General features: G+C 38.0%; 3 protein-coding genes across 5 annotated transcripts in view; 1 reads left to right on the forward strand and 2 right to left on the reverse strand.

Annotated features, from left to right (window-relative positions):
- Positions 1-539: 539 nt before the first annotated feature.
- Positions 540-17,962, reverse strand: LOC109855106 (putative aminopeptidase W07G4.4). The gene is made up of 8 exons (XM_020428961.1): positions 17,326-17,962; positions 12,960-13,241; positions 9,910-10,018; positions 5,626-5,776; positions 3,798-4,147; positions 3,282-3,560; positions 2,574-2,813; positions 540-2,487 (listed from the first exon to the last, which is right to left on the reverse strand). The coding sequence occupies exons 1-8, from the start codon at positions 17,340-17,342 to the stop codon at positions 2,317-2,319; spliced, it is 1,599 nt and encodes a 532-aa protein (XP_020284550.1). The 5' UTR covers positions 17,343-17,962; the 3' UTR covers positions 540-2,316.
- A 2,354-nt stretch (positions 17,963-20,316) lies between these two features.
- On the reverse strand, positions 20,317-49,141 carry LOC109855115 (sodium-coupled monocarboxylate transporter 1). 3 transcript variants are annotated; one of them, XM_020428973.1, is made up of 6 exons: positions 48,625-49,141; positions 29,505-29,910; positions 28,765-28,939; positions 27,813-27,967; positions 27,136-27,276; positions 20,317-22,946 (listed from the first exon to the last, which is right to left on the reverse strand). In XM_020428973.1, exons 2-6 carry the CDS (start codon positions 29,858-29,860, stop codon positions 21,785-21,787), a joined length of 1,989 nt encoding a protein of 662 aa, XP_020284562.1. In that variant the 5' UTR covers positions 29,861-29,910; positions 48,625-49,141; the 3' UTR covers positions 20,317-21,784. The 3 variants fall into 3 exon arrangements, with proteins under 3 accessions (XP_020284562.1, XP_020284564.1, XP_020284563.1); XM_020428975.1 differs by lacking the exon at positions 48,625-49,141 and adding an exon at positions 38,674-38,897; XM_020428974.1 differs by lacking the exon at positions 48,625-49,141 and adding an exon at positions 38,674-38,897 and having other exon boundaries at positions 29,505-30,415.
- A 22,187-nt stretch (positions 49,142-71,328) lies between these two features.
- Positions 71,329-72,089, forward strand: part of LOC109855108 (alpha-2A adrenergic receptor) — a 91,597-nt gene continuing 90,836 nt past the window's right edge. The window contains exon 1 of the mRNA XM_020428963.1: positions 71,329-72,089. This exon is cut by the window's right edge and continues 1,420 nt beyond it. The gene's annotated coding sequence lies outside the window, so the exon portion shown is untranslated.

Genomic DNA, 72,089 nt, shown 5'->3' on the forward strand with positions numbered 1-72,089 from the left:
ATCGTCAAGCGTGGTTTCGCTCATCGATTTTGCCTCACAATAGTAAAATAAAATTGGCCAATATTTATTGAATTTTGTAAAGTAAAAAATATTAGGAATTTCTGCAAATTATAGTTTGTAGTTAATTGTTTGTAGATAATTTACATTGATATTGACAAATGATTTATTTTTATGTAACTTTAATTTTAAAACAATTGAAAAAACAGGTTTATTTATATGCTTATAATTAATACACTAATTTATCTATGAGAATTTTTTAAGTAGAAATATTTGTCTATATTTACTGATGATAAAATATACAAAATTATTTCCTTCATAACTGCTTCTCGATAACAAGAACCATGTACTAATCCAACAATGTACCAACCGTAGATACATCACTGGCTCTACAAATGTGTCAGGTATCTCATATATCTGCGGACATCATTAGGTGTTTGTTCGATAATCGATAATCTCGCATCTTCGAAACAATCTTATATGCTTTCCAGAGACAAATCAGAATAATATGAATATTTTCCGTAAAAAAAGAAAACAAACAATGTTTACGTAGAATATATTTTATTTGTACAAATGTGTATATAAAAAAAACACAGTTATACAAAATATATCGAACAAAACAGTAGTAAAAAGTACTTTAAATCGATAGCGAGATTTGTTGCGCAGAAAATGGATTCTCATAAATTCTCGCACATCGCACGAATATCTCATGATTTAACGTATTGTCAGGCGCGCGGGTTCAATTCGTTTCTTTGGACATTCGGTTGACGCATGGCGCCCTGGTACATCGCTTCTGAATTAGGTGGACAAGATTGGCACAGCGGTACGGACTGGGCGGGCGGACAGAATTGCGTCTGACGTTGCTCGCAGGATCTTCTGTCCGAACCGGCGGAACACTTGGCAATCGGTGGTGACATTACGCAAGGATCGCAAGTAACTTCACAAGGCGGGCAGGGTAATATACAGACGGGTTTGCAGTCGAGGTCGCAGGCATATCGCATCTCGTAAGGAACGTCGTTTCGCAGCGTGAGGCACTTTCCCTGAATTAGATAGCAGTAGGACATAGCCAGGACGGGACTGCCGCAGTAGGAAAGCTGGGGTAGATGTCCGTACAAATCGATGTGTGTGTACTTCAAGGGGATACAACTACAGAGTCCGTGCTGTAATCGATATGAGACAGATTTAGAAGGAGAAGAGACAAGGAGGAGAGAACAAATGAAGGAAAGAAGTGGCGGGAAGAGGGAGGAGAAAGAGTAAACGAAAGAGCAAGAGGCGGATAAATGAGTCTTTAAACGTCATTGTAACGGAAAGGGTTTTTAATCTGCCATTAACGCTCACTCGCGGTTCCTACGTAAAGTCGATCACCCATAAAGGATTTATCGCACTTAATTGGAGGGAATCGAGCGAATAATGAGCGCAACTCTCGAGTGATAGATGCGATATATAGCTGCTGATGTTTTTATGTATATTTTATGTATAAGATAAGAAGCACCTATCTATATATCTGACACACAATAAATCGAAGTGTGCGACGGTTTAATATCGTAAGCATCTAGAGTAGATAGCAGTGAGTTCTTGTAATAGCGATATCGATTTTCGGAGCATGTGCCATTTTACGCGAATCGCTTTTTTCTCTCTCTCTCTCTTCCTCTCTCTACGTGTGACTAATAAGTGATTCGGATGAAAGTAGAGAACGAATTGAGCGAACAGTTTCGAAAATAACGAAAGAGTTGCGTGCGTGGCGAGAAAGACGGCTGCGTCAATGATATGTATAGTAATATTTTTTTATTTCAGGACTGTTACCAGTATTAAGAAGAAAGATCGGAAGTAAAGAAAAAGAGTTTCTGGTCCCCGCTTTTTTATATTTGGCAAACGGTATAAAGTGAAGCTTTGTATTATTAGTAACATTATAATATAAAAAGTATTACACTTTCTGTGTGTTATTGTCTCACAAGAAAGCCACGCCTGCAAGATTGTTTTATTTACTATGTCCTGCCAATATTTTATATTCAACGTAATCCTAATATCTGTACACGTCCCTGCACCAAATACCTCTGTGTAATTGTTTGCGCTGATGGTAAATCCTAGCGATACAGCTTACGGAAACTCTGAGAGTAAAGGATTTACGGAGAATTAATCATGCACTTTCGGTTAATGTCCGAAGTTCTTCGCGCAAGTTACGTAGATGTACCGATTTACTTAAGCACATATTATGAAAAACATATTGGAATGAAAATATTGTAATATAACCATATAAGGAATAAAAATATGTAATATTATATAACCATATGTAATATTGTATAACCATATTGCATATGGTTAAAGATTAGCATCGAGCTTTTTAATCTCGTTGGTATCTATTTTATCAAAAAGAAACGTTTTGGCCAATGCTACAATTGGCGAGCCGGTTGGTTGTTCGGGAAGATCACCGGCACTTCCGGCTATATCCAGATGAGAATACTTGAGAGGCTGCTTTGATTCAGTGCCGTGCTAAAAGTCACACATCGATAAAGAATTTGTATAGAAAATCATATGAAATGTTCAAGGAAAATCAGTGACAATTAAAGACGGGATACCTTGTCCAATCCGGACGCTTTAATTAAGAAGGCGGCTGGTCCTTGATGACCCCGCGGAGTTTTGACGCTAGGTTGATTTAACGCCTGAACAATATCGTCACCTTCCGCACGTGCCGCATGTGTCGCGAAGTCCTCTCTGCGTATTTGCGAGATTTCGAACGGGTCGCCCATAACTTCGCCGGAAGCTTGAAGTTTTTGCGCGTTGCTGGCTAGTCGCGCCACCGCGTTATCCATCACAATCTAAATGTAAAAAAATAAAAAACAACACGCACATAATTACGTACAAATGTTTCTTTTTATTGAGATGTGTGCATACGAGAAAGCTCTAATAATAAAGTGTTGTACTGCGCGCACAAACGTAAATTCGGACCGATATGACGCTAGACGCGTGGAAACTGCGCAGTAGTGCATCTAGGTCAACAACGACCGTGTCCAATTAAGCCCTTTTCTCGATGAATCAACAAATACGTAATCGTTTGTGTCTATACGCATTGATGCCACTTCGGACCTTCCTCTCTCTAGCTTTGTTATTGCTAACGTGTAATGACGATACAAGCAAGATTACGCGCTTTATTATTGCGAAACACGCGTTATTTTTCTCAACAAACAGAATTTTCAAGTCGTCACACTCGCTGTCATATAATTTGCACTAAACTGCCAGTAAAAAGTATAATAAATATAAAATATTTTAAAATCTCTTATACTCACGGAATATCCTACACCTGCAGTTAACAACGCGTGACCTGTTAGCGTAGCCACCGTGAAGAGATGCGGGTTCACGGAACGCAAAGCCATTTCTTTGATATGATAGAGAGCGTCGGCCATGGCCATCCTACCCTCGGCGTCTGTGTTACCCACGCGCACTCTCGCACCGGATTTCGCCGTGATTACCTCATCGGAGACGTAAGAATTCTCGCCTACGCTGTTTCTCACAACGCACAAAGCGACGACCACTTTTATCGTAGGCGGTTGCAACAAATTTACCACCTGCCACAGATAAGTTCGCGAAATTGTTTGCAAACGTTTCTCAAAGTTGTGGCATTTAATTGTGAAATTTTAAACGTGCTGACTTTGCACACGCGCTTGCAAGGAATAGAATTAACGATTTGTCAAGGATCTGGGGAAACTTATCAAAATGCAATTAGTAATAGAGCCAAAGCGAAACGTGCGTCTCATGACGGCACGTGTAACAACCACACGCAATGACGTTATATATTACGGCACCTGCATGAATCCGGCGCAGGCGGCCGCGCCGCATTTGTCCCTCGACATGCCAGCCATAACGCCTTGGCACTTGATGTCGACGCCACCGGTGTCGTAAGTGACGCCCTTACCCACAAGCATGATCGTCTCCAGGATGCAAGAGGTGGGCGGCTCGTAGGTCAAGAATATTATCCTGCCAGCGTGGCGCGATATAACCGAAGCGGCGCGATTTACGCTCGCGAACAACGGATATTCCCGGAGCAGCGTGTCCTGATCGGATACCACTTGCATCGTGATATTCGATCCGCAAAACAGCTGCGCCAGATATTCCTCCACCCTTGGGGGTGCCATTCTTTCCGGGTCCGCGCCTCCTGATATAACACAGAACAAAAGCGAGGTTAACATGAATACGGAAGTGTGTGAGACTAGAAAACTAGAGATAAACTCTAGCTGCAAAATGTGTTGAAAAAAAAAAAAAAAACAATTCAGCTGTGAGAAAAGTAAAGTTTCTTATCAAGATTTAATTTTTTTTTTTTATAGAAAAAGAATATTGCTAATCATCAGTATCCTGTTATACTTCTGTGTAAATGTGTTGCGTGTGTTCTAGCAACAGTAATTAAGTATTCCTCAATCGTTTTATGTATTATAAATTATTCTGATTAATATGTGTGAAATATTTGCTTTTTGCTTGCACGTGTTTGTTGTGTTGTGCACACTGAATAGTGAAATATTGAGTTCTTTTTTTCTTTCCACAAAGAGCGTTTCATCCAATTATTTTTCAAGCAAAAATGTACGGCATTTTCCATCAGCCGCGCAACTGCAATTATTTTTACCGCTTGACAAGCCTCGCCGCAAGGCTGTTATTTAATAATTCGCTCTTTGTCGTCGTTGTTTGATCGAAAAGTATAATGAATAAGCATCGGTGCAAAAACTACCATCGAATATTGCAATTAATGTTCAGCAAACAGTAATACATCGCGGCAAAATAAAATTAACGAACCTCGTAATACGCAGTATAAAAGATGCGTTATCGTGTTTCGAACAAACAGTCGCGCAATATGTTTATTTGATGTTTGCAGTGAGGCATCGAAAACAAAAAAATAATAATAATTCGCGCTTTGCTTATTATTTATACTTTACTCAGACCTACATGCAAATGATTCAGATACCGAGCTCGCGATGCACCGGCCAGGTCATTCGGAGTTTACTTTACGAAATTGCATTATCCACTTTACTCGTTTTGCCAGCGTGCAAGCAAGCGTATGGTCTATATCGAGGATAACTGTGGCGGGAATGAAAGTTTATATATAGAAAGACATAGGTGTACGCTCGCGCGAGATTCTCGCGGAAGAGAGTGTTATCGATAAAGGATACGTTCTTGAAACCGCAACGTCGTGCGCGCGCGTGCGCGCGCGAGAAGCCTCGTGGGAAGAGCAATTATTAGGTAACTACCGTCGGGAACAAAAGCTTTCGTTGCTTTACTCTCTTTTGAAAGGTGGCGTAACATGGAAAAATGAACACTTAAATTCTCTCTAAATCGCCGGCTACTTAAACTTTAAACTCGATAATTCCCGAAAGCTATTTCAACTGAACTTGAAGCACCGGAACGTAAGAAGAGTGTTGTGCTCGATTTAACCGGGAGCCAAAAGACTTTTCTCGGACAAGTCAGTGGCCGCGGGCGATTTTCCCCTTCGAAGCTTATTTCTTGCCACGAAAAAGCGGAAACTCGCAACGGAAAACCCCCGGCTTTTTCCCTGATCTATCATCTTCCTTCTTGCAAAGAAAACTTTCTTCGCTCACTCGATAAAATAAGACGTGTGTATTCGCTCGGGATGGCACGGGGACTTACCAATGTCCCTTGCGACGTATCTGCCATACTCGAGTGCCGAGGCAAGTCTCACGATACCCTGAAGCTTCTTACTGCAAATCGGACTCCAAACTCCAAGTTGATGCGGGTACTGACTGTAGCGATCCAGACGTGCCTCCCGCACCTCCAGGGGCTGTGTGAAATTACCGTTGGTATTGGAAATTATTATTTGTTAAAGAGAACGCGATACGAATTGTACGAGAAACAAGACGGTGTTTTTCAGGAAAGATAAACTATTTTATATTATAAAAATTTTAAACTTTTCTTGAGAAAAGATGAAATTAAGGTTCAACTGAGTTTTAATTAAAGACTGTACTTGTAAATTTTTATAATACGCTCGACATTAATTTTTATGAAAGCTCTTACTGTTTCGCCATTAAAGCAACCACTATGCTGTTTTGGTTTTAATCTCTAAGGTGTTTTTCGACCGAAGAAAATGGTTATGCTGAAGAGTATGCATACTAAAGGAAAAAAAAAACGTTATCTCGATCGAAATGAAAGATACGCGATACTGCGATGACGACCTAGATAAAGTACGCATAAACTTTTATTTTTATATTATGATTTTAACTTTGAAATATATGGTATTGTAGGTTTTTACGTGTATTATCCCTCCCTGTGCGCGCAAAAGAAGAACGCGAGTTTATTTGCCCAAAGAAAATGTTGGGTATGATAATCTTCTTATCGGATGAGTTCATAGATAAGTCCGAGGCTTATGGCTCTTATGGACTTACGTATAAACCCGCTGAAAGATTTTCTGGCCGATTTATACATCCCGCAAGAACGACGAAAGCGAGAGAATAGCCGTCTTTACTTTAAATCGCTATATTTCACGGCGCATCTCTTTTTTTAACGTTTTAAAATTTAGTTTTAAATTATTTGACTGCGATAGAAATTCGAGAGAAATTTCACCAGAATATTACCATAGTATTTTACACATAGTTCGGCAATATAACCGGAGTTAATTCTTTTTACGCGGTTACCTCTTGAATTTTTTCCCGCAGACGAGCGCTCGCGACCTGTGACACGTGTTCTCATCTGCGATGAGCGCGACGTTTTACGTTGTCACCGGCGCGCGTGTTCGTACGGCCCGCGAGCGGAGCAAAAAAGAATTGAAAAAGTCGGTGGAAACTGCGAGGAAAGAGAGAAAGAGAGAAAGAGAGAGAGAGAGAGAAAGGCATCGACGCGACGTTCACGACGTTCCGATTACGCGGCGCAGAAATTCCGAGGGCGCTTCCTGGTATTTGGAAAACGATGCCCCGTATTTGCGTCGAGCGGAAGGAACGAGACGCAAGAGAGAGACGAAAAGAGGGTCAGAAGAGGAGAGAGGTTAACAAGAAAGAAGCATACGAGCTTTCTCTCTCGGCGCCGACAACGCTCCGGTGCCGCAGGGGCTAAGCGGTCGGCGAGGCGACGGAGACGAAGAGAAGCCGAGTATTTCGCTAATTAGGTCGCCTCGCCGGCCGCCAGGATTCAGGAACGCCAAGCATTCGCTACTCTTGATAGGGGCAGAGCACTCGGTTCGCTTTACCCGCGCGTCTCTGTCCAACTCTGCTATACACACATCCCGCCACCGCCCACAAACAAGCCTCCGTCTTTCGCGACCGAGTATTCCTCCCTCGGTGGTTCGAACTTAGAATTTTGGTTCTTGAACTTAGAAGACAAGAATTCCCGTTATGTGCGCCGTCAACGAGTTACGGGAACGTCCGCTATAGAACGTAAGACTTTCGGCGCGTAGATACATGTATAGATACGTTGAAGATGATAAACAAATGTGTATGTAGTAAAAATAATTTGACTTTGTGATTCAAAAGAGGGTGGGATTAATATTGACGTAATAAAGTTAACGCAACGCAAATAGCACGATTTTTTTACGGCTTCGCAGAAATGAAATTAATTGTACAATTTAAATTAATTTGTTCGGTGAAACTTGAAATTCTATATATGATATTTATTGTTCCGAATGATAAGTAACGAGAGAGAATGTGTGCCGACGGTATTATTAAAATAATTAATATACGCATGTTTGTGATAATAAGATCAAATAGGTCATACCGCGACCTGTATGATCTCATTATCGTGTGCGTATATCTTTTCTTCCGTTACTTCTCAGAATAATAAATATCATATACGTGTAGAATTTCAAATTTTAAATATGAATATGCGGTGTGTGTTCTCCTCACTCCAAAACTTGAATTTCGTTGTAACATCGAATTACCAATAAATCGAAGTAATACATAATTAAAAGTCATGTTTTTACACAATAATACAACAATTTACAAATTTACATTCACTCATTTATCGTGAAAATTAATTATGAACTGTTTTTCTTTTTATATCTAAAAAATACACGTATTGTATATTACAATCTGTAGCAATTTGTATTAAAAAAATTAGGATTTTCAACAAATTGCGGATCTAATAGGTGAAGCCACAGCTGATAAGCTGGTCAGAGATGCTCTACGTAAGATTTATCTGAGATTTAATTATGTAATTTATATATGTTTCGGAGTCTTTCTACGTTTGCAAATAAATCCTTCCGCGAAACGTTGCATCTACGTAAATGACGCGGGAGTCGCTCGGTAAAGCGATTACTACAAGATCCATTCGCACAAATTCATCTACGTGTGTACTCGCGCAAAGTTAACTTCCGGATTTGGGAGTTTGCATAATAACGCGGATACCACCGTCCGGCCATAATTAAGCGGCGCTGAGGTTAATGAACAATGAAGTTTGCAGTCGAGTTGCGCAAGCCGATACTCTCCGGGCCGTAAGACGCGCACTTATCCATCAAGCGCAGCCCGGACGTTTCCGGATGCTGTCGGTGGCAGATGTTGTTTGATGACCGTGTCTGACCGCGCTCTCTCTTCCGTCGCCGATATCTGTCATCGGATTGGTCATTTATTCAAGATTCCGGTGAACGAGCTCATTTTGAAATCGAAACGCGTTCAAGAAAAATGAGCTTTCGAAAGCTGCGCGAATTACCCGAGTTGGAAACTCGCCGTCGCCGTCGCCGAGCGAATAATGTCACTAAAGTGCCACCAGCAAATTCGTTCCGGCTTAATCAACCGGGGATAACGGCTTGATCGTAACGATGCACGGATTAGATGCACGGATGCGTGTATTAATCGCGTAGCTTGCGGAACATGCACGTTTGCAAATTACCCTCTCGTATCCCAACTCGGCTTTCTCGTAATTGTTAAATAATGAATATCCCGTGCGGGCGAAGGTTCGGGACGAGAGTAATTAGGCGGACACGCTCGCGAACAGAGTCTTATTGGGATATGATCGGACATTGATGGAGCGGAATTAATTGCGGCGTTTTCCGTTAAAATATCGAGGTCCGATTTAAGTTCAATCGTGTCGCATTATGCACCGCGATGGATGTCATTAGTTATGGATTAAGATCGCGATGTGATTTAGATACGGCACAAATGGATTTACTACGGTTGGTATGGTAAAGCAACTTGCGGAGGAACCAATCAGACCGCAGCGCACCAAACTCGGCCGAAACACGGAGGTGAATTCCTTCTAGATACAGCTCTACAGGCTTCCTATTCTCTCCCGAACGTGCAGGTGCGCACAAAGCTATGTTTGTATCTGTTTGATTGGTTTAAACGGCTCTCGTGTAACCACAACTGTACCAACTATCTGTGAAATGCCTTAACCGGATATATTGCCGCAATCGAGTATCGTTCGCTCATCGACTCTTTCCAGTTTCAACTCCGGTGATTCTTTTTTTTTTTTTTTCAATTTCTCTTTGTTTTTCTTTTACATCTATCTTATCGATAAAGTCATTAAAAACATGTCGAATCGACTTTTTCACGTCGATGCGACCCTTGGAAATTTACGACTGTTATTGTTAATCGAATCAAATTCAGTTCGGTAATCGAAGTCTTTTGCCCATATACGGCGAAATAATATTTCCGATAACTCCTTTGACAAAACTAACTAAATAACTAAGTTATTCGAAGTCGATTTTGCGCCGTATAAATTTTCACGTTACGTTTCTTACGCTGTGATTTTCACTCGTATATGTATATGTATATGTATATATTTAGGAAATTATTTATAATATTTATAATATAAGTATTTATAATATAAGTATATGTATATATTTAGGGAATTATTTCTAATATTTCAATCTTTCTCTCCCACAAACATATGTACACAGAACGACTTTAAAATACGACATAATATCTACTTGTTATAATATTATTTCAACGCGTTAATATTATGATGAATAATTCACTGTGCGAAACTCACCACGTAGAGTGCTTCCAAGGCGCCAAGAAGCGTGACCAGCTCAACGTTTTCGAAACGTTCATCCGACAGTAACACCAATAAAGGACATTTTACGCCGGCCTTTAATGCCCTGATAGAAAGTGCAGAAAGTCATAAAGTCAGTCGTGTAAATTAATACAATTCGAAGCATATTGCAATAAGTATTTAATAAAATAGCAAAATATATGTAAGCTTGAAAAGTCACATTATATACTTAAAGTTACTAAAAGTCACAAATGTACTTAAAGTTTCTTATGCTAATCTCTTTATATGGTCTTAAACATTAATTTGCTTGCCGAGAAGAAAAAAGAATAGCGATGAGAGAGAATAAAAACAAAAGTTTCTCGTGTTTGACACAACAAGAATTGGACGAAGAAATGCCAATCCAAGAATCTCGCGAAGGATCAGAAGATACCCAAGAGACGAGATTCGGAGATATATAGAAAGGCATTGACGTGGACTCGAGGGGAATCTGATTGTAATTACGGTGCTGACATATTGTCAGTTGGCGTGATCGTCAGGATCTGCTGGCAACATAAGTCACCTCGCAGCGGTACTACATCCCGGGGGACGAACATCTATGCAAAAAAAAGAAGAGAAATGAGACTTCTTCGGGAAATAGATGTGCGATTCTTATTGACTGTTTCGTAACACGAATGGCTGCTTCTGTTTCCTTTTGTGTCCAATTTTCGTCTCGTCAGATGTAATATAACCATGGCTGTGTAAGCGACCCGAGGGTCGCTCGCTCTTCTCGTATTGAATCACGCTTGACTCGTATTTGTCTATTTTTATTGATTGGAATTTATCAAACTCGGAACCAACGAATTATTAATTCTATCCCTCGAAGCACTGCTATTCTTGTTTAAACTTCATCTTCGACGTATTCCCGATATGCGTATGCGACTAGGGAATTTCAAGAAAACTCGTCGTTTCATCGCTATTCTCGATTCCATTCTCGATTCGACCGAGAGTACTTCTGATTTGAGTTTGGTATTAATATCGTGCGGACTCACGCGTGCGCCATTATTATTCCGAAATTTCGAAAGGATTACAAATACCGCATTATCGTGCGAGATATACGCGACGCGCCACGTATTACAGCAATTTTATCCGCAGAAAGCATCGACACTAATTAAAATGCGAACGATAATATTTGTAAACCAACCGCCTTTCTCTGGAGTATAGCAGCACACGACAAAATTTCGCGCGGAAAATTTCCAATTCTAAGCAAATTGTACTTTTAAATTATGCAAAATCGAGTTGGCAGTTTGTTGCGCTCGGCAAAAATTACGCTGCATCGCAAATAATTACGCAAATCTATAAACAAAACAAAAAAAAAGTTGAATTTTTCACAGTGTATTTATTTCTTTAAAAAAAAACTCCGTTCTTGAAAACTTCTTTCTTTCTTTCTTATATTTACTTCATTGTTTTGCAAAAGTTTTAATTAATTATTTATTTTTTGTGTTTTTTTTTTACTTCGTCGTTTGATATTTATTCTAAATATTAGTATTTAGAATAAGAACAGACGACGCAAATATTTTATTATATTTGCGTCGTCTGTTTCTAGTCCAACGTAGCAACACGACCTTATATTTACTTTAATTACTTTAGCTTTATTGTCACCAGCTAATATTGCGCACTGACAATTTACTGATTATGTTCGAGAAAACACTTTCTCCTCATTGCAAAATGCAGCGTTTCAATGACACGTTAGGATATACCTATAATCTCTACTTTTTTTCACTGACGTATTACGTTGTTCGCGTCACTGTCGCGTTGACAGAGTTGTTACATGTGCGAAAAAAACAACAGTTTCGGGCTAAACGGACAGGAATTTCATTTTTCAATCGAATTTCGAGACAGACAGTCGGTATGGCTCACGTGGAATTTCGTTCGCGCATCATTGAGTTTTCCCTATGTACCTATCGAGTACACAAAACGCGCTGACGCTCGTTCGGGATGACTAGTTTCGCTCATTCAAGCCGTCACGCTATCGCGATAGCAAGCGAATACTCGCACATCAGTGCGTCGACATACGGGCACGAAGATGTTCGAAACTGTAAACACGCAATCAAGAGCCTTTGATTAATTACTCCGCCAGTGATTTCGGAGTAAAGCGTTTTCGGTGAAAAACACAATTCTTTTTTTTTTCGACTGTACGCAAATATTGCCGACGCGAGGCATATAGCGTTACTTTCCGCACATACTATCGCCGAGTCCAAATGTATACGTACACAATGAAAAAAGAGAATTTACATACACACTGTAATTAAATCGAAATTGCTTGTGTGACATGTTCCTTAATCGAGAAATATTTTATATTATTATCTGCTATAACACGCGCGCACACACACATGTATTTACGCAAATCTATTGGCAAATAGTCAATAGATGTGTATTAAAAATGAAAGATCTCTTTGAAGATTAACAACAAGCAATTTTGAAGGCAATAGTGGTTTGAGTATAATAGTACCGCGCCATTGTGTGTGTGTGCCGTCCTTTCCTTTATCCTGATACAGTATTCTCATCTCGAAACGCGACAGATAACCAAGACTTATCCGGACAGCGCGCGTCGGCAACCGCAATTTAATTATATGTTGATCGGCATATAAAGCGCTTTATTAACGGATAATTACTGGTTCGTAATGACAATTATTCAGTAATTCCAGAGCCTTAAAACTCGCAAAAACAATTTGCAATGGGATTCTTAGCATAAGTAGAAAATTATTTAAAAAAAAATAGAAACATTTTTCAATTTACTGAATAAATAAAATTTTACCGCAAAATTATTCTCTTCTTCGCGTATATCTAGAAAATGTCATTTGAAACGATCGCTTGTTTTGTACTTATATTCTCATTTAGTGCGTTAAAAAATTGCATCTTAAAAAGCCGTGGGACGTGCCGATAACACATGTGTGTAAAATACATCCCTTATAGCCATGACGACGTTTTTGTTACTGCTTTTGTTATACGTAAAAAAAAAAGAACAAAGAGAAAGAAAAACGTGTGTGGATTATTCGCAAAGAGATTACCGTTTTATTCCCTTCACGGCGGCTTCCGCGTGGCTCCGCACGTCGTGATAATCCATGTTAAGCGGACCCGTTGGACTGTAAATGAGCCTTTTTGCGGGCAAATTAATGGGCAAAACCGCGCCGATCGTATCCAGTGCGGCATCGATTTGCGCCGCGTTGTACAGAACAGTTTTGAAGGGTTCCGGCTCGTCGGATCCAGGAGCACTTCCTGACACCAGGATAACGCCATCGTAATCGATGCTGCAGATATTCTCTTCGATTTTCAGCTGACACGGCAACCACCTGAAATGAATCATTATCCTTGCTATCCGGACACTCGTCGCTAATTGTCGGCGAATCCGATTAGACAAAAGCAAAATAATTACTCGTTAACGAGAACATTACGTCCATCCGAATCAGCATAATTGCAACGAAATTCAAGTCAGTAAAGAGAGAGAGAGAGAAAAAGAGAAAAACAGAGAGAGAGAGAGAGAGAGAGAGAGAGAGAGAGAGAGAGAGAGAGAAGAAAGAGAAAGAAACATCTGTGTCAAAAGAGAAAAATTAATTAAATGTGTGGTTATAGGTTCATACTTTGCGTAATCTTTTTATCTTTGATAAAATTGTAAATAAATTCGTCCAAATAAATTAAAATATGTACAGTACAATAATAAAATGTAAAATTTTCATATTTCTATTTTAATACGTGTGGTTTTTAAATGTATTATCTGCAAGAGAGACACTTTTGCAGTATTCGTGATGTAATGTTGAATCTTACTGCGGAAAAATTTATGTCCGTTTCTCCGTATATTGCAATTTCGTCACATTATTCTCGTCGGAGAATAGAATAAAAGAGAGTGGATTAGAGGAGAATATTCGTATTGAAAAAGAAGTATATAAAATCGCGACGTGGAACGTTTACTTGTACAATCGAAGAGCGAATTTCTAATTAAATATGTTTTGCGCTTCTGTGCTGTATATTTTAAAATAGAATAAAATGAGCACTAAATGCGCACGCAAAATGTTTATTTTTAATAGCCTTAAAACGATATTATTGGCATAAATAAATTCATTCTAACTCTAATCCTGTAAACCTCGGACATTAACGTTCGAGCAATTCTTGAAAATGAGAAAATCGTAGTAACTATTTAGTGAAAGAATTTCTAAACAAATAAAACAATATATCAAAACTAATGTTATTTTCTTAATATAGAATGTTGAATAAAAGTTTGTAAATTTTTACAGAAGTTTTGCAACGTTTTAATTAATAAAAAAATCGCATCAGACATAATTGTTCAGAATTTACAGAATATGTACCTAAAAAAAAAAAAAACGTTTACAAGAGTAGAGTTAAGAAAGACAATAGTTTATAAATTCATTTTAAGAAAAAGCAATATTTTCAACGTGCTTTTATTACTAGAAATGTCTGTATTCTACATGCAAGTAAGAAATTCCACATAAAGAAGTATATATATACAACATTGTGTGCAATAAAAAGACTGTGTTAGTATATATTTTAGCGTAATACCACAAAATTCTTTCTCATGGAGAGAAGAAAGCATAACAGCAGATGTACACATTTCCTCATAGGAAATGTGTTGCATGAGATGCAGGAAGATATTGAGGGTAATTTTAAAAATGGAGCATACTACAAAAACATATATTGCCTTCCTGCGATCGTCTAACGATAAATATTTTTTGAACTACTTCGAGTCACATCGATATTAACACGTCTCTCTCGTGCGCAAGATTATTGTGATTGTCAGAGTTCCACCAATCATAATCAACAATAAAAAAAATTAATTACTCGAGAATTTCAATATCAGAATCTGGAAAATAAATAACTTAATTAAAAAAGTGTTGCTCAACTTTTTGGTATATATTTTTCATCTCGACGGTAACAAAATCTCATAAAAATTATTACGTTTTTTGTCACTGTAGCAGGATTATATATTTTGTTCTGTCGTATTTATTAACAAAATTTTCCTTTCGCGAAATCAATTCGATCAGATCTGACTGATCACAATCCGGGCAATAAAATGTTGAAATTGAATGGAAGATAATAAATCTCAAGAGTCCACGTGATATCGCGTGCGCGCGAGCGCGCATAAATCGAACGCGGATCGATCGCGGACATAATCCAGAGAGACAATAATGCTCGCGGCGTGTATACATACATATATATGTGTATTATATATATATGTGTATTATATATTATATATATATATATATATATATATATATATATATATATCACGCGATGATAATGAAGCCTTTGTAGGGATCTACGGCTATTGCTGCTGCATCAGGTGTTTCGACGGGACTGCTTCGTGCGGTTTATGCTAATAATTTATCGCTATATGTTATCTATCGCGTCTGCCATACGTCGAAACTAACAATGGCTCGAAGAATGAAGAAGTCAGGATAAGACGAGAGCCAGCACGCTTCAGAAATTATAATGACTGATGTTTCGTGCGGCACGTGATATTTCGCGATGAATAATGTAATGCGCGCTTGCATCGTTGACACAATGTTATCGCTGATTTGATTTCGCGCAGTCGCGTTTCGATGTGACTTTTCAGAAACGTCATATAAAACGTGACCGGTCTCGCTAAGTGTCACGGTAACATCCTTGTTAGAATACACGTTACAGAATTCGGATGACATTCTCGTTATCGAGATATCGCGGATACACATGTTTTATCTTCCTGAATTGATCCGTTCAATAATTTATCCTGATAAATTCCTGATCCCGAAATTATTGTAAAATAAAAAATTTTGTAAAAAATTTCCAAACAGGAATTAACTTATTGAAACATTACGTTGAATTTTGTTGATTTTATTTTACTAGCACAACATAGGCGCGCGCTACGCGCACGCTATTGTTATTTTTATTTAGCGTGTTGTCAGTGAACACAACCTGCCACCGCGATGACGATAGTATATACTTCTTATAAACCATATAATACACATATGAGAAATGTCAGAAATAACGCATGAAAATCAAACTCAAAAAATAGTGAGAGAGAGAAATGAAAAACCAACACGTGACAGGGAAAAGGGTAAAAAAGAGAATATTATATATACAATATTATATGTAATATTCTATATCTATATATAATACACACACATACGCACATATGTATATATATATACATATATACCGTAATCACGTGACCAAAGTCAGTAACACCGCCGCGGTCGCGCGGCCGAAGTCAGTTACTCCACCGCAGTCGCGCGACCGAGGTCATTGACTCCGCCGCGGTCGCGCGTCCGAGGTCATTGACCCCGCCGCAGTCACGCGACCGAGGTCAGTGACCTTATGGTAGTATGTATATAATATATATAATATATAATATAAAGTAACATTATAAATATATAATAAATTATATGTATAATATATATTTAATATATTATTATTATTATTATTATTATTATTATTATTATTATTATTATATATTATAACATTATGACAGCTAGTACACGTACGACAGTATGACATGAATCGAGAAACGTCACCGAGACGTCCAATCGACGTCGCGGAAAAGAGGCAACAATCAAGATCGATAGAATTGATTCTGATTATTTGCACACGCTTTTTCTGGTAGGAACTTTAGTTTCTTTACAATAAATTATCCTTGTATATTCTGCGAACTTTGTGTAATCAATCAGCGATATGTTTCGAGCTGTAAGCTAATGACGGCAGAAACTTCGTAGTTTCGCAATAGTTGAGTACCACTGTCTCATTTAACAGTGCAAAACGTACTAGTCGTCGGCCCGAGGAAATTCATATCTCTCACGAGGTTTGCACGAATCCACAAACAAATTTGTTTCCGTCGCATTTTCAACGTGAACTACCTAATTATTCACCCACAATTTACAGCGGAATTTCAAATTACCCGGTAATTACAATGCGCTATTATAGGTGTGCGCACTTCGCAGCACTCTCACGACGACGATAGTAACCGACAAGAAGCATCGGGTGTTTTCGCGTTTTCAAAATGGAGAGGGAAAAAAAAACATAAGATAAATTTGATCGGAAACAAATGGTGAAATCGTTTGAATGTAATCGTCGCGAATGTACGATAATTCGTATCTTCTTCATTAAAACTCGCATCAAGTCATCAGTTAATATTTTACATTTTTTTTCTTTTGAAATATTATCTAACAAAAAATTTATTGCGTGTTATGTAAACTTTTTTTTTTTCTGCTACACAAAAAATCGTTTGTCGACGGTTATGATCGAACTATTCGCGAGATTGTAACTCTCTTGTGCATCAGTGTATCGTAGCACAGGTGAATCTTTTCAAAGGATCGGTTTTGTGGAAAGCGACCGTAGCGGCGCACGCCGGCTCACGGTTATATACGTACGAGTCTTCTGCGCATTTACCTCGATTCCACCGCCATGATGCGCCGCACCCACGTCGTCCCAGAGAAATTCCGTATGCGATAACGAAAAGAGAGACACGTAAAACGTATTATTCAAGCCCGCTCTCGTATAGCAAACGCCAAATCCGCACGCGCTCTAAAAACCGGCAGCAAAAATAGACACGCAGAGCGCAGCTGTTCCGTATGTTCCACGCGATCTTGCCGGCGTTAGTGGCGTTACTGTCAAAATGGAGAAGAGAGCCGCCTTGTGGCTTCTAATCGAACGTCGCGAAAAAGCGAAGAGCGCAGGATCAAAGTCGCATTCGCGGCACGCTTCAAACCTTTGAACCGGTAATGCAACACGGTACAGAAGTTGGGGCGAGAGGCGGCTTCGAGAAACGATGCAAGAGAAAGAGAGAGAGAGAAAGAGAAAAAGAGAAAAAAAAAAAGAAAAAGAGAGGGAAGAGAGAGAGAAAGAGAGGAGAGAAACGTAGAGTAAGAGAAAAAGAACAGAAGCGATAAGAGCGGAAACTTTGTATTGTTATCGCCCGGTGTGCGCCACTCCCGCTGGCGATATTATCATTTCTCGAAGAGATTTGCGAGCGACCGGCTCGGAAACGCGCGCGGTACTAAAAGCCGCCTGTGTTTTCGCGAATAAAACCAACCCGAGAACTCGGCTGCACACTACCACACGGAGCGCATATTCGAGAATATTCTGTGTGCGTGACGTTACCACACTATTTTAAGTCGTTGCAACGTTGCCGGTGTTCATGTTACCTGAACACTGAATCACCTGGAAACTTGAATTTCCAGTCTCGAGGAGAAGCCGTATATCGAGGGTATAGATTTACATACGCGTGAACCACGTATATATTTAAACGAGATCACTTTGCCACGTTTGATTTTATTAGTTTTCACTTGACACGATTATTTTACACTTGAGTTAAAATTGTGCTCGGTTCGATTGACATCGCGCGCGCGCGCGAGTCACAATAGCTAACAACAGAAACCTTGAGCGAAGAGTCACAATCAGCGGTTATCGCGTTTATTACTTGCGTATTCGATTACAGCGGTTTAATCGAGGAAACGGATTTATCTTTATGCGTTTAAGCGCGTTTAGTTTCATCGAATATCGTGTATATATCACACACAAACCAGACGTCATTGGTCAAGAGATATATACTTCAGACATATATAAGTCTGTATATATTTGTGATATTAACGTGTAACACTATATTGAGAAAAACAGAACGCGATGGAAGAAAATAAATGGTATTGTTTCGATATGCGAATATTTAAATGTGAATACAGTTCGAATACAGTTTGAATAATTGATACTTGTTAAAAATTAAAATGACTCAAAAGGCCAATACGAGCAATGTACTAAGTCTTATTGTACTTGTTTTGTTTTGTAAATTGTTGTATAAAAATTCAAACGTTTTGATCCTAGCCGGGATCTTCTTCACCGAATTCTGTACAAAAGATTGAGAACAAAAATGATAATTCGAATATAATAGTTGAATGTTTTAACACGATGTCAAAATATAAAAAGTAAAAAATCTCTTATCAAAAATAAAAACAGTTAGGCTGTACATTTCTAGAATAAATGGTCAGATTTTAAAATAAACTAATGTCAAAACACAACGGACTTGGCATACGCTATGACAATAGTCACCGAACACCTGGCGAAATCCAACTTTTACAATCATACGACTTATATGTATACATATCCCGACACACCACAAGTGTAAATATCGAGACATATGAAAGTTAAAACAAGGAAAACGATTCAAAACAACATATAAATTTGAACTTTTATTTCAACTTGTATATTTCTAGAAATGAGAAGTACAGTTTTAATTTTTTGGTGTCTGACAATTATGTTTATGGGATTTTTTCGTAATTTAATAATTTAAATCATTTTTGAGATTGTTCTTTTTCTGATAAAAATTCTCTTATGTCCAAAATTTTTATCGTCATTCTATTTGAAATCGTGTCCTGTGTTTATTTTATGTTTCAGTGACGACGTATAAAATTGTTGACTTTCCTATTGATTTCAGTTTTGTGTTCTGATATTCTTGTTTCAAGTTTCTTCTTTGACCTACATATGTAGCATTGCAATCGGCGCAATCTATCCTGTATACTACGCTTTTGTTTTTTCATCTAATTTTAACGAGTTTTTCAAAATCTTAATGAATTTATTTAGTTTATGTTTGAGACTACGGTATGCTACAGAAACGTTGCTTGGTTTCGATAAAGTTTATAATATACTGTAAGATAAGTTGTTGATAAAAGAGACGACAATATATTTATAGAATAATTTACAAAATAAAATAAGTACAATAAGATCTAGTATATTGCTCGTAATGCCTTTTTTAAGTCATTTTATATTTGAATATATTTATTTGCAATAAAAATTAATAATATTTTTACTAAGTTTTTTTAGTTTCATGTGGCGTTTCTCTCTCTCGTCCAATAAACGTTATTAAAACGGAAGAATATGCAACACAGCAATAGGATGCAACATTACAATAAGCGGTGTCGCGCACTTTATACGAATATACAAACACAAGTGATATTTCAAAAAGCAATATGCGAAGTTAGTAAACATGTTTATGGAAAACTGTAGAATAAATATCGTATAGGAAGCGAAATCGAAACGAAGATTAAAATATCAACAAAGCGAACGAATCAAACACGAAAAATTTGCGCGTATATATTTAAGAGAAAACAGTTTTATTTTACAAAAGTAGTTATAAAATATATGTATCATGTTTGCTGAGAAAGAAAAGAGAGAATTTTAACAAGAGAAAAAACAGCTTATTTAAAATACTTGACACTTTTAATGAAAAAAAGGTTGTTGTGAGGATTACAAATAACCACAACATAGATTTACAAAATATTGAGTTTTGTATTGTTAAAAGAATAAATATATGTAGTTATAACAACAGTGTAGATAAAAGTAACGAGTACTAGTCAAATTAAAATTATTTTTATTACATACATGGTATATATATATATATATATATATATTTCAGGGAAAAAATATTCTGTTTAAAAAAAAGCCAAAAAAATATCTCATTCTTTCTCTGAAGTATAAAAATAAATTTATAACATCAATGCTTGACGCATCCGAGAACAATACACACGTAAAAGTGCATACACATATCAATATCTTGCTCCTTTCTTAAAAAGAGAACACTTAATTTATTACGTAAGGTTCTTAGAACCCGTTTACAATCTGAATACTGTTGTATTGATTGTTTGCAAAATCTAAATATACATTAAATAAGAAATCCTCACGACCACTGAGTTTCAGTGAACTTCGCTAGATACGAAGAAGTGTATAAATATCATATAACATCAATTAAAATTAAAAAAATTAATTATAGAGTTTAATATCAAATTGTTGAAATGCTTGCACATTTTGTTTTCGCAACTGCGCTATACTAAACTACACTACTCCTTCTTTACTCCTGTAGAACTCTTAAGAAATCGACAGGCGACTTTAATTTTCTTCGATAAAAGTTTTTATACCACATTAATAATTATGTACATGTATAAATATATGTACATAAATATAGAGAATCCTACCTTAACTTAAAAAATACATATGTATATATCTAATACATTAAAATATATCGTTAACATATTTTCTAAACTGTTCAAGGGGATAAAAATAAGGAGACTCCGAACTTCGAATCTTTTATCAAATAATAAAAAGAGGAGTGTGTAGTGAGAGAATAACGCGACATATGATCGCATGTTCCGGATGAAATATCGTATGACACAAGAACGAAAGCGAAGAAGGCGTTCGCTTCCGTCGATTGGGTCATCAGTCTCTCGTTATTTCGTAATTAAATTGTATTCGAGTGATCGGTAGCGCGTACACAAGTTTGCCGTTTAACTTTCGACTAAACGCAAACTCTGCCGGTTTCTAAGCAATTACATCGGATTTTTTCCGCCGTTTCTCTTCTCTGTTCGAGATGTAGAAAACTCGTTTGTTGCGGTGACGCAAGTACTTATTCGACACGTGCGTTTGACAATCTTCGCCTGCAAATCGCGTCTATCAAATTTACAAAATTCGCGCGGCTCCCAGCAGTTAATTCTAATTGGCACACATAAGTCAAAAGTTTGTTTTGCCTAGCTAGTTGCAACCTCCTGAATTGCTTTCATTTGAGCGATATTTTGAGCTGAATATGAGCGTGCGCGACTCGAGCACTGTAATCGAGGAAAACTTTGTTCACGCGTAATTACGTTCTCTACATGCACACTAGAGATCATTCGCACATACCACGTTTAGAATTACAACATTTGACACTAACACACAAAAACAATGTAACAACCGTTCGCTCGTCCAACTTGATCCATTTGTTCACCAATCTCGTAAAGTGTCTCAGGAGATTTTTCGTTCCGATGTTAATACTGCGAGTAATATAAAATATATACGAGGAACACGCACTTATGGGACTAGCGTCGAATCAGAGTCTAGTGTGTTTGCCTATCTCGTTAGTCACGTCGAGAGACGCGGTCTTCAGCGCGTTCAGCTTTTCCATATAACTGTTGTCCAAGTGCAACTTGCCCTTATCGTCCACGAATCCCTGATTCGTCCGGGAAATCGGTTTTTCAACATCGTCGGCGGCACACGTGACCGAAGAGAGAGTCTCGTTCGTGCCGTTCGTGGCGTCGTTTTTATTGCCGAGACGAGTGCTGCTCGAGTAGAGCCTTCGTTTCCCGGGAAAGAATCCCGCCACCTTTCGCGCCATGGGATGCAGCAGATGCTCCTCGTACTTGTCGTTCTCGGGATCGGCCGTAAGTAAGCTCACGATGATGCCGACGAGAATCGTCGTCAGGCTGCCAATGAAAGCGTAATACATGTAACTGACACTGTAAATGGCGTTCAGAGAATTCGACCACTTCTCCTTCGTCTCGTTGAACGACAGCGTGGCGGTCTCTTGTGACCTCGTCCACGTGACATTTTGCGCATAATCCTCGATGCTAATCGGTCTTGTGACCAGCGAGGAGAACGTTTCGTTGCTGCACTTTTCCGTCGACAATGGCAGCGTGTCGACCACGGTGCCGAGGCTGAGATGACCGAACGTGATCCATAACGTGGTTACGTGACTGAAGATCATGCCAGCCGCGGCGCCTTTCCAGTTGGCGCAAGGGATCAGCATAGCGAGAATAAACACGCCGAGAAGTGGTCCGGACGTCGCCGAAGTCATCAGCATGGATGATTCTATCACGCCGGACAGCATTGCCACCAGGAAGCTCAAGCCGATTATCACGAGACCGTAGATAACACCGATGATTCTGATTACGCGGAGCTGCTGCGTGTCTTTCAACTCTTTCAACGACGGGATGTGAATTAGAAAGTCCTCGAAAGTGACCGTTGCGAGGGAATTGAGATTCGAAACCGCCAAAGTCAAAGCGCTGTTGAAGAGAGTCGCCATTACCAGGCCAAGCATACCGGGTACGTGAAGAAATTTGTCTTCCACGTAGAACGGTACGATCTCGTCAATCTTGGAAATGTAACCCAGGCTCAAAGGATCGCAATCGGCGTAATTAGCGAAGATCACCATCCCGACGATCCAAGATAACGAGAACAGGATCGTGATTATGGGCATATTGGCCATCATTGTCCTGAAAAAAAAAGAGAGAATATTCGTTGGTCACAAAAATCAGAAATTTCTGCGAAAATAACTTAAAATGACTCGTAAAAAACCATTGAAGTAATTTATAAATAAGAAAGGAATTTTAAGAAAATTGGACACACAATAATATATATTTTTGCTGCGAAGTAGAGCAGCATAAATGGCAGTAAAGCATGTTAAACAGAGGGTCATTATGCAAATGCGTGATGCAATTTTTATAAAGTTAATGTTATACTTGCATCCAACATTGTATCATTTGCATACATAATTTTGTCGGATTTTTCACAAAAGTTTTTTTATCGCTTTTTTCCCGTAGAAATCCCCATTGGATTATACTATTGCGTCTGCTAAATGTGCGCTTTTGCAAATATACACAGTTCGAGTGAACTTATTTGTCTCGTTGTTAGAGGCACATTCTCTATCTAATCTTACCGCAAAACTTTCAAGTTCAAAACAATTATTGTTTTACTGTTGTACATTAACTCGACATTTTTTTCTGCAAACTGAATAACCATTGCTGGCGGTTTTCATAGTGTCTTGTTTCAAAAAGTAAGTTTTTTCATGTCAATAAATATAGTAAACAATGAAATATGTTCTTTTTTGTCACAAAAGAAGTTCCGAAAAAACGTTTTTGTTTATTTGAAAAATCACCATCAAAACGACGCGTGCGACGTGCAAAAAAACATCGCTGACGGCTTCTACGAGTGTAAATTTATAAGATAACGCGTTAAAAAAGTTTTTTTTGTTTTCATTACTGCTTGGTAGAAGTAAAATATCTTTTTTTGCTCGACAAACGTCAAGACATTAACGATATCTCGACATGTATAAACTGATGTCTTAAATGCAAGGGATAATAATATACGTGCATGTTGTGCGAAAAACATTTATCTTATTCTTACGCCACAAAATTCAACACAATAATGCGCGACAGGTACATCGGAAAACTCTAGTTACATAAGAAAAAAGAAGAAAACTAATGAACAGATGGTGAATGAACTGTCAGTGATGTACGACGTGAACAACGGACACACGTGTGCAAGTGACAAGTGCATTAGAATCATTCTTATCATCTCCCGTGAACTTCTTTGAAACAATAATTGTCTTTTAAATAGATTATGTAAAACCGCGTATAAAATCGTAAAATTTTAACTTGTATCAAAAGTAAATGAAATAAAAAGTAAACAATTAAGAATTCAAAAAAAGAAAAAATACCAAAGAAAGATAAAAAAAATTCAAGTTTTAAATACCGCACAGAACTAGAAAAAAAATTTAATGTATAAATTTAAATACGTTTGCTAATATTAAACTTTATGATCTTAATAGTTGCAGAAACATAAACAGCTCAATTAGCCTCTTCTATAAATTATCTTTCATGAACACCTGCAATTTGCACGATGCAAAAGTAATTTAATCAAACTTATCAATTTTTTATGTATTGCGGTAACTTTTAATCAAATTGATGGATGGAAGCGCGATCAAGAAGATCGAGCATGACAGTTTGCATACATAATATGTTCGCAACATTAATATACATTGGCTCAAGCGAAACTCAACTTCGCAAATGTTATATTTAGCTTTATATATTTTTAGCTTTATATTTTTAGCCAGTCGTTTATTACAATTTTTTAATATTTTCTGAGAATCTCGTATTTGAGATAATAAATGATGTGAATATTTTAAGCGGCTTAATGCTTATTTTATTTTGCTCCAAAAAACGTCACTTTCCTCCCTTTCATTGCGCAATGTTTACTCAGTCATTTTAATAAATGGTAACGCGAGTAAAGAGAGAGTCCTAGAAACGTATGTCGACGTCTCTCGAATTGATATCATGAACCTTATTGAACACAACGAGGATCTCTACACTAAAAGTTTTGGCGAGGCGCCATTCGAGCTCCCTACGGACCTCTTATTGATTATGTGGTAATAGTAACTGTGTGAGCACAATTTCCTAAATCGGCCCGATTCTATACTACTTCAAAACTTCTCTCGCCGCTGTCGCCGACGATGCGCCGACACAAGCGGGAGAAATCGTCGTCGAGTCTATTAATTTGTTATTACACACGAGACTCTACTAATTTACCGCTTTTGACACAATAATCACATTTAATTCAAGGCTAGTCGCAAATAAACGTGTGTACGTCATTAAAGTCATCGTATTCTCTTCTTTAGTAATCACGTAAATTTACCTTTTAAAGGAGCAATTTTGTGTTTTTTTTTTTAACTTTGTGAATAAACGCGTATTAAAAATTTCACGATGTAGGTTTGCAAGTTATAATTGAAAGATTTACGAACGCGATGGAAAGATAAGGAAACGGCGCGTTAAAGAAATTTCGTTGCAATTCCAACGATAAATTTCCACGGCTAAAGACACCTCATGCGCCTGTCTTTGGATCAACTTTATTTTTCTCTCACGAAAGTGTCCACTCCGGTTCCAACAGCCATACATTTTCGTGCAATAAAACTTTATGGGCCAACGTGATGCTCGTTTCACGATAATGTCCCAGCTTGTATACACAGAGATACGCAGCAAATTTGTATCCTATACATGAGGCTTTTATATACCTTTGATTACCACTGAACTAGAAAAACATGCGGTTTTTATATTGAATGGCAAATGCGTCGATGTTTTGTGCGAACTTTCGTAGCATAGTTACGCTCGGCTTTAAATGTACAACACAGAGTTTATTTTTGGTACATACTAAAAACGAAACATGTTGCAAACAGTAAGAGGTAAAGAATAGAAATAAAATTGAGTGACATAAAACTTTTTTTTTTACACACTAAATATCACGCAAAAATTCCTTAATTTAATTTTACGATAAAAAACGCGCGCTTGTAAGTTGAAAAAAGTGATATGATATTTTTGTGAGAAACACGTTTTTGTATATTTTAAAAATAAAAAGACTTGAAATTTCTTCAATTTTTGACATCGACGTCTTTTGATGCACATGATTGAGAAAACTTATCTGTTTATTAAATACGCGTGTAAGCCGCACAAATTATTTCTAGAAAATTGATGAATAATACGATTACTCTCTTTAATGGTTTGTGTGTGTTTTTTTTAGTTTTTTTTGTTGGCGTCGATTCTTCATCTTCAAATCTCCATTACGTTAAGAAGTGTTTGCACGACTTCACTCATGTGAGTCATACTCTTCACATGACTTACGCTGGTGAATCATTAGTCAACCTCAAGTGATTGAGGTAAAAAATGTCTCCGTGTCGCACAAATAGACACACGCGTATGTATCACATGTACTGTGACTGAAATACACGTTTAAACGATCGACATGTTCTCTTGGTGAGATAAACAACTAATATGTTTCTCCTACAAATCTTTACAACCTCTAGCTGATAAAATACTTTAAAATCTCTCTGTTTTTTTTTTTTTTAAGTACAACTTAAATAAAACCTTCAATATAGAATAAATTGTACAAAAAATATGAGACATCTCACGTGCACATCTTACATGTTATGACCGCATATGTTTGCCAAGTAGAAGATTGTTAAACCTTTATATTCTTTTGTTAAATTTTTATAGATGCACAAATGTCGTGTACGATATAAAACAGACATCGCACACTTGCGATCAATGTAATAACATTTCTCTTATCTGCTGTTATTTAATAAGATAAAAACATTTCAAGAGAAGAATATTTAATTATATGGTTTTCTCTTATTAATACGCAGTGATGATTAATGTGTAACTGTTAATCACTAAGAATTTGTTGATAATAACACTTTTGCGATAATATTTGTGGAATTACCAATTTGTGTACTTTACGATACATGTGTTTATAAAAATGTGTTTGTAAAATTTCGAGAAACTTCGTCAGGTTTTTTTACCGACAAACATTTGTATGTTATACGGATTTTTTGTTAATTTTAGTTTCAACCTAACACAAAGATTTTATAATTTAATTGTTTTCAAGATGCGAATGTTTTCAGGCATAAATGTTTTTGACTTTTATTTCTATTCTTTTGACTTTATATTATTACGTATCTATTACGTAGTTTCTATCTACTTGGAGGCTCATTTGATAATTTGCATAAATTACTATGAATTGTGCAACAAATTGTGCATAATATGTCGCGCGTAACTGTCATTTATCAGTTGCGGTAAAAGTGCGTTGAGAAATTTGTTCGGAGCTATAAGATGCTCGGGCAAGAAGTTTACTTACTTGACGACCTTCTTTTGGCTCGACATGCTGCAGTATCTCTGGACAAAATTCTGTTGACATCCGAAAATGGATAGACTCATGAAGAGCTGACCCAGCGTCGCCGATACCGTTGACACTCGAACAGTGGGATCTATATTAAAGCTAAAAAAAAAATAATAATAAAAATAATTATCGAATAAACGTAATAATTTATTATTTTATAGCAATTATTATTATTATTATTTTATTGCTATCTTGAAAAAGTTAGAAAGAGCTTAATTATTTAAATTGCTCTGTAATTTGGCAAAAGAATAGATATATCGTATAATCGTACGAAATTTCAAAGATGCGGAAAATGCGCGTGAAATAATTTTGCGCTGTTGCGGAATTTAATAATGTCGAATTGTGAAATGCGCAGCAAAGAATTTTAATATAAAAACGCATTGTAACGTTATTTCATTTATTGATAATCGGATAAAATTGTGTGTATTTCTATCTGGAAAAAATAATGCTCAAGTTTTGTGTTCCGAAAATGAGAAATGCGAAACTATTTATGCGAAGCTATGTAAACACAGCTTGCAACTTTGTGCACGCTATTCTAACAATAAGAGAATTTGTTTTACTGTAGGTAGAAATTTTTACTAAAATTACATACGCGTTCGCAATACGCATACATAATGAGTTATCAACAAACATACTCGAAGAAGTCCAATCGTCCGCGTTCATAAGTCACGTTAACGACGTTAGCCGGACCGTGAACGCTGATTGTTCCTTGTACGATGATCACCACGGACACACCGATCATTGCAATGCCTTGAATAACATCTGATAAGATAGCGGCTTTTAAGCCTCCCTAAGAGAAAAAAACAAGACATACATATTATGTGTTTTTGTGAATTGAAAAAATCTAAGAATTTAATTATTTTATTGCCGCTGTATGTGATGCTACATTCTTCATAAAAGTTCAGTTTGTTTCCGAAATTACTGTTATAGCGAATGCAGCATCAGCTTCCGTTTCACATTAACGTTTTATTTTTTTCAGCGAATATTAAAGGTCGTACGCGCTCTTTCCATTAGTTTTCAAAATAAAATTGTTTACGTTGCCATTTTGTCTGTTGTCAATGGCTTTCTATTATATGCGCGTTTGACTGTTCGAATTTCCTATGGGACACATATAAGTAATTTGCCGTCCAAATGTAATTTTCGCGAAAAGCTCTCACATGTACTCTGAAATATGTTACAGTGCTATAGCTTTCTCGCGTGACAAACACACGATATTTGTTCAAATCCAAAATATCAGATTTTCCGAAAATATTGTTGGCTGAGAAAACTCGCTGTAAATAATTTATTTATTTTTTTGCAGAGAAATTAATTGGGAATCCGTATAATTTCATTATTACGTATTTTGTGAATAAGAAGAAACATATCTTACGCGTTATCTGTCGCGTTTCTAGTAAATGTCGAATACAAAAAAGATATTTGTCTAACAAAAATTATTTTTGTTTAAGCACAACATTTAAATCGAAGTAAAATGTTTAAAGTCACATTTGTTCTTACATTATATCGTAACAGAGTCTTGTTTGAAAAATAATCGTCGATATTAGTAAACTGTGTGTATGTAAATACATATACAAGGACACATGTTCTTACCATGACCGTGAAAATTACGGAAATACCCGTTATTCCCACGATACTAGCCCAGTACGGCAGCTTTATCACTGTATTCAAGGCGACGCAAGGGGTAAATACTGTGACCGCCAAGTTTAGAAGACTTCGTATGATGTACGAGAAACTAGCCAAACATCTGACCAATTTTGATTTGAATCTGTGGAAAATTCCAGAATAATAATTAAGAGAAACTCTCGAGCAACAGATCCGACATTGCGAGGTATATTTCTATGTTAATCGAATATGATTGCTACATTCTTTTTTTAACGTCAGAAAAAAAATAATCGGAGATCAAAGTGCGCTCTGAAATATTAATCATCGTGTATTACGTCTTCGCGCGTCACACGTGACGAACAAGCACGTGGAAAACAGTCAGTTAAGAATTAATGTGTTATCTGTCCCATTGAAAGATGTTTAATTATTACGTAATTATATGAAATTTATCTATATTCTATTATTGTAATTATTGTCATTAATTGTGTGTGTTATCGTAACCACCACAGTGTGACACTATTATCACTCAATTTGTCACGTGTTAAAAATATTCCATTTACATGTTACACATTTTGCGTCTACATATTATATATATATATATATTTAGACATAACATCTACAGGAAATGAATGTTTTATATTTTTTTTTCACAAATATAAAGAAATGATATCACGTTCAGTAAAGGCCACACGTTTTTGTGCGTCAAGAAGCAAAGATAATGAAATTACCTCATATCCAGATATTGGTAGACCGACGTGATGCCGAGACTGTAGTAAACGGGAACGAAAATAAAGCAGACAATAGGATACGCCAGCAGCATTCCGTATAAGGTTTCCCACATGGCGCTGCCGCGATAATATAACTCCGACGGATAACCTAGGAAAGATCGGACGCCGAGAGTGCCGCGCGCGATCGACAGCATCATCGCGCCCATCGACACGGAACCGGTCGCGAACACATAGGTCGCCTTGGTCTCCTTTTTCTTCTTTTTGAAGCTTTCCCATAGCGGCAGCACGAAGGAGACCACGATGAATCCGATGAACACTAGATAATCCGCCACCATTGATAGGATTTGGGTCGTCATCCCGGACTCGCCGTCGTTTTTAAACGCCTGTCGTGTGCGAGATTCGTTTTCTGGGTGATAAGAATGCGAAGTTTTAAAAGATTTTGAATCGTATGTATCGAAGTGTCACTCGATACACCAGACGCTCGATTTACGAGAAAGAGTGGCTTTCTGAAGAGATGCTCGAGGTTTCAAGTGTTCGCGCGCGAGACACGGTTTTGTTTCTATATATATATCGTACAAGTGTCGCACGGAAGAATCGGTTTTACCTCTACGCACGGTTTATACTCGTCGAGTCTCTGAGTTTTGCACACCGGCTGTGTCGCGGTTGAGACCACGCTACCAAGAAAATGCGGTAAGCGCGCGTTGATAAGTTCCGGTAAGAAGATAATACCGCGAACTCGTCGGTAACCAACGTTTATATTGCGGTCGTGTGTGCGGTTTGCGCGCGTCTCGTTATGTAATTGCGCGAAAGACGCTAATGTGACTCAATGTGATCAATGCGACGCGATCGGAGCGACGACACGTATTGACTACCCAACGTGGTGAAGCGCTTGACGTTATTATGCTAACGACCTGGAAAGAGAGAAAGATAACTTCGGCTCGCAAGAGAAGAAGACAAACGAAAAAGAACGGTCTACGGTGGGTAGGAGCCAGGCCGAAAAGAGGGGAGAGGTCCGGAAGAACACGGGTGGCTTTTCTTATCTTCTGGCGCTATTGTTTATTGATGTAGTGCGCTCATTAAATTTATTATTCTTTCCAGAAAGGAGAAAAGACACTTGACTCTCTGAGTGAGATAATTGTCTATAAACGACCTATTGTCGAATACATTTACGCAACAAACTCGTAATAATCGTCTACGAATTTTAATGATGACAGCGCCTGTTATCAATTCTAGCGCCGTCTTGTATTAGTATTTCTAAAAGTAAAAAAAAAAATAAAAACAAAAGAAATGCTCTTGTGCATTCATGTTTGCATCTTCGCAACTAAGCCATTAAAACATTCTTCGTAGCTTAGTTCACTAAGAACATAATAATAAGCGCCGTGACGTTCTCTCGCGTATGAATAATAATAATAATCCGACGTATGTATGTAGAACAAACGTTCATTTTGTCAATGCATTATAAATTGTTTTCGTAAAGCTGTTGCGCAAATCTTCTTATCAGTACGAATTTATTTAATATTGAAGCGTCAAGATTTATTTCTCTCTTTCCCTTTTTCTTAAGCTTAAATAGTTGTTGTACAACAGAAAGTACGAGAAATATGTTAAAAAAAAAAAAAAAAAAAAAGCAATTCTTTCCCATTTCCTACGTACTATATTATGTATACGCATGAACTTTTAAGAATTTCTATTTAAGTATCTTATCACACTACGTGCTCACATGTCTAATATCTGTTGACTTATGCACTTTTTTTTATCGCGCGACTGTAAGTTCATCATTAAGGCAAAGTAGTCCGTTAAGTGCGATGTACATTGTAAACGAAGAATTTAGAGCGCTTGGTGGAAATAAATTTTTTTTTTTTTTGACAAAACTGTGTTACGTATTTTACAACCCATCCCACTTTACGGACAAATACAAAAGAAACTGGAATCATCAAGACGACATCATTATAATCCTTTTACCGTTTACATAGAAATAATGAACATTGAAGTAATTTATAAGCATCATAAGCATTGAAGTAATTAATATGATTAATATAGTAGCGATTTTCTTTCTCGAGAATGCCGACAGCTGTTCTCTGCGGTGATAAAACGGATACGCGTTGCGGTTACACAAATCTAGGATATTGAAAACCACAATTAAGCCTCATAAAAGCAGACGCAAGAAAGCAGTCTTTGACTCGCGAGCAAACAATGTTCCTTTCTCTCTCTCTCTCTCTCTCTTTTTCTCTGTCTTTCTCCTTTTCTTGTTTGCTTGCCACAAAGATTCGCAAAATTGAGACGGGAAAGCAGCGGAATTGTGCCCGGCACTCCTTCGTAGTAACTCTCCTCGGCGGCGCGCGGACCACTTTCCATTTTCCACCATTCAACTTCGTTCCTTATCCCGCGCAATGCCATGGTCCGCTCAACGCGGAACAATACTGGGCGCACAATGCACATTTACGCGATATGCGTTTGGTGTGCAAAATGACAACGAGGACTCTCGGCCGGATGGTGTACGCGTTAACGCGAGTGGCCAATGAGGTGCCAGCCTCGGTAGAGCTAACACAACCGAGAATCCATTGTATCGCACTTGGAAACAATGGGTTTGCGATCCTACCCTCTCTCTCCCACTTTCATTCACTCCTCATGTACTACTCGTCCCCCTTTCTCGTTCGCGGTTCCATTTTCTGTTTCGCTTTTAGCTCGTTTTCCTCTCCGAGAATGTGACAGTTCCTCCTACATTTGCTCGCGTTGCTTGGCAGCTTCCTCCCTGTAGCTTTTGCTGCGTCGACTTACCGGGACGACGTCTATTTTCGTTCCGCGTCCGATCATCTTTCTCGCACCCTCGTGACTTTCGGGCCTTTTATGGTTTGTCGTATTTTTCTTTCTTTCTTTTTCGTTCCTTCGTATTTCCGCGGATTTCTTGCGGAAATCGGGAATCACTTTTTCACGTTCGTTATCGTCGATGAAAACGACGAAGCCGCACTTTATTGCAGGCCAATAAAAAAACGATGGGAAACACGATCGGTCGTCATCTGAATGAAACATTACGAACACGCACGTGTGCACGAAAGAAGAACTGCAAGCTAGTCAAGTGCGAGAATCGTAGCTAAATGTTCTGTAAACGGCGCGTTCAACGAGATCGCGCGAACAACTTGAGCGAAGAGAGTCCCAGGGAGAGGATACGCCATTATTTCACGATTTTCTCAGGTCACGGGTCGCAGGATGCAAGGATTAATATTCCGAGTAATGGCATTATTCAAGGCGGTGTTTGACCTTTGTCTAATAATAGACGTGCACAACAGACACATTTAATCTTTCACGAATATTATTTTTACATTATTTTTTACTAATATCTATTTTTTTGTTATTATCTATTTGTTAATATCTATTTAATATCTATTTGTTATATGACGCTAATATTGTAACAATAATAACAGCGTTTATTTATGCGTATTTGTAAAAATTACGCGCATGCGACGTCATCGAGCATCGATGACGTCAGTTTTTTGATGACAGCGAATCATAGAGTTTTTTTCGGGGAACTTCTTTATCTTTGTTAATGATGAGTAATTACAATTAAGTGAAACAGTTTCTCTCGTGCAATTACATCACGAACTTACACAAGGAACTCGTTTGCTATCATTATAAATAAGCGAAGCAACTATATAATATTGTAAAATTCACGTTGCATATTTAATATTTCATTGATGCAAAAATAACATTAGAAAACTCGTAGTACGACAACGTGTATTGACGCCGGTCAGGCACGGTAAGTATTTTTTTTCTTATTTTATTTAATCGCGAATGCAAATACGTCGTATGATATATTGTCATCCGGGATGCGTATATATTTACCGATTTTTTTTCTCAACTATGAAGCGCGCGATTTCTCGTCATCTCGTCACACAGAAAGTACAATAAATCATCAACCGTTATAAATCAAATTGCATATAAAAACACGAAATGCCTTTTAGTTGTTTGCAACGCTTTGGTAAACTTAATCTCTCTCAATTTTTCCCCACAATTCTCGCATGTCTATCGCTATCGTGTCACATGAACAAATAAACTAGACGGTGTGTAAGCATTATCTCCATTGCGATAGAGCAAACGATGTCGTTAGAGGACATTTTTTTTTTTTTCAACAAAAAAGAATGTCTATTGCTGCATAGTAACATCTAAAACTTTGTCTTTCATCTAAGAAATTGTTTAAGAAAACAATTTTTAAGAAAACAATTAAGTTCTGTAATTCCAATTTTCTTATTTTTTTTTAAACAGATTGTTGTTTTACAATTCGGCCGAGAAAAAAAAACTTTTAAATTTCTTTATTTTTAAATTTGTTTCAATATAAAAGTAAAACTAACTTCTCTGTCATTGAAATGTAGATTTCTCATTGAAATGTGTGTGTTTTTGAGACAATTAGGAATCATATGTAACACTTTCAGAAATTGTTATACAGCCTTGACCGAGTTCACGTGAACAGCTATCACGAGACAACATGATATAAAATTCTGAAAATCTTCCATCGTTTCTTATCGCGCTACACACAAGTGTGTTCGGAGATCAAAGCGAGTCTTTAGCGCCGTTATAAACGCCGTTCCCCCATACTAGAGCGTTGAACAAAACCGGGTACACACACGTGACTGTAAGAAATCGCCGGCAATAAATCATAAACGTAATCTGTTTGACAGAAATTCTATGCGCGTCTATCGTGTAGAAAATAACTTTTTGAGAGAACCGAGTTTTATACCAATGTCAAATGTGATTTATATTTTCTTAACAGTCACGTGTCTATTGTTTTTGCAGCCGCAATCTCGCAGACGTCGCATTAATTCACTACGTTAATTCCCATGTTTCGGAGCAGAGCGGTGTTACCGCGTGTTATTGTCACACAAAATAGCATTCATTCAACCCGTCAGGTGTGTCTCTCTCGTCTCGAGTTGTCGCCAACACCACGACATAAATCAATGCGGACGTCCACGTGTACGTGTACACATATTGCGACTTCTGCGAAGAGCCAAAGTCGTGCAAAAAGCGCGAGAAACACACTTCAATGTGCTATCAAGCATACTTGGCAATACTAGGTTTGATTTTCATTCTATTGGTTTCATCGATTGATTTTTGTTTTTTAATATAAAACTTGCTTTATAATGAATGTTTCTTTAGAGATGTATTTGCGCCAATCTACGAAGCTGATTTTATTGTCGAAAAATCAATCCAAGTTTCACGAAAGGAATAAATATATATCGAAACATTAAGCATAAAATTTGCAATCAATCCTGAACTGAAATTGTTTCGTTTAACTAAAACAACTATAATTAATGAAAATATTAATTAATTTATGAAAATATTATTGGATTTTTTCATGTTTTTTTTTAATCGTTTTAACATTGATAAAGAGAGAACCAATAGATGTCACATATACATACAGACAATCTATATATAAACAAAATTGTAAAACATATATCAAACATCCATCATTTAAATGTAAAGTGAGTGGGAAAAAAGAGATGCAGAAAAAAGTTCACAGAAACAAGTAAATAAAGAGATACAGAAAGTAGCGAGCAAGCGTTCAAAATGTTGGTTGAGAGAGGAGGGGGGGCGATTTGTTGAGCTTCGAGCGCTTATAAAGCTTCTGCAAATTTATCCATTCTAATTACCGGGAAAATAAATACACCGAGTTAGATTGAATGGGGTGATAATTGCCAGGAGCCAATTGTACACCCGAATTACGAGGTCGTTCCGGTTCCGTGAGCCGAGTACTAAGAGTATGGACCTTTCGCAGCCGAATATCCAGTTACCATTGCAACTGAAACATTAGCTACTGCACGAAGCGTGCCAAGAATTTTTTCTCGCATTGCTGATATGGCGGGCGAAGGAGCGAATGTATCTGCAGTTGCTGCACGTTTTAACGCAATACCCGCTAAAGTCTGTTGCAACGAGCAATTTTTCGTACGTTACATTATCTTCGTTCTTCCGACCGAAGAAAATTCGTTCCGCGCTACTTCAGATTCTATTGATTTTATCGGGTTTATTATAGAGCCGGAGAAGCTACGCGAAACACACTCGCGCGCGCGCACACCATTAGCCTAATTCGCTCGCGTTGGCTTGCGCGGATTTAAATCACGCCGCGCTTCCGCACATATATATTCTCATTTCCGTTACCTTCAGATTTATCGCTATATTTACGCGCGTATTCTCCGATACCTCCCTGCAGCGCCGTTCTCAGCTGCCATTGCTGGAGAGAGTAACTGGAGTTTATTGCAGTTTAGGAAAGTAACTTTTATCGTATTCAAATACAATTCTCTCCTTCGCATCAGAATATGACGGATAACGTTATACGACATTGCATAAAATTGTCCGCTTTTAAAATCAATATTCGTGTGTGTGTAAAAAAAACTGAACGTTGTTCGAAAATTGATTTAAATTTTATTGCAAGATAGAGTACCTACATAAAAGCGACGAATTCGAAAACTTTTGTAGGATATATTATTTGTGACTGTTTTTCTTTTTTTTTTTTTTTAATTTGTGGGTAATTGTGGCGATTATCACTCGTTAGCGATGTAAATTATTATTATTATTATTGAAAATTTATCACAACGGTGGCATAATTTAGAACTTTTCTAACGGGAGTGATTTTGAGTTCAGAAAGTATCGCATTAATATTAATTTAGTAATTTTTCTTTTTCTTTTCAAAAAAAACCACGTTTTTAAAAAATCTTTACCCTTTGTGATTAATTATATAATAATAATATAGTAATCTACATATTGTATATCTTTTGCATTAGCCTTGATAATCTGTTAAACTTCACGGAAATGATATGTCGGTAAGATGATCGGTACGTGCACACAATATCACGTTCCCCATCATCGAGTTTCGAATGGAACAAAGTTCATTATTTAAATGTAGACAAATAGAAAAGCAGAATTTAACTGGAAATCACACGAGACATTGACTATGAGCAAACAACATGACATGTAGAAAATTTATAAACGGTAGTAAACAACCTTGAGGTTTTTTCCTTTCATGGAACAATGACATTATTAAGAACAATGATATTAATTTTTTCTCATATAATAATTTGTGTATTTTACTTTTTTTTATTATTATCAAAAAACATAATTTAATATGACCAGCCTACAGATCTCACGGCCTAAGTAGCGGCTGCGAACATATTCCGAGTTCGAATCCACACATAATAATTTTTTCTCCAAGAGAAGACGGTCCCTTTCACTCGAGTTGATCGATTGATTTGGCGAACTGGATCGGACCTCCGACTATTATTTCGAGTATATTGCTATTCCCGCCCATAACCTATCCAATGAAGAAAGAAGTGTGGGATCCCACTGCGTTTCAATAGTCCCAAGAACACTCATGAGTTATGGTGTGCGCTATGCGATTCAATACATAAAATCACGGCGCGGACGGTTTCCAATGATCCTTGAGGTCACGATGCTCGGCTTCGGGCAATCCGATGTGCAAATGTAAAATATGTATGTATACATATTTAACGTACATTCACACGTACATTCAGCGTATGATTATTGAAAAGGTTTATTTCTTGATTTAGTTTATAATAATAATTATTATTCTTCAGTCTTGAAAAAAAGCGTAATTTAAAGAACTGCATTAATAAGTACATGAAAACAAAAACTTACATAAAAAATGTTGCGATGTTCTAAGTAGAAAAATGAATTCGACAATTATCTAGTTTATAGAAAAGTTTTTTGATTGTTTCTAAAGTTTATAGAAAAGTTTTTTGATTGTTTCTATAACATTATTCTTGTGTAGACATAATACTCCCACGCGATATCCATTATTAGCAACACGTGATTATCTATTGCGCTTCTTTTACCGGAAAACATACACTCACGTATATAATTTGATGATAGATTTATGAAATGATAATCTACGGGAGGGAGGGAGAGAGAGAGAGAGAGAGAGAGAGAGAGAGAGAGAGAGAGAGAGAGAGAGAGAGAGAGAGAGAGAGAGAGAGAGAGAGAGAGAGAGAGAGAGAGAGAGACAGAGATTATTTCTATTATCGTCGCATCTCTCATCGATGTTATCGAACGTACATTCTATGTCTGAAAATATATTGTGCTAGTAAACTCTTAAATAAAAATTTGCTCTCTACACGATTATTATTTATAGTTAAAATTTAAATAGGTAAAAATTTTATCTCGCTAAATTTTATACAATTGCAACATTTGCGCACAATATTCTCGACACAATGTAGAATTGCGCTTCCACAAGTTATGTTTACAATGAAACCTATTAAACTTGTTTGCGGTTAAATTGTAGTCGACAAGTGTGACACGTAATTTTTATTTAATTGTTCTCGTACTTCCTTGCGGTTGAATCTACGGTAAATTGCAAATATGACTCGCGAGAGAAAAAAATGACATCCGGAAGCGCGATATATCTTGTGGAAAAGATTTTGCTCCGTTGAAAATTGCGAAAAATAATAATAGCGTAAAAGTTGAAAATTAGACTTGACTGATGAATGTCAAGCGCGTGCGCGTGACAATAATTGTTCATTAACAATTTAAAATAATTTTTCTTAGCTTATCACGTACTGCATGCAAATGTCTGCAAGAGAAGTTGCTTTTTTTTTCTACATAAAAAATTAAAATGCTACTCGAAACGTGACTTATTCGCACGCGATACGTAATAGCAGTATGACAGGTGTAGGTTTGCTCTCACGTTGCGATTCTCTCGATAATCACGTGATTGATAACGAGTCGCGTTGGCGTCTCTGGGATCATTTTGACGAGACACTTAATTCTCAAACAATTCGGAGATGTGTTTAACTGAAAAAAACATATTTCCGAAGTCTCTGATATGTAATCTTTTACTCCTCGATATGTACTTACAACAGATGATGCAATAACAATCTCTTTCTCTCTCTCTCTCTCTTTCTATTAATCAATTTATGTTCCATAAGAAATAATGTGAGAAAGTTATCGATTTGTAATAATCACTTATCGTTAGATGTAGCTAACATTCGATATATCTAATCTATTATTTTCAAGTAGAAAGATAAAAATTGAGAATGTTAAATTTAGAAATATTATTTATATATTCAGTAAATAAAATTATAAATCTTATGTACAACATATTTTGAGAGTTTAGTATAACGTAGTATAATTTCGTTCTACTAAATCCACCAATTTCTGGAACATAGATTACCGTTAAGTCTCAGATACAAGTTGAAGGTCAATGACAGTCTCTCGATGCACTATCGTTCTCATTTTCCAATCTGGGTTGCAAACACCGAACGTTTTATCGCGCACGGTCTGCTATTCACGAGAGGAACCGATACGTCGAAATGATGCAGTGGCGCATTCTCACGTATTCGGTGCATTGCACCTCACTGAGAACATTCGCGGCTTTCAAGTGCGCAGACCGGCGGCCGACGTAATGTCGGGAAGGCTGGCCACCAGCCACGACTGCGCCTTTGATGTTTCTCCGTGTGTCATATCGCTTTCGCATTGCCGATATGGTAGTCATTACCTCAAGGCAGCGCAGATGTCACCGCATTAATATCGTTAATCGTACTCGCAATTACCACAATACAGAAGTTTGAAGATCACGTACTTATAGTGGTCGTAACGCAAAAATAACTTGTGTAAGTTTTGCATTTAATATTCTCATCAAAATTTCTTGCAAAGGAATAAGATAAAAGTGGTGTATTTGTTTAATCTCTTTGGAATATTTAACGGAAAATAAAGTTTTGGAAATAATTTACAAAATAAAAAAAAATTAAATTATCAAATTGTTATGTATTTTAATGTGACTTGTCACAGATGATAACTAAAGGTATTTGCATACTTTATCCTTGTAGTTATATGTGTAAATTAGATAGCGTCTATCGACAAATAACACTTGTAGCACATTTGAGTCAATATTTGAATTAATAAATTGCTATATATTTTGTCGTATGTATAATTAAAGTAATGTTATCACGAAGATATCAGAAATTAAACAAAAACTGATAATAAAACAATATATTATATGTCAACAAATCAGTGTCAAGAAGTATTTCTTATAACATAACGTATATTGTTAATACAGACATTTATAAAGCATGCACATTGAGAAATTAAACAATAAAAAAACTCTCGTTAAAGTTATTTATTTTATTTAAACCCGTAACGAAATATTTTTTGAATCCCATTAAACCTGTTGTTCTTCTTGAGTCCGCCCGTTTGATATAAATAACCGCTCATTCTGCTTTTAATTTACGTTCTATCAAACCTGTTTCTACGTCTTTAAACCCGCCTTCAAAGCAGTCAACACCAGAATGAATCTTACCTACCTGTATCTTTTTGCAGATATCGTGGTGTTAATCACATTTTCAAGTATTTATGTTTTCCTTTTTAATTTATCGCTTATGACGCATAACCAGCTTATTTTTGGATTTTATATTTTTTACGATGACACCTGTTGTGTGCCGAGCACAAACCGGCAACGCGCTCTCTTATCGAAAATGAGTCAATAGTTATTGATAATTCTAACACTTAGTTGTTGAATATTAGCTTAAGCAGGTAGATATTGGTTTTCGAAAATACGAATGAATGAACTGGCGCGCGGACTGCGCTGCTGATGTTCCAACGGTGAGTTTACACAGTTGGCGAAGTAAATTTAGCATTAGTAACCGGTTCGCAAACCAAGTTTCCCCACACTTCGTCAAATATAAACTTAACTAGAGTTGTCTGTAGACGACTAACCGACCAAACTTGATAATCCACGATCGAATCGTCGGCTCGATATAGGTTGCATATCGGAAGCTAAATCGCCGAGCCGCTATACCGGTTGCCGATCTCGAAGGAGAACCCAATAATGTCCAATAAACAGGAAAAAAAGGAAAAGGAAAAAAGCGATCGTTCTCAGTCGTTGCATTTTACTATGTCTCTCCTACCCTCTCTCTCTCTCTCCATCGGTTAGAATCGTTGAAAATTTCGCTCAGAGCATTTTTCTGCATTACAGTTCCCTCAGTGGTAAATCGCTTGGATTGATAAAAATGGGACGTGTGTAATGGCCTCTCTTTCCTCGCACGCTATCTGAGGAGAAGATGTAAAAGGGAATGTACAGAGAGCGCGTATATAAGGAAGTAGAAATGAAATTGCGGGTGTGATATGTTCCTGCCACTAACAATGATTACGTCGATATTAGAGAGCACAAGAGATACGAAGCGCAGCAATTTGTCATTTTACTCGTTTGAAAGACTTCAACGGGCCGCGGCGATTGCTATAGCTCGTTTGTTCTTCAAAAATTGAGATAATTTACCTTAGGTAAGGAAGTAACAAGCGCGTTACGAATCTATTTGTCGTCTTATGTATGTCGGAGTAACCGTCAATTTGTGATCTCTTTTTTTTTTTTTTTTTTTTTTTTCATGCGATCTAATATTATTCAAAATCTGGCGTCTTTGAAGCCTTCTATTCTTTTTTTCGATTAATATGTTAATTTGATCCTTCGTTGAATTCAGATTTTCAGAAGCGTTTCACCGTGCACTTTCAAGAAGATAGATTTAGATTATCTTAATTTCCACAAGGTAAAAACTTTCACAAGCGCGCAAATTCTTATTTTCTCATTTACACGCGGGAATGATAAATCTCACCGGGCTTTGCGATACTTAGCAGTTACGGAGTATATTTATTGCGTGTATTTTATACCATGATTTTTCATAGACCTTCATATTTGCAATGTAAACTGTGTGTCAAATAAATTGCCTGGGTGATTTTCGACCCCTTCGAGAAATTTAACTCGTTTGGTTTTTATACAAATGTTATTAAAATCGTTTTCGCTCGTTTATGCAAATACATGGGACTTAATGCAAATTTCTATTCGTATAACGATAAAGGATTTTAAATTTTGACTGTCACACATGCTTGTACAAATTCAATTAACTAAATATATTGTCATCTCACATTTCCTGTGTGTACAATATAAATTACACACACACAAATTAAGAAAGTTGAAAATTTTATTTTACAGCACGCTACATCTCCAACTCGAAAATAAATTTCTTATCTTTTATCTTCCTGCGGTAATAAGCAAGTTTTGTTTTCTTTTCTTCTTTCTTTGTTGCCCTTATTAAGGATTTATTTTAAGAGTAATCGTTCTTTTAATATTTGCTTTAAAACGCCGGAGCTCTTTGTTAGCTCGAAACTTTAAATTCTGCAGAATCATCTCATATACCTTTTACGAGTTAAGCACGGTCTTTTAGCCGTAAAAGATCAAGAGGATATAAATCGAGAGAAATATATATATATATATATATCTGATAGAAATTAGAAATGAAAATCCGAGATTTCGAGACATTGAGCACGTCTTATATAGGCTTGCTTATTAAAGCGTCGCGATCGTTTCGAAGTTTCGTTTATGGCGAGTAATTTTGGACGCTCGTCACGTGAAACATTATGACGTAAATTAGGAAGTTTGCGGCGCGGAACAGGGAACAGGTTCAGTATAAGTTCAGTGTATACCGATCTGATCTACACAAAGCACCCGCATTGTAATTTACGTTGCTCATGTAGCAACCGTCGACCACCGTCATTCTATCAAACTGCATTATATTAGGCGAGTGCAAAAGTTTTGATAAATTTCGCGTTAAAAAAAAACTTGTCGTCAAGTAATTTTATTAAAAACTATTTGTTCTATCAAGTAATTCCTATTGTATTTTTATAATTTTTTTTATTATACTTGGACAATTGTGTTTTAAGTAAAAGTGACTCCATCAGTTTGTCTATTACAAAATCGATCAAAAACTGTTGCGCTTTCCCAATATAAGAGATTGCATATCAAATTATATTCCGCAATCTGATTCTCGATATAAGTTAAAAAACAAATATTTAATAATGGTAATTATTTAGAGTCTCGCGTTTACACTGAACTCGCTGAACCGAAGTTTTGTACATCGAGTGAACGATCTTTATCAAATATTGCGCCGAGTAAATTTATTTATATTTATTCATTAAACACTTAAAAGTATGATATTGAGCACTGTTTCAAAACAGTTTTTTATACTCTATTTTTTTTTTTTTTTTTTTTTTTTTGACATCTTGCGGCATTTTAACGTTCAAACACGTATATATCGGATAAAACAAAAAAAATCCAAATATTATTGTATATTGCAATGTCGCGCTGACATGTGTATCGATTTACGTAATTCCTTCATTACTTTCAATTTTACGTGCGTTAAAACAAAGTCCAACAGCGCGTAACTAACGAATCAAGTAATACGCGTGTGTTATAAAACATACACATGACGTTTCTTTGTGTTATATATATGCAATAATTAAAAGCAATCAAATCATATCAAATCAGAGACTTGGTTTTCTTTTTACGCACGTTTCTCGGAAGTATCGTGTGTTTGGTTTTTCTCGTCTTCGAGAAGATCGTTTGAAGATAAACGCGAATAAATATAATTGTCGCAAGATGGTACACATCATATGTATTATATAAATCTTTCCTTATGTTTTTTGTCTTTATTTCGTTGATAACATACGCCGAGATAATTGGCGTTTTACCGACCTCTACAGATTTCTCGAGAATGACGCGTGATCGAACCCGATAACTGCAAAGTCCCGCGGTTATTTTTATTCTGTTGTTAATTTGAGAAAGAGAAAGAGAAAGAGAGACTCTACATGACGATGTTACATGAGTCACACCGTGATTGACGTGTTCATGAAAGTCAATCGGTCGCGTAGTATCCGCGCCGTATGACGAGCACACATTGTGTGTATCGTTGAATAACGGAACGTGAAGAGAAAAGTATATTGTGCCAGACTTTCAGCCAACACGAAGTGTCTACTGTATTCCATCGGGTACCACCGCCTGACGATTTACATTTCGTCCGGAGAATCGATCGTCGTTTCGGTTCGCTTGACGTGCACGCTCTATCGGTCTCTGCGCGTACCGTAGATTGATTTCGCGAAAGAAAAAAAAACAATGTCCGGTTGTTACAGAATGTTCAAACCAACTCGTTGGTGGATTTTTGCGCGCGCTGCCTGTGTCCCTTGAAATATCTCTCGTAAACCGCGTGACTTCCTGCAACGTATAGATATTAACGTTTCGCAACTCTCTCTTTCTCTCTCTCTCGCGAGCCGGAGGAATGAGCATATTTATGCGCGTCCTTCGTTCAAGCTGGTAATTATCGTTATCTCTCTCCGTGTCCTCTCCCGCGGATTCGACATTGCGATTCTTCAATCCGCTCGTAAATTATCCAGTTAATATCTTTTTTATTAACGTTAAAAAAGAAAACAATATATATATTGTTTTCTTATAAATAAATATAATACAATATATAAATAAATATAAATATAATATAATATATATATTATATTTATATTAATATAAATATTATATATATATATATATATGTATATATATATTATATTAAACGTTTTATTTTCTCATTAAGTTTTCCGGTTTTAACCGTCATTGCGATTTTTTTTTAGTTTTGTATATTCAAGAACAAACAAACACGACACGTGAAAACACGGACAAAGAGGATTTTTCGCGCGGGAAAAAGCGGGAGTTGAAATAAAATTGTACTGACATTTGAGTTATTGGCGTGGCGTTGGAATTCATGTGTGATATGTATGTACACGCGCACACGTCCAGAAATAGAAGACCTTTCTATTGACTTGCCGTGCAATTGAAGACCTGTCCATCTGTTTTGGCTCTTGTCCCGCCGTTAATTTTAGGCAGGCGAGATATTTTGCATGCGACAGCAGGTAGGTTGCGGGCAAGTAATTTGTCCACCCGACTCGCACCGCACCGGAGCTCTCATGGAAACGGACCATTTACGGCAGTTCCAAATAATGCGCTTCCACTCGACAGATACTCGTCAAGCAGATACAAATATATCGCCCACGTATGAATGAGATAACATACGCCAAAACGTAGCGCTACATATATATATATATATATGTCACGCAGTTGCGCGGTAAAGATTTGTCACCTAACAGCGACACGTTTACACCTGTCGAATGTCCGACAAACGAGTGCATATTTTTTCAATTTAAGTATCTATAAATTTCCCGCTATTTCCGCTTTTGTTGTCTTGACCAACATCACGTTGTCGAAACATCCGCTGTTGCGCCAAGTTTCAAGCATATTTTTCGCACTGATAGCGCAACGACAGCCTGCCAGTAGACTAATTACAAAGTTTTCCGGAATTAACGAAGTTTCGAACGCCAGATCGTTTTGATCGACGAACCGTGTTCCGCTAGAAAAACTTCGCTCCTTTTTACTTCAAAATGCTGCGCTTTTTGCGATTTATACGAGGAATAAGATGGCATTGACATCAACATAATCAATATTTGATCGCTCTTACTACGCGTAAAATTTACTTAATTATAAGTCTGAAACGCGCGCTTAAAAAAACAATATTTTAATTTTTCTCTTTTATTATCCGAGAGATATATTTCTTTATTAAGTAAAATGTTATATTGTTATTTAATTTTGAATACTAATGTTATTTGCTCTTGCAATAACTTCGCTTCGACGTTGTTTACGTACTATGGAGTTCGCTGCATTATCAGATACGGTGGGAAAAGTCACTACGGAGCGGGACAAACAGCAATGTTTTAATAATTCGAGCTGCTTCGTGGAGTCCAACAACGGATCCAGCTCATGCTAACAGTTTCGCTCTTATGCACCAGGAATGTGCAGTTCTACAATGCAAATGCGACTGCGGTGAGTTTGACATAATAAATACAATTTCCTTTAATTAACGATTTGCATAAATTAGCCGTAAATATGTGCGCACATTTGTGGATATTTGGCGTATTTACATTATTATGTCTGTGTGTGGGTACGTTTCGTCAGCCATAGAGATAATTGACTTAATCGCGGTTCTTCCTGCCTGGTTGTTGTATCCGTTTACAATTCCGTGAAGATCGGACAATCGTACAAAAGCTTGGATGAAGATAAAAATGTTTTGCCATGAAATTTATTTATCATCGCCGTGTGTTTCGTCATCGCGCCCGCGCGGCCGGGCGTACACATACGTCACAGTCGTGCATCATAATTGACAATTAGCGAGAACAAGTATAAGCTATTTATTAATAAACGGTTTGCAATGGTGAGTACAGTGACAATTATTTTGTTTGCGCTTGTCAGCATCGAAAAATAAAAACTAACAATGTGATTATCGCATCTGCGTCAAAAGCGACGTTTCTCACTCGGATTCTCGTCAACACAAAATCGATTCAAATTTATCGCAGAATCTACACAGAGCAGAGATAAAATGTCCGACTGTCTTTTCAGTAAGTGACGTCGACATTACACGTTTCTCCGTTGCTACCGAAACTCCCGTGCGCGCGCGTTTTCCTCTGAATCGAGCCCTTTGGGAGAGCGGAATGCATGAACCTTTATCAGATCGCGGAAGACGATGGAAGACGAGGGTGGGAAGAAGCGAGAAGGAGCTTTTGTAACTAGCTTTACCCGTTCCGAAGAGCTGGCAGCGGCAGCAGCGGCGGCGGCGGCGACGGCGCAATTGAGCGAAATTGCGCACGTAGGACGCGAGAGACGGGAAACTTTACAATGCAAATCCAGCTGCCGCGACCTGGACCGTTCCCCGTGTCGCTCGTGGCGGTAGTTGCTGATGACGGCAGAGGAAGGTCTCTCTCTCTTTCTTTCTTTCTCTCCCTCCTCCTCTTTCGCAAAAACGGCGCACGAGTCGCGTCTGTCGTATTACGGGGACTCACCCCGATTCGCATTAGGGACTTTTTGACAGCGGCAGATGCTGCTTCGTTGCGTTTTTTTATGCCGGATTATTGCAGAAAGTTTTACGAAGAAGTCGTTTCGGGCAGGATACTGCCCTTCATTTTTTCTTCTCTCCCTTTCCACGTATCCGTGACGACATAACATGTGCACGGTAAAAAAAACCGTAAGAGCGAGCGAACACGGTTATTAAAAGGCAGTTTGGTCCCTTCGATTCGACGTGGAAATCTTTATCCGAACTTGGACCTAACTGTCGGCCAGAGACTATTTTTATCTGTCAAAGCAATTTTTCTTTCTCTCTTTCAACGCGGGAACAAGTAACATACTCATCTTATGCGACGTAAACTACACTTGGATCACAGTACTTATAAGCGAGGTCAGCACGTTTATCGAAGGTCGATTTCATCTCGTCACACGCGCACATGACGAATAGCATGTATCTTCACAGATTGTGTGTGAAGTTTTTTTTTATCTGTTTATCTATAAATAATAAGCGTAATGTCTTCTGATATGTAAACTTACATCAGAAAAAAAGACGCTTGTAACGAATGATCTTCAATTATCTCTTTTCAAAGTGTGCGTGTGTGATTCTGAAGTTTATTGCGAAACCGTTATCTCTTGGTGAAGTTGGATCTTTGAAACAATGCAAAGAATCGCAATGATTCTAAAAAAATTTTTTTTTAATTATAATAATTTGTCACCAATTTATGTACGTATAAATTATCTAATACATTAATACATATATGTGTGTATATGTACATATATGTATTAATCGAAGAAGATAAATTAATGGACATATTGGGGACAAGTTGCAGAAACGAAACGTCTTGATGCTGCTCGAGTATCCTCAATAAAAATGCACGATCGTGATATGAATAATCGCAGTGTCTTCAAATTCAGCCGTAGTCCGATCGCGTTTCTGATGCTAATGGGTAATATCCGAGCGTTTCCTTGAATGAATTCATACTCAGCGATCGAACGAATTTGCAATTAAAATGGACTCGTACATTTTGGATCAGCTAGTGAATTATAACGTAAATTATAATGCATGGATATAATAGCTAAAATATTATAATCGCGATGCGATTCTTATGTCATATCTATTCCGGAATAAAAAAACATAATCAATTGTAAAAATATACGATATATAGTTTATCTTCAAATATAATTTATATGATTGAAAGAGAGAGAGAGAGAGAGANAGAGAGAGAGAGAGAGAGAGAGAGAGAGAGAGAGAGAGAGAGAGAGAGAGAGAGAGAGAGAGAGAGACAGAGAATAAAATTGAAATAAATATATTTCAATTAAATATTTGCGTTTGCAATAATTTTGAAACTTTATGCATCCTTGAAAATAAATTACAGTACTGTCCAAATAAATGTCGAAATTATCGGCCAGATAAAAAAAAACATATATAACGCGGACTCATCTGTAAATTATGTTTAAAATAATATTGCGCGCGATCTCATTATTTAACTCGTTACATTTAGAAAATTATCATTATCTTGACTTTGCGCGAATATTATTGCAATGTAATTTTACAGCATATTACGTACATTGCTTAGAAGCAAACGTGGTTGCGTAAGGAACTGATCTCTTGCTAATGCTAGCAGGAACAAGACAGGTATCTCGAATAGATGCGCGATTTTCTCTTCGCGTATGATTTTGCGAATACACGATTTGTCAAACATTTAGAAAGTTATTTATATCTCGAGAGTTATTGAAGCGTGTTAAACACTTAGAATTTGTCAACAGAACAATTCGAAAAGTTTTCTCCGACATTTTCGCTTATGAATAATGAAAATGAAGAAAAAGACGAAGAAGAATAAGCAAATAGATATTCTTTTCGCTCCTTTGTTATCACAATCCACAAAAAAAGTGAAGGATAAAATTAATATCGTATACCAGGAAACTTATTATTATGTTTCTGACTAAAGCGCTATTGAAAGACCCGCTGCGAGAGACTTGCTCAACGAATAAATTGAAGAAAAAAAAGATGAACCAGATGGTCTGGAGGTGGAATAAGTTCAATTTCCGTTATGTCCGCCGTTATATCTATAAAGGTTTACGTTTCTAGCGAGAAACGTTCGTCAAATATTGTAATGGAAACTTTTTCCGCGAGTGCGAAATTACAAGTTTTATCTTCCACCTTTTATGCGGAAACTCTTCCTCTTCCCCGGCAAAAGTTCTCAAACTCGAGCGCAATAGTTTTGTTAGGTTGGGTTAGGTTATTACTCATTTGAAGATTAAATCGTTAAATCCTGTTTTATCTATACACGAGTATCGAATTTTGTTTTACACCACTTGTGTACACGGTAAAACCCGGATGCGGGTTTTCGCGAAATTTCATACGTGATTTACACGAAAACTGGAAAGATAAAAACAAAGAGATAAAGCATTTCACGTTACCTGTAATGTCACATATTCGACGATACCGAACGAAGCGTTCGAATTGTCCGCATGCTGAATTGCGATATATGTGAGGCTTCTCTCAAGGTTAGCACGCGCTCCTTTAAGGTCGCTCGATAATACCACTTATTACATAAGCATGATTTTGTGTAGCATTTCGTTACTTCGCGCGACGCTAATAAATTTCGAATGAGATTTTTAGCAACACTATGTGAATAATATACTTATACGCGGATGTCGATCACGCGACTCGATGTTTTAACGACGTGAGAATTACGAAAGAGAGGCGTTTTCTCCCTCCTCTCCGACCAAAGTGAATTCGATTAGTTTCCCGGATCGAGATGAACGATAAAACGTCGGCGGGAAAATATATGGTCCTCGGTCGATCACCATACGGACGCGCAATCGTACATCGACGACAGGTTCATTCACAGTTCAGCTCGAGATCCCGTTTTGCAGTTACGCGGAATATATCCGATTCTCTCCGAGTGAATTGCCGGCCATGCGACGTGGTCAGCCGTCGCTGTAATACTGGGAAGTCCGCGGAGTGTACAGCTGCTACATTTAAAAAAAGTATCAGTCTGTCGTTTGCTCGCGCGCCCCGTCCGCAATCGGAGAACGAACGATGCGAAAGGCAAAACATGATAGATCAAATCTTCGCAATCGCTTTAGTATCGGTCTGATCTATATAACAGATAATAAACTTCACGGAATCCGTATTGCGTCAATACTTATCGGTCATGCATTTTGTCACGCTATTTTTGCCGAGATTGCATCGATATACAATGCATTCAGTCACAAAGTGATTGAAGACACACTATATTTTCTTATCTATTTTTTTTTTTTTTCATTCAAACATAATAATAATAATTGTGCTCTTTTATCTAAGCATTATTTATTGGCGGATACGTTTTCTTTCTGTAGTTGTATGTATACGTATATACGCGAGAACGGACAGAAGCAATGGCACGTGATCAATCCATATCCTCGAAGACGGATGTGTATCTCACGGCCGATCGAATCGCAACAATCGTTAGAAATTGTTCGGCGAACGAGTTTTCTTTCGTTGAGTTACATTTATTCATGCGCGAATTGAAATCCATAAATACACCGTAAAATTAAAAAAAAAAACAGTTCTGATTTTTGCTACTGAATTCTCGCAGTCACGAACAGCTTTATCATCTCGCTTTTTTTTTGTCTCGTCGCACAAGCCGATTTTACGAATTGAGTGACGAAACTTTATTTTTCGCGCCGGCTTTAAACCGGTCAGCGCATCCGCACTCAGATAGAGAATGACCACGCATCTTCGCGTGTTCCATTCAGGAACGCCTCTAAGATTCCGCAGTGCCCATCAGTCAACTTCGATTGCGCTAATTTGATCACTGATTGTACCATAAGTAAAAAAAATTAAAAAATTGTAATTTTCAAATAGACATTGCTTCTAAAGTTGCAAGTGACTGTTTTCTTTGTGTTTGAAAACTTTAAAGAACAAACACATCCATCTTATTTTGTTTAAATAAAGACTTATTATTACAATTATTCTTTTAGACATATGGTATCTGTTTCAATCTTGCAATTTCTTTTAATTAGTGAAAGTCTTCCACAGTCACGAAAAGATGTTAAAAAACTTTAATAATGTTTATTATTATAATTTTACTTTATTCGATCTTTTCTTGGCATTACTGAGTCCGTATAAATACATTTATATTGCAATATTATTTGATCTCTAAAAGAGATTTAATTCGAAAATTATTTGGCAGGACTGTGTTTGCGAAGATAAATTTGTAATTAATTACGAATGGAATTTCACAGAGGGAGAGAGAGAGAGATCATTGTCACATATTGACTTCGGGTAATAACGTTGACATAGTCATGAGCGTTAAGTCAAAACAGACACGTCAATTTGCCCGTATGTGCGTTTAACCAGTTTGCAGCACGTGATTTTAGATAAGAATCTTTTTATCAGTGATAGACAACAAGACCATAATAAATCAATAAAAAAGATAATGCCTCGTATGTAACGTATATACGTTAGCTTTTTGTGCACATACAAATTGATACGAATACAAATACAAGTGTGTGTACCAATATGTATTAAACCTTATTTACTTCTTTATCTAGTTGGTGCCATGTTGTGTCTACTTGTGTTTTCCGTAAATACGCGGGCAAGATGATTAGTACACATAGTCTTTGCTCGCTTGATCCTTATTGATTTAATTATTAGGTGTTCCAGTTATCAGTCTGTTACTGATAAGAGATTCGTGCTGCGAGTCACGTGCTACAAAAACATTTCGTTTAGAACAATACTCTGTCAGCAGTATTTTATAATAATTTTCTTATTGAGTACTTATCACTCTTTTAACACAAATATTATTTTATTATTATTATTATTATTATTTCTATTATCATTATTATTATTATTCTTATTATATCATACAATTTCGCATTTATACTCAAAAGGAACGAAACGTCAAAATATTCAGTCTGACTTGAAAATTTCTGCAATGTGACCGATACTTAAAAATGCCGGAATTATGATATTCCGGATCGAGAGAAGAATTCGAAAGATTCGGTACTTTCTGCATCGCAAATGATGCGCAAACGCGTCTCAAGGATAGCGGAGCCGCATTGTTCGCGAAACCTAAAAACGAGAAAGAGAAAGAGAAAGAGAGAAAGAGAAAGAGAGAGAGAGAGAACTGCAATACCGCGCGTCTTAAGTGAAAAGTAACTTGCGTCTCACACGTCTCTACTGTATAGTAATAGAGATTGATACGAATTAGGAAACACTTGACGAGCGAAACTGGAGCGACGACGGCGACGGTGGTTGGCGCCTTTCGGAAACTTGTGGTAATTTCGTTGTTCTTGGTCTCGTTCTCGAGTTTGCGGTCTCTCATTTTCGACAATGTAATTTCGCCAGAGAGTTTGATCGACTCGTCTCTCTCTTTCTCTCGCCGGAATTTCTCGCGATACTCCGGTTCTCGCCGAATACACGGCACTCCCCCGAGTTTTACGAGACTCGTTCACAACAGATTTTCGCGGAAAATCTGTTGTCGCGATAAATGTACAGAATGCTCAGTACGGATAACCAGATTATTTAATTAACAGGTGCATTTAGTAGCGCGCGAAATTTCACGAACGAAGCCGGCGAAAGCGAGAACAGACTCTCAATCGCGTAATCTACTTTCGGCGAGAGTTATATTTCCATAATGTAATTGTAGAATTATGGAGATTGGATTTGGCAAGTTGCGAATCATCCTTGCGTAACGAATATTAGCTCCGTGATAAAGTTTACATACTATGCGTCGCAGTATCAGCAAAACATTCATAAATAAATGGACATTCGAAAGGGAGGCGAAAAGCTAGAGAAACGATCAACACGCACAGAGAGAGTCGACTTGTTTTTACGTTTTACTCGCGAGAAGGATTTGTACATTACACACTTGTATATTAATATAGCTAACAAAATTACGTATAGAGATAATAAAAAAAAAAAAAAAAAACATGTTTACAATCGTAGTTTAGCAGAAAATTTATTTGACGACGGAAGAAAATTCGTTCCATCGTCGCGCGAATTTTCTGCCAAGCGCAACGTAAGAGAATGCTGCATCGCGTCAAAGAAGCGACAGCAATGTTATGCAAGCACATACACACAGCATCGAGTTTTGTATAGTTTATCCGTCGTTATATATTACACACATCACGATTGCGCCAATGCGAGCTTAAGCGGTCGCAGTTGACGCGCTCGTCACTTCTCACATTGTGACTCTAGTAATTTTGTTTTTTATTTGCGCTCGTTCTGTTGCATAATCAAAGTATACCTTCGATATCTTCGCGCTCGTTGATTTTGTAAGCCTGTCAAAAGTCGAGTTTTATACCGCGCCTGGTAAATATGAAGCGTTCTATTATATATGCGCGCGCGCGCGGGTAACAATCGCCGCGCTGCAGCCGAGGATGATTTGTAAAGTGCGCGTTTCTACACAAACGCGCGTTCTCGAAAACGTTTTCCTCTATCACATAGAAAATAGCGGAAGGATAATATTCCGTCGCTTGAGCTCTCACTTCGAAATCCAGCCAGTCAGCGCGAGCGAGATTGCGAATGTTTGTTTCGGCGCCAGCGAGACTCCCATGACGTCAATTTGTCACGTGCTTTATATTCGGTAGATACATATGATTAATTGCTCGTAGATACATGTAGAGTTTGCAGATGGATAATCGAATGTTGCTTGTAGCAGGTACCGTCACAGGTGATTCAATCCGATAAGATTTGCAAACACACATCGCGCTGCTGCTGATTTCGTAATACGATATGTATGTACATGTATATGTAACAAGAAAAAGATAAATATTTTTCTCTTTTTGCACGAGAAATTTTTTACCTAATGTTTGCGCACATCAATCTAATATTTCGAACCGACAAGCATTCGTTCTTCTTTTTACTTATTTTTTATTTATTTTTATCGGAAAATGGCGCTGAATTATTCACTTCTGCCGCGAATAGGTTGCATGATCCGCAGTGAGGATTCGACCGAACATTATATGGTGTGCTCGGCTACGGTACACATATGTATACGAAATATTTTTGCAAAACATGGAAAATGAAAACATCCGTTTTGAGTGTGCATACGTTTGCCCATTCATTCGTTTTGTCTGCGCGAAAGTGTGCGTGTATGTGTCTTACGTACAGTGCAGCTATGACGTCAGCAATCGACCACGCGAAATAGGTCTCGCGACTCTCACCGAGACACAAATTCACGTATTACGTAGCAAAGTATATGTGTATATACATACGTACATATACATGTACACACGTTTTCCATTGCACGTTACTTACGCTATTAAGATTGAAAATTAAATTTCCGGATTTTATACACACACGGAGATCGCCATTATAATGCCGCAGATATAATAATGGCAAATATTAATGTAAACATAATTTTATGCTATTATGATTACAAAGCGATTTATTACGAAGGGATTTATTCATCCTTACAATTTTGATTTGATAAAATATGTTTTTGATAATTATTATGTGCATTCTTCTATCTCTTTTTTTGGAATCAGTAAAAAGTAACGAACGCAAACAGATTTTTTTTTTATCTTATTACCTATTGTACTATTTCGAATATATGTATATTATATGTGTTTGCTACAAAAGATGTCTTACATATAGAAAAATATATGTACAAATTTGTCACAGATTTTCGTCAATAGAATACATAGAGTGCCACAGCTGTGACCAGGAAACGGAAATACGATACAAAACCGATATGTGCACCGCAGTACAGCCACAAACAATCGAAATCGAGTACATACGATATTGTGTCATCAACAAGCTATTGTTAATACTATACATCATGCAATAATATCGATTGAACAAAAACGTGTACATTAAACACACAACAATCCCAAAAAGTGCGTAAAAACCGCAATGTCAAATTACTGATAGATGTAATTTTAATCGTAAATTTCTCGACGCATTATGTAACGTTTATTGTGAGATCTTACTTCTGTTTTTTTGTTTATTGAAATTGTTTGTTGAAAAGAATCTGAAACGCGACGAAGAAAAATAAACACTTTTAGAGAAGATTATTATATGCTTTTTTCTAAATATTGATGAAGATATCAACGTGCAATCGTAAAATAAGTCGCTTTGATGTTGAAGCATTTTATGACGTAACAGGATAAAGAAATAAATATAATAGATATTTAACGCGTGGCAGTTTCACATTATTACAAAAGTTGACAATATATAATAGATAATATAGATATTATAACATCAAAACAGCGTTAATTCGTCGCAGTAATTAGCATTATATCATTACCGTCAATATTACGTGTACATTGTTCTTGTATTATCGCATCGCTTTAATTGTCTCTGTAACTGTTGTATTCTTTCTCTCTCTTTCTCTCTCTCTCTTTCTCTTTCTCCTTCTTTCTTTCTGATTATTGAGAAATTATATAATTATTATTATATGTAAATTATATGTATAATATGTATAATATATGTATAATATGTATAATATGTATAATATTATATGTATATATATTATATGTTTAAAATTTTTTTTCTATATAATACATTTATTATATGTTACAAAAAAATGTATCTACTATAAATTTATATCGTATCTTGTCAAAAACTTCTGAAATGTGAATTTTTCATTACACCGACATTAATTAAGATTTCTCCAGCGCAATTTAACAATAAACCGCAATTTAACCGCGGCTTGAGTCTCGTTAGTGAAATTTCGTCGGTTTCGCGGGTGTCATCTGTAATTGTCATCCGTGATTTCTTGTGTGTTACGAGCAGGGAGTGAAGATGACTTCCTGAGGTATATTCCGTGCTTATGTTCGGAAACGGTTTGCGACCGGTAGAGCGTATTCGCGTGCGTTCGTGCTTGACGTTGAGACGCGTTGCACCGACGGTGGCAACGACAGCTCTCGTGTTGACAATGCGTGCGATTATGTATATGCTAACAAGCGGAGAATACACGGAGTGTAAGTTCTACAATTCATCTCTTCATTTAGCGCGAAAAATGAGATTTTCCGTGATGAAAATTTGATAAGAAGCTGTTGCTAATCATTTTTTTATTTTTTTTTTGAGATTTACACAGTTTGACAATCGAATGCTTTCAGTTGAATTTGTTTCATTGAGAAATATCACATGCTATTATTTCATATGTAATATTGTCGAGGTTTGAAATATCTCAGATAAATTTTTAGAACGCGAGTCAAAACAACTCAACAGCTTCTCGAGTGAAAATTCTAACATCACATAGAGGATGTAAATTGTTGTAATTATTACATAAACTACAATTTATTATTGCTGTTTTTCCAGTTCCACGTACAACTCGCGTTGTAAAGCAACGCATTTCAGAATTCGGTCGTGCATGTTACCATGTAATCGACTATGTTCTGTTACGGACGTAATTTACACCCTTATAAATCTCATCTAGCCACGTGCTGCGGATGAGTCATTGTCCTTCCTGTCGTGCACTGCTGCGTTCCTTGCTCGAGAATAGTTTACCAATTTATTGTTTCTTTACTTGGAATGCAATTAACAGTGTTTACCTGTGACGTCACGAAAATCAGAGAGAAATTACCCTGCGTGCTTATACATATTTAAACCTTGAATCTGCATACTGGAACGCATATGTTTACATTAACGTTTATTTCTATCCCGTGTTGAACGCGCAATAATTTTATGCTATGACTTAAACATATCGGAAAGGACAATTCAATTGCGTTAAAAAAAAAAAAAGAAATGAAAACAAAACAATACATTGTGATATACAACAAGTAAGCTTTGAAATTATGTGTCAAAACTCGTTTCACAGTTATACTTCTGTTACAGACATCAATTATGCGCAATCGATGATCGGATCAGGATCGCGCGTTATTATATTTGACAGTTACTCGTTTGCAATTTAACGCGGTAGCGGTAGCGGGAGCTACTGTTAAATCAATGAGTATCAAATTACTTCGATTACGGTTATTTCCCCGTGAGAATAGTCATTTGGTGGTGAGGAAGGGGGAGGGAGGTAGGGGGCATACGTTTGACCGCGTCGGGAGCGCGCAGTATCGCGGCTCTGCGCACGATGTATCACGATTTATGATGCCTACAGGAACAGAGGTATGCAGGTATCGCGTGGTATTCATCACTAGGATTGTTCAGTGAAAGGTTGTACTATCGCATGAATTTAAGCAATTTGCCGGGATACATATCGATCCCCCTTTGATAGCTACACAGCCGGTGGAGATTTCGTGGGAATATCTTTAATGGATATCTCGCGTATGCTCGACACACGATAGGGTCGATACAATGTTTTAACGAGGAATATGTGCACCGCAATGAAAGCGTTATTATTCGTTTTAAGCCTCGCTTTGGAAATGGTTTTTCTATTCGCCACGATAATAAAATTACCAAACACGCAAGATACGGGAGAGAGAGAGAGAGAGAGAGAGAGAGAGAGAGACAGAGAGAGAGAGGATCCCTCGATAATGTATGTATGTGGAGTACGTGAAATAGCACAAATGCGAATGTGCTTGTATATTTTTTACGTATTTCTCGGCTTATTTTAAATGCATCGTCACTTTTTACGCGGTACAAGCGTTGAAAGACGAAGGGATAAGTTATGTGTACTTAGATCATAAATCACTTATTTTGATGGAAAACATATGGCGGTTGCTGTAACAGACCCCCGTCGAATCACGCGTAAATATGTCTGACGTCCTGTTCCGGGGGAAAGTTAACGGCGCCGTCGGATGCATTAATTCTCCTTGTGGAAATGTTCGCTCGCGCGCGTGAGTTTTTAATAAAAAGAGCTCTTCAGAAACTTTCTCTCGTTTTTTTTTTTACGGGATTTTTTTAACGCTCCACACTGAAGCAATTGTTTTATTCGTGATGAAGCTGCTTTATTCTCTCGCGTGCCTTTTCTTGGGAGTACAATAGAAGTGTGAGCCCCCGGACATTTTCTTAAAAACCCGTTCCATGATGGATGAGTTGGAATGATTGATAGAAGAATTTTACAAGTAATCATGTATATACGTATATAGCAAGCCGTTTTCGCGTGCGAATATGTGTTTTACTTACACATCGCGAAAATGTGTCTTCTGTTTCACGACTTAAGCAAAAACAAAATAATGTCTCGAAAAAAATGAGACACGGCGAGCGCGAATTTTACACACAGTCTTTTTGTGCGTATTGATTTTGCACAATGTTAAGCAGCAGGTAAACGAAGTTACTTCGTTGACAAACGAAGATATTGAAGATAGCATCACATAAAAACGTAAATATTTTCTGCAATTTTCACAAGGGAAAATATCGGCGTAATAAATGTTTTATTTGGCGTTTTTTTTTACTTTCTTGTTACAAAATTGATTGTTAAATTTTTGACAAGACGTAAAGCGACCATAACGCAGTTTATGTCACTGCATACGTAATGCATTGCGGTGTTTGCCACTGCGTTGTTCTATCGAACTTCATCCGCCGTGTTGAACTTTAGCTCCGGGGCGAAAGCTCGAAATAGCAGCACACAGTCACGCATCGTTTCGCCAACTGCTAATGTTGCTGCTAGCTACGTCTGTTAATAGCGCGCCTGTGTCGTTGCGTATACTATATACACTCTTCGCGCATATGCAATGAAAATATACAACGGACGTGCGAACAATCAGGAAAATGCATCTTTTATAATGGACTCATATATAGACGTGTTCATAAACGAGCCGCCACAAATCGCGGACAAGGCTGTCTCGCAATGTGTGTGTGTGTTTTATACACAAGTCGTTATAAATACTTGATGTGTGTGTTAATTTATTTTCCTGTACAAACCATAATTTAGAACACACGTGTACGTGCGTGCGTGTGTTTGTTTTTTTTTTTTTTTTGAATTTTATAAATATTCATAAAGAATTGTTATTCGCAAAAAGTACAACATATCGCATAAATTAAATTAATACTCGCTGAAACTAACTGTATTTTATTACGCGCCACGTATTACAAATGGACGCCAGCATCCGATATATATCTTACAAAATGATCGTATCTTGTAAAGATAACGCGCAGCTGTTCTACAGAATGTTTGGCCCATTACAATAATGACCGAATTCTGAGATTCGGTGGGAAATTAGTTTAAATTTAATCCTGTTGAAAATACGTAGGTATGCATGTAAAATGTAATCACAATGTAGAGTGGCGTTAGAAACTCATCCACTCATCTCTCTCTGTGTGTGTGTATGTGTGTGTGTGTGTGTGTGTGTGGTGTAGCGATGGTAATATTGCATTACTGAACCTTTACATTACCGTGCGAAGGTTGATATGTAATTTCCGTAATATTGTTGGAGTTTCATCAGTTACTTCTTGGAGAGTAACTTGGAAAACTCCGGAACTTCATTTTGCCGCGCATTAAAAATTGAAATGTCCGAAGAGTTAAGTAGTTTGTGCGAGAAACGTGTGTACGAAACACCTCCAATTGCTGCACCTCCAATAAATTACGTCATGTTTCTCTGATTAAAATGCTGATTCCGTCGATGAAACATCAGCGTGATATATTTTAATATGAAAGTATTCATCGCGACTCTAAGTATTCATCTACTCCGAATCAAAATTATCTATTAAAATCGCGATTACATTTTCATAAAAATAAAAAAGCTTTATAACTCGGCGCGATCAAATTTCACATGTACATGACTATATAAAACGTCACGGGAGCGAAGTCAGTCGTCTCTTATAAATTTTCGCGACTAAATGATGAACGGAGCGGAGCACGCGCGAACATTCAACAATTTCCCAGGAGGCCGATGTTCCTGGACAAATTCGATATCTTCGCGTTTTGGCGTACGTCGTCGTCGTGCGTCACGGCGCGCGCGATGTATCATAAAATCGATGCCCGCGATCGAGTGTCTGACGAGAGACGGACACAGTTGCAGATATCACGTGTATCCTTCTCTGCACTGTGTTTTGCACAGAGAGTTTCGTTTATGACGATGTGTGCGTCGGCCTAGTCGGCGAAGTTCTGTTCTATACCTCTCTCGTAGCCCTACACCCTTTCTTTCGCACATCCATGACGTCATTGCAACCCCCTACTCATAGTCACTCGGTCACACTTCGACCCACGGCAATCTGTCTGCGTCTCTCTCTCTCTCTCTCTCTCTCTCTCTCTCTCTCTTTTACTGTCTACCGCTTTCCCCCTTGTCGTCACTTCTTCTCTTGTTCGTTCCTCTCGCTCGTACTCTTCGTGTCCTCTCTGTCGCAGAAAGAATCGCGAATCTGGCAGGGGTCGATACACCCTTGTCCCTACTCGTACGATCCTGCCATCTCGACCGCCTCTGCGCGGTTCAGCCGCGCACACACAGATTGGCGCATACGTACACAAAGATTGCGAGAGAGCCAGCGGGATAGAGAGGGAGAGAGAAAGACGCGGAGAAAATGAGAGCAGAAAAGAGAAGAAGATAAATGACAATAAAGAAGAAAAATAGAGAAGCTTGCGCTGAAAAGAATGAAAGAAAGAGAACACGAGAGGAAAAGCGGGAGATAAGTGGACAGTGCGGTGTGTACATGTACTTGGAAAATTTGAAGCGAAACGGGTGGCGAAGAGCGGTCTACCGTGAGGAGTAGTAGCTAGCACACCGAAAAGAAAGTAAGACAAATAAATGACGTTAGTGCGATCACGTACTCGAAGATCCGTCGGGATACAAAGGAGAATAAGAGAGGATGAGAGAGAGAAAGAGAGAGACGGTTAAGGAGAACGTAGCAGTTCGAGCGCGAATAAGGGTTAAGGATTAAGAGCAGAGAGAACCAAGGGACAGCAGTGGATAAGAACGTAACGATCGGCGCAAAGTGTGGCGGTGCGGATAAATGAGAGACGAAAGAGAAAGATTGAGAGACAACAAGAGAGAGAGAGAGAGAGAGAGAGAGAGAGAGAGAGAGAGAGAGAGAGAGAGAGGAGTGGTTGAGGGCAAATTTATAGCCTCGGCGCGCTTGCATGCTTGAAAATTCGACAAGGACGAGGTCTAAGAAGGAGAAAAACGAGGCGTTTTGAACGAAGTTGAGGTGCGGATAATGCGAGACGGGTAGAAGAAGAAGCGGCGCGATTTATGGGAATATTAAAATGAACGAGCGAGAGAGGAAACTAGAGAGGAATAAATATTCGTAATGCGCTTCTCGAAAGTTTATCGAAGTGTGCGCGCAAGCAAGCGAAAATCGGAAACGGTTCTAAATGGACTGGTATAAGAGGGAATCATTCCGAGGAGAAACTTAGGAGAGAAATAGAGAGACGCACAAGTTGAGCGAAAAAGAAGAAAAGACAACCCCGTATATCGCAAAAGTGGGACAAATAAATAGCATTAGCGTGATCGCGTGCGCGTTGCTCGATGAAGGGGAAGCAATCAGGATCAGGAAGTAATTTGAGCGAGAAGAGAACGCGAAAAGATGAAGAGCGGTCGTGGAACGGCATCGCAATTGACGCAGGTAAACGCGACGTTAAAACATCGCATATAAACAACAATCACCGGGGACGTGGAGGGAAATGATCACATCTCGGCTGGAAAACAGGGAGAATGAAACTACCGCGGGAGATCACGTTGCGTCGCAACTAGTGCGGAAATGGCGATGAAAGAAAGTGAGACACATTAAGCGAAGGTTGATGACACCGCGTGACGATCGAGAAGATCAATTCGGGAAGCGAATATTGCGAGTCAACGTCCAAAAGCGAAGATATATATTTTCTATCTGACAAGGAAAATCGGTCGGTTTGCATTTTGACAATGATACATCACTCCGCGTTGCACCAGAATTGGAATGTACGAATCAATTTTCTCTCTCTCTCTCTCTCTCTCTCTCTCTCTCTCTCTCTCTAACTGCAGAAAGAAATGACTGAAAAGGAAAACGGTCGAAATAAAACGAGACAGTGACAAAGGGTTGTTTCTGATTATATTACTGAATGACGTGATCTCGCAAACAACAGAGCGAGTAAGTAATGACGCAGCGAACGAGAGAGATTGCAAAAAGCGATTAAATAAAAATAAAAAAGATGAAAGAGTGACGAAAGCGATGTGTTTCGAGGTGAGCGAGAGCCTAGGACGGTCTGAGTGCGAACGCAATACGCACATGAAGCGCCCTCTGGTGTGACGTCACAAGGGCGGGGTTGCCTCGTTAACGGCACTCGACTTGCATCGCCATCCGGCGAAAGGGTGTGCAACATGTGGGACGGGTTGGTTGATAGTGTTAGTCGGCCGTCGTCCCGAAAACTAAAGACGCTCTCTCTCGCTCTCTTCTCGAGGAACATCCTCTTTCAAACAGTCGCGACGACGTCCCACGCTATCGAGAGTAAAAACTGGGCTGTTGTCGTCGGATGCATCATTTGGCCTTCCGCGACTTCACTTTATTCCTCGTTACAACGCAGGAGCGAATTAATCATAACTTTTATACAGTCAAAAACGTGTCTATAAAAACACAATCGTTATCCGAGTTGGCAGTTAAAGAGCGAGAGAATCAGGGTTAATGGCAAAACGCTTTGAATGCGCGAACTCTGTCGCGTTTTATGAAGTCATTAAGAGTTTATTGTGGGGGTGACATTTTCCCTCTCTTTCTCTCGCTTACTCTCGCGCGATATATTACTTTATTACAGTTACTTTGTCAATTTTCAGGAAAGTAAGGGGGTTCATTTCTGATTAACTAAAAGTCTTCGTTATTTCCCCTATTGAAATAATAATTTATCGCGTCAAAAATTAATAGAGAGAAAATATTTCGCCGACTTGAATAAGCGAAGTGTCGTAATTTTCAGATCGGTTGCGATTTCGAGACGCGCGACGAGATGACAGTTTTAGAAGGCGTTTGTAGTCCGTAAATGCACCTGACAATTTCTTTCCGCGACAGGAAAGAGAGCCGTTTTCCGTCTAATGGCACTTCTAGTTGCGTTCGACAGTGGAGCGCCAGCGGGATACTACATCGTCGGCGCAACTATCGAAATTGTGCTTCAATTTTCCACCTTTCATCCGCACAACGGCTCGTGGTAGGGCGTGTGCCGCGAGATGGCACATTATAGGCAGCGCAATCCTTCGATGTGTGTATACATACATATATATATATATGTATATATATATAAAATATACATATACGTTATCGCGTACGTATACGTGAAAGGGCGCATATACGGATCGAAGGACGGAAACCGTGGTAGGAATTCCGCTTAGCAGGATGTTCGAGATTCTTAGAACAGGCGGCGACTTATGTGCACGCTACGAGAAAGCGCACTCGGTCGGCTACATATGTACCTACGTACAAGCTGGCGGCAATCGACTGCGAAGCGCGATCTGATCGCTCTGCAGGGACTACGAAGAGGAATGTCAGGGCGAATCCTCGGCGCATCCGCGCAACTACGTCTGGAAGATCGATCACGATCGCGCTCATGGAGCCAAGCATCGTCGAGGACGATCGCGCGCAGCGCAATTGCGGAAGTAAATTCCGTAGTAGACGGAAACGGATGATTTGTTTCGAGCGTGTGTCGGAAGCCTCGAGACACGGAGATGCAATAATGGATGCAATCGAGAGCGGCAGAAAGAGAGAAAGAGAGAGCGTTTTAACGTTTCTCGTCTCTGATATCGGCACGGCTTGATTAACGCATTACTCTTCGTTCAATCAGTTTACTTACTAGCGACAAAATTGAAAGAGAAGGTATTGCATCGCTGTATGTACATTTTTTTATATCGAAACGTGAAATATTATTTGTTGCGACTTAAAAAATATTATGTTTCTTCGACAAACAAAAATAAAGTTTACAGGATTTTGTATACATACAGTATGTTATTCTACTTCGATATTATCGTATTGAAAGTTTGTCTTGCGCATGTGAAAATAAGTAAATTCCGCGTCGATTTCGCGGAGAGTAATATAGGAATATAAAACAAACGCTTTTCTCTCTCTGTTTTTTCTATCGCTCATTACTTTTTTCGTATTTTTGCTAAAAGCTACCATGCTCGATTGTCTAGATAGAAAAATTTCTAACACATACATTTACGATAAAACGTCATCAACTTTTAATGAGGTACATTTATCAAATCAAACAAAGTATTGACCGGTACCTATAAATGCACTTTAACTTTTTTCGACCTCGACGACAATCTTGCAGATACGATAATAGAACTGTGTATATTTCAGATACAAACCAAGTCTATTTTGTTCAGTCAAAATTATAATTAACGTTTGTTAAAATAAATTATTTTTAGGGGTTTGTCAAATATCAAAAATATTTCTGACATAAAGATCAATTTTTTAATTAAAATCCCAATCTTACTAACAAATAAGTTTTTACCTGAGCTTGTCGTAAACAATTTTTTTAAGTGGAATTTTTACAGTTAAAATATGTAAAAAAATATGTCGATACGCGAAACCGACTTCGCAGTCCCTTGAGGCATATCATTGTTGAAATGTAAAACCAAATGCAGACGTAACCGTCAAGAGATATTTTCAGAGATAGAAACACAAGACACTAATTCTGCGGCAGACTGTTGCGGAAATGTATGCAAGTTTCTGTCGCGTCGGCGAGACTTATATATACATTAAATATGACGCGATAATCAACATTAATAGAATATTGTAACGACCGGCGGCGTGACATAAGATTTATGTTATATAATCACGCTATTTTTAATGTCACATACTGCACTTATTTTATTATTATAAAACAAAAAAAAACAAAATTAAAATTGTTTTGATCAGCCCTTTTATAATAATATCTTGAAAAATTTTTCTACAATAAAAAAAAGAACAGAAATTCTCTTGCATCAGTTTTATTCTTTTATCGATCGTAACCGACGAAGGCTAACACACGCGGTACTTATCGAGAAACTGAGAGACAGTCGGAAGTTAATGAGATTATCCGATTAGGCGTATATGTGCCGATAATACGCAAATATTTCGAAATTATGCGTATTAGTTTTTATACGCGTCATCAAACAGAGTGCACGATTGAAATCATTTTGTGACGAATAGTTGCGTGTTATCTGCGTCATGCATCATTTTTAATGATTACATTGTCAATATTGCTTCAATATTGATCGCTACTCTGCCGATATTATTTGTTCCACTGTTGTGTATTACAATAAATTCGAATCACGTGATCCGGATGTTTGCACAAACGTTATTTTGCCACCCATGAAATATCAGCATAAATAAGCAGAACAGAATTTTTCCTGATATGTTGCTAATTAAAATATGCGCGCACTGTTTGCATTATTGATTCCACATTCGTGCGTGTTTTCGCGTAGCCGATCGTGAAATTTGTGCATTAATTATGACATACAATGCCAAGATTCGATACGCAGCATTTTTTATACGGTATTTTACGTACAATTGTACAAATATCGAATATTTGCGTATAATTGTATAAATATCGTATATCCTGTTAATAAAAGTGTGTAACTAAATATGTTTTATTTTTTTATATAAAAAACAGCTAAAAGCCTTTTAAATATTCGAGCAGAAGTTTTGATATAACAAATTGTTTAAATATGAAAGTATCAGGCTGCTCTTGGAACTCTGATGAGGTGAACTGAAATGTTCACGAAACGTCGGTATTATCAAAATGACACTAACGCGGTTCAAACCCGAAAAACATGTTTGAATGTTAAATATGAAAGTGTTTGTGTGTGTGTGTGTGTGTGTGTATGTTGTCGAGAATATATATATATATATATTTCTTGCGTTTCAAAAATGTGAAAAGTTAATCTTTGATCCAATTACATTTTCATGAATCCACACCGCTATGTGCAGACAGATATGAACGCACAGTTATCGCATAACTTATTGTACGTCTTCTACACTTAATGAAATTGCATGAGTCTCACCAGATCTAATTTTATCGCGTATATCCGGGCGCGCAGTATTAACATACTGATATTCCTGGCAACATCTGCAAGTAATAACCGTCAAAGCGGAGTCTATAAATTATTTGGATTTAAACATAAACGATCTAAAACGTTAAAGCATTGATCGATATTCGCGAGAGATGCTCGCGCGCTTCCGGTTTACCATACGAATTACGAAATGCATTCTATATTTTGATTTTCAAATAATGCGATTGTAGATTTTGAAATAACAAACGATATTGCAAAAAAAAAAAAAAAATACCAACATTCAAACTATTTCTAACGTTGTCATTAAAATTCGCTAATAATAGTCAGTGGCGGAAATTCTTTTCCTTTTTCGACCAAGTTTCCTCAGGCATGCCCAGAACACCCATTATTATTGATCTCCGACATGGTATCCGCGTCGTCGAAGTTCAAAATACAGTCCCGGAGACGTCCTATTTGATCATCGGTAGACATGAACGATGAATCAGCACAATTGCCGACTGGCACTTTGTTGCAATCGAATTCGGTGGCGTTCTCGCGGAGAAGACGAGTCGTCGACGCGCCGCCTATTACCTGTAGGTATCTCGACGTAAAGACAGGGCCCCGAAAGGGAGTACTAGTTTCGTAACTAGTTTCTCTACCTCTCGGCCAAACGGTTGCATGTCCTCGAGCGAGAACAATGTCGATACACGTACACGCCTTTCACCGATAGCCAGGCGCGAAGGGAGGCACGGACTTGCATGTCGGCCTGGTAGAGTTACGACGATATCCCGAACTTACCCGGGAGGAAACTTTCGCTAAAGAGGCGGACAGAAGGACCAAGAGAAGCATGACAGACGAGCGGGCGACGTCGAGTCAAAACGTTGACGCGGCAGAAACCGAAAAGGGAGTGCCTGATCTGTCGGACACATGTATGTTCGGTTAAAGGCCAAAGGTTATTATTTGGAACTAAGTGATTGCGAGATTAACGACGTATTAATGTCGCAATTAAAAAGAGAGCGTCGTAAAAATAACTGAACTGATCACTCATTTCGTCAATCACCGTGCGATTACTCGTGAATTAAACGTATATTATCCTACGTATTTGTAGCGCGTTAATAACGCCGGATTGCTCTCTTGATTTTTATATATCAAAGAAGAGAAAACTCTAATTAGCGATTCTTTTTATGCAATAGAGACCTTCAAGCATAACCAATATCAGTATCTTTACAAACTTGTAATATGCTCTTAGAATATTTAACGAGCGTCATTACAAATTATATAAGTAGCTTTACTCGTGATTAAGAACTTCTTTTTCCGTATAGACAACGTTATACGGCATCTTGTTATTCTGTTCGCTGATCAATATATATAGAGGCAGAAGAAAAGTAGTTAATTTTCCGAAGTTTTGTAATTAATTCATTGACAGATTGTCTTACCTTTCGTTGCTTACCGCAGCGCGCTTATTGAATATTCAGGTGATGTGAGATTTATCGAGAAGACCAGTGCAAGCGAATTGAAAAGAACACACGGCGTAACTGGTTGGGAAGAGGATGAGAACAGACTTGTCCTGTTTCAAATTTCACGAGTGTTGGTAATTCAAAATAAAAGGAGCATATTTTTTTAAACGCGCACGTTTTTATGAATTGAAATAGTCCCTTGATGCTAAATTGAGATATTCAATTTTCCGCGAATAATGCCGAAACCCATAAAATATGTGGAAAAAACATATTTCAAACGTTCGAAGTTTTACGAGTAGTCTTTTCGCGTGCATTTAGATATTCTTCGGAAATAAAGCAAATATTTCCCAAAAGAAGGAAGTCAAACTTTTTTTGATAAATCAGAAAAATGAGCTCCAATTAAATAGATCCAATATCCATCGTAAACGTGAAAGTTAGGCATCTATCATCATTCAAAATGAGACGTAACTCTTCTTCGGATACGGAGAAGAGTGAGGAAACAGATGTCTCTCTCTTGCGGGCTGAAGAATTCTGTCTGAAGACTTTCTCCCGCGAAGCAGAAAGATGTCGTCGAATTCTTCTGAATAATAGTTTTCGAGGGTAATCTTTTTATTGACTGTCCATTTTCAACAGAAAGCTTTTCCTTCCTCTCGGATCCCGCGTAGTAATTTTTTTATTGGAGAGGAATGCAGACGAGAAAGAGAGAATCCGATATTTATTTGATAAAATAATACCGAGTTTTCTTCTCGTTGAAATTGGATTATAGGAAGGGATCAAAGTTTCAATTCGGATGAGCTACTAAGATTGTCGGTGAGGTGCAGTTTCTATATGGAAATCGAGAGCATGCGCGCGCGGTGGAGGCGCAATGAAACGATGGTTTTGGCGAACAGATAATGCGCAAAACATGAGAGTTTGCAGTTTAAAACGAAAACATTACTCGCGAGAGTTTGCGACATGTAAATTTCAAAGTTTTTATTTGTATCTGCTTCGACATTAGCGGCAGAGAACTGGAGCGTGTAAAAAGTAAATAAATTTGTAAAAAATATTTATATGCTTGCAATTTAAATGCGCAATCAATATCAAGACGCAATATAATTTCTGTAAAATTAAATACGGAAAAAGCCAACTTTTTTTCTTTTTCTATCAAAGTTAATTTTCTTCTTAGAAGGCCCACTAATAATGATAGAAAGTCTAAGATAGCAATTTCGCTTTAGTGTCGCTATTAAAGGTCTACAATTGCATTCCCTTGCTTGAATGAGCTTAATTGAGCGAGAAAACTGTAAGCGGGCTTGCTTTGTTATCGAAAGTGTGATAGAGCTGTTCTCTTTTATATTAATTCGCTTGCAATGATTTTTATGAATGTTATAGGAAATTTTCTGTAATAACTGATAATGCGCGGGTGGTTTTATATTGACAACATTTATAAAATATGTAAAATATGTGTAATTGATATTTTGCGTGCAACTATTTATAAAATACATTTATTTTAATATTCGTAATTCATCCAACATTTTAATCTACTCTCTTTTACGTCACACATTTTACGTATTTTTGCAATATTCTCATTCTCGCTGAAGATCTGTAACTGATTTTAAATATGATTTTAAATTTTGTTATTTATAAAAAAAAGTAATTTATTAAAGCCTCTTCTAAATATTGACAAAAGATAACCGAGCAATTATACATTATATGTAATTACTTTATTATTGCTTATCTCAAGAATATATTTGTGCGTGGTTTCGTTACGACTACGCAAAAGAAGAAAACAAATTTGCAATTGCAGATTGAACAAATAGAAACATCTTTGTTTCTATTTGTTCAATTTTCTCTACGTTCAAGAGAAGTGTTATAACGATATAATAATTATTTTACTTAACGTCAGAACGAGTATTGAGCAGGATAAGCTCCGGAATTCTGAAAATAATAACATTAACAATAGCGTTTATGAGAACAAGGCAATAATATCGGGATAAAATGATTAACATGAGCCTATGTAGAAAAGCGGCATTAACAAAGGATCAGAGCGTATTCTCGTTGCGGACCCCGATCGGTCGATGGTCCAAAGTTGACTGTCAGTACGCGACGGTGCCGTGGCGGCGGGTGCTGGTGGCGTCCCGACGCTTGCGCCGCAGGTTCCACGATTCCGTCAGACGGCGCCCCGACGCTGGTACCGTCGGACGGAGCGATCGGTCGGGCCAACAGTCAGCCTCCAGTGAGCCAAGCAAGCTCTCTTTCCCTCCCTCACGCTCCCCCCGTCACATATACATGCACACGGTATAACACAGTACACACTGACGCGCATACACACACACACACACACACACACACATACAAAAGACACGCGCGCACGTACATTCTCTCACTCTCTCTCTCCGCCGACGTCCTGCGAGAGTCTCCATCCACCGAACGACACGAGAGGGAGTCCGAGTTCCTGGCTCGTTCCTCACGGCTGCAGTGCGTTTCCAAACACCTATGAGACAACCTCGAACCACTCGCACGCACGCACGCATGCACACGGTGTTGGGAAGACACGAGGAGGACCTCCGTAGACGTTACCCCCCGAGACGACTTCCTCGTTAATTAGTGTTTGAAAAATCGACGAGAGAGTTTGCGGATCAGACAACCCGGCTATTTACACGCGACTGTGCGTCGTTGATAACAACACCGATGTAAATTCCTAGTTGTTTCCTGCCTCTCATCGCCACCCACCCGCTTTATTGTCCATTATATTGTAATCGCATTTGTCCACCCTCCTGCCGATATATCCCGCGTGGTATTCGAATGATCTGCGAAAAGCCGCTTTGCAAGCCGGACCCACGCTCCAAGTGAATTTGTGCTGACTGTTTGAAGGAAAATTACACCGTGTGTTTAACGAGACACCTCAGACGAGACCAATCGTACTCCGATCGAAGTGTGCGCGAATTGAATCTCGACCCGGTGTAATGACAGTCCGCGATGTCATATCCGATTTGCGGCTCCGATTTCGGTGCTGAGACGCTTGAGACGGAAAGCGCGAAACGACCCGTGAAGCATTAAAGACGGAGATGCTTAAAGTATAAGCGCGATCTCGCGTAAAATCTCCTACGTAACATTTTTACCGCCTTGCGGATTTTATCCGCGCCGTGAGTGAATACTCGTGCTTCGCGAGAATAACGACTCTCTCAAAAGACGAGGCGTGCTCCGTCAGAGGCGAAATGTCTCAGGTGAAACTAAATCTCCGATACTGTCAGAACCGATGGAAGAGATAGCATCGTTGAATCGTCGCGCGGAAATCGGATCACAAAGAGGGCGAGCGAGCGATATCAATTTGAAATAAAATTTAAGAATTATCGACTGCTTCTCTCGGGAAATTGTCGCCAGGAGAAGACACGGTGCGACATAAAAGATCTCGTCTCCCGGATAAGAACGAATTTGCAAGGAAGAACCGCAGGATTCTTTGCAGCTGGATACAAAAAGATTTGACAGATTATATTTTGAACCGTATCGTAAATCTGAATCACATCAAGTGGCAACAATAACAACAACAACAACAACAACAACAACAACGAACGGCGACAACAACGCGGCATTTTCAGCGAAATAAAAAACATTTTCACGTCGAATTTTTTTTTTAACTGTCTCGCCGAGGTGTTTTTGAGTTTTGGGCGTAGATCGCTAGCGTGAAGTCGTGAGTGAACTCATGAATGGATCTACGTGATCCGATGACCTAGTGCCATATGAAGGAGGGTTAGAACGAGAGACAAGTAATAGGGACACGTCGTCGCGGCGTTATGAGGTCTAATGACGTGTAAATAGGTGTAAATACAGGGAAGTTCTTGCATTACAGTAGCCGCGCAATTTCCTTCACACAAAAGAGCGATATTCTACTATTATTTAAGTTTTTCTTCTCTTTCTCGACGCCCTTCTCTCTCTCTCTCTCTCTCTCTCTTCTCTCGCTTGCTCTCGCTCTTGCTCTCTCTCTCTCTCTCTCTCTCTCTCTCACTCTCTCTCTATTTCTCTCTATCTCTTCTCATCCGCTTCTCTGTTACTATATATCATGTAGTAATTCACTTCGTGCTTCTGCGTGTGATATGCTAAAAATAATCAAGCTTAGATTAAAAGAGAGTATACGTCGCTTTTCAATCATCGTAACAATCGATACAAATCCGTGTACATTTCCGTAAGCTTATTTAATAAGATATTGCACACGGGGCTCGCGAGTGGCATCTTTGAACTCGCGTCACAGTACGTATACTTATATATATAAATATAAATATAAATATACATATATACACATATATATTACATATTTATCATATTTAGCGTTACGAATATACGTGTACATAGTTCTTACGATCTATAATCTGTGTCGTTCTCTGATTTTCTCGTCAAAGTTGTTTCTCTGCTGATTTTTGTAGTATTTCGAAAAGCAGGTCGGAGCAGTACGGGTATCCAGCGCTTAGCCTTTTAGCCCCGGCGCGATAATTAATTAGCTCGCGGGCATCGTTAGAGTGAAACAACGTCGAGCCGAGCGCGTAGGACTCGAGGAAAGAAAGCGAGAGAAGAAGGCGTAAATTGAAGCGGGGGGAGGGAAAAAAATCGCGCTTCCGTCATAAAGTGGTGGTGGAAAACGTACGGAGGCGCGTAATCAATTATCGGGATTTTGCACGAAATCACGTTCTCACGACCGTGTCTCAAGCGTGCCATCGTCTTTTGCGAAATTACTTTTCGGGATCTGTATATGACTAGTCATAGAGAGAAATTTTCTTACGATCGCCGGCACTTTCTCAAGAAGAAGACTTTTCTCGCTTCACTTGCCTCCAGGCTATGTAGGCTGCTCAAGCTTAATGTAAAGGAAAGGTAAAAAAAAAAAAAAAAAAAAAAAAACGGGGACCAATTTTTTACTCTTGTTCTCGACTTAGACTATTCTCTCTCTCTCTCTTTCGTCCTTCTCTCTATCTCCTTTTCTATCTTAATCTATCTTCCTCTTTCACTTTCTCTATCTACCTTGATACCCTTAATCAAGTCGCCCACCGAACTATCCATAAATCTCTGTACACTCTGTCTGTGTTAAGTCTGTTGTGGACCAGCGAATGCAGGAAATACGGGGGAACGGAGTCGCGACTTATGCCAAGCAATAAATCAGAGACCAACTACCACGTCTGACCACGGAGGAAGTAACGTTACGGCCGCAGCACAGCGCAAATCCGAAGGTGTCAGTCACGCCGAAATTAGCTACATTTAAGCTAAACTAGATTCTAAAAAATTTGGTCCAATAGAAAAAAAAACACACACACACACACAAAACACCGATTGTCGAAGACAAACTTTACTGCGCTAGGCAAGAAGAATACCATCACGTATACGTGAGAGTGCCACGTGTGTATTCTAAAATTACGATATCGTAACACCACGGGACATTGAATTCTCGAACGAAGAAGAGAGACTCTTAGGTAAAAGATACTTTTCCCGAGTAGGCGGCGCGCGATATCATCGCGCGTTACAGACAACTCCCCCCCCTCCCTACCCCGTCTCGAAGAGATACGCATCAATAACCGCGGGAACAAGCGCCGACGAAGTTGGTTCTGCAAATAGTTATCGCACGATCCGTAGAAACGATCTCCCCGAAGAGAGTGAGAGAACGACGGCGGGAACGACGAGCCGGGAAAGCGAGGTAAAGCGTGTACGAGAGCATTT

This window comes from Pseudomyrmex gracilis, unplaced genomic scaffold (genome assembly GCF_002006095.1).
Source record: "Pseudomyrmex gracilis isolate BER0280 unplaced genomic scaffold, ASM200609v1 scaffold_81, whole genome shotgun sequence".
Lineage (NCBI taxonomy): Eukaryota > Metazoa > Arthropoda > Insecta > Hymenoptera > Formicidae > Pseudomyrmex > Pseudomyrmex gracilis.

Excerpts from the sequence above, each read along its gene's own strand:
- LOC109855106 (XM_020428961.1), bottom strand. Across the intron at positions 4,148-5,625 it reads ATACGTCGCAAGGGACATTG|GAGGCGCGGACCCGGAAAGA; the intron begins GTAAGTCCCCGT and ends GTGTTATATCAG. Across the intron at positions 3,561-3,797 it reads CCTGCGCCGGATTCATGCAG|GTGGTAAATTTGTTGCAACC; the intron begins GTGCCGTAATAT and ends TATCTGTGGCAG.
- LOC109855115 (XM_020428973.1), bottom strand. The coding sequence starts at position 29,860 with ATGACGACCCAAATCCTATCAATGGTGGCGGATTATCTAGTGTTCATC. Across the intron at positions 28,940-29,504 it reads TACCAATATCTGGATATGAG|ATTCAAATCAAAATTGGTCA; the intron begins GTAATTTCATTA and ends AATTTTCCACAG. Across the intron at positions 22,947-27,135 it reads AGCCAAAAGAAGGTCGTCAA|GACAATGATGGCCAATATGC; the intron begins GTAAGTAAACTT and ends TTTTTTTTTCAG.